This window comes from Poeciliopsis prolifica, unplaced genomic scaffold, assembly GCF_027474105.1.
Source record: "Poeciliopsis prolifica strain line A6 unplaced genomic scaffold, Auburn_PproV2 SCAFFOLD197, whole genome shotgun sequence".
Lineage (NCBI taxonomy): Eukaryota > Metazoa > Chordata > Actinopteri > Cyprinodontiformes > Poeciliidae > Poeciliopsis > Poeciliopsis prolifica.
In genome coordinates, this window is record NW_026562572.1 from 145,106 (window position 1) to 206,158 (window position 61,053).

General features: G+C 33.2%; 3 protein-coding genes across 4 annotated transcripts; all 3 read left to right on the top strand.

The window, feature by feature from the left end:
- Positions 1-4,748: 4,748 nt before the first annotated feature.
- On the top strand, positions 4,749-7,315 carry spic (Spi-C transcription factor (Spi-1/PU.1 related)). Of its 2 annotated transcripts, none has more exons than XM_055026370.1 (5): positions 4,749-4,823; positions 4,917-5,004; positions 5,079-5,200; positions 5,238-5,346; positions 6,112-7,315. In XM_055026370.1, exons 1-5 carry the CDS (start codon positions 4,749-4,751, stop codon positions 6,588-6,590), a joined length of 873 nt encoding a protein of 290 aa, XP_054882345.1. In that variant the 3' UTR covers positions 6,591-7,315. The 2 variants fall into 2 exon arrangements, with proteins under 2 accessions (XP_054882345.1, XP_054882346.1); XM_055026371.1 differs by having other exon boundaries at positions 4,758-4,823; positions 5,241-5,346.
- A 553-nt stretch (positions 7,316-7,868) lies between these two features.
- Positions 7,869-9,865, top strand: spi2 (Spi-2 proto-oncogene). Its single transcript, XM_055026359.1, has 5 exons — positions 7,869-7,958; positions 8,030-8,102; positions 8,188-8,285; positions 9,044-9,197; positions 9,558-9,865. The coding sequence occupies exons 1-5, from the start codon at positions 7,869-7,871 to the stop codon at positions 9,863-9,865; spliced, it is 723 nt and encodes a 240-aa protein (XP_054882334.1).
- Positions 9,866-13,013: 3,148 nt separating this feature from the next.
- LOC129356821 (myosin-binding protein C, slow-type-like) lies at positions 13,014-38,056 on the top strand (the record flags this gene model as incomplete). Its single annotated transcript, XM_055026375.1, has 14 exons — positions 13,014-13,224; positions 24,022-24,048; positions 25,620-25,691; positions 27,245-27,457; positions 28,501-28,542; positions 28,984-29,025; positions 30,118-30,228; positions 31,783-31,931; positions 32,012-32,129; positions 32,234-32,282; positions 32,907-32,963; positions 36,004-36,170; positions 36,244-36,376; positions 38,048-38,056. Coding segments are annotated over exons 1-14 (1,211 nt in total), but the record flags the coding sequence as incomplete, so codon positions are not given.
- Between the last annotated feature and the right edge of the window lie 22,997 nt (positions 38,057-61,053).

The window sequence follows — 61,053 nt, forward strand, 5'->3', positions numbered from 1 at the left end:
ACTTTAATGTCTCAATTTATCAAAGAATGGACGAAATCTGAATTATCACAAAAAAGTTGCTCACAAACAATGGCTATGAGTTTGCTTTAGCTATCAATTTGTCAACATAAATCACTAAATCTTCAATGTATGTGAGACATATAGAAGAAAAAGGGATGTAGAGATTTCCTTGCATTACGACAACTAGATAACAAGGTCAGAAAAAAGTTTTAACAAACAAAATACAGAGGAAGAGGGAAGTAGGTCAGTTACACTAGCTTAACTTTGACAACCGTAATATGCAGATGTGCTGTTAAATTTTTTTTTTTTTAAATATGTGTCTTTTTTGTAATGTTGAATCTTGATATACCAGTGGAGCTGCTGTCAGTCAGTTGTTATGGCAAGGGTTGGGCGAAATAGAAAATGCAAAAAAAGAAGCGTATGAACGGTTTTGAGTTGTTCTTCAATGTTTTTTCTGTGTTATTTTTCACGTTGCTGTGTGAAGCCGCACTGAATTAATAATACCAACATCTCCGAGTTTCATAATGATGACGGATTTGTTACACAGCGGCAAAGTGGCTGCGCAAAAAAATTGTCTTCTTGCCCTTCAGCGTTGCGCGAAATTTCCAATATGAGGGAAAGCCTGTGAAGATTAAAGATTCTTGTACTGGAAGAAGGGGATTAAAATCAATCATTAAACAAGAGTTATCCCACTACTGACGTTAAAATGTTACATTTTATTTTCTAAATACAGAAAATTCAAATAAACACTAGAAAAAATGACAAGAAATGGTGTCAAACTGCTGATACTTTCGGTACTCTGCACTTCAACTATAAACAATAGTGTAGCAGAAAACATAAACAGTCACAGGAGCAACTTTATTATCAGTTGTTCTCTGGCGTATTCATCCAGGACACACTGATCTCCTAGATAATGATTGAAACTCTGCGGTTATACCAGCTTTCAGCCTACTAGACTGATTACACATGAATGGCTTTGACACTTCTTGATTTTCATCGAGTGCCAGTAAATAAAGAAGAACAATAAGGCTGACTGTGCTGCGGTTTGCCCGCTGCACCCACACCGCAGCCAACATGCACGCAGTTATTGAAATGAGAAGGGGAAGGGAAGTGGCTCTTTGTTCGGAGATACAGCAGCAGATCAAACACAAACACGATAGTCCTCTTTGAAAATGGTTTATGCCAAACTGATGTTCCACTAAAACAGGACAAAAATGTGCTTTCACTATCTGTGGCTTCTTAAAGGTAAAGGGAAAAAGCAAATTATATTTCTATATAGTTAAGCAGGGTGACTTTTTTATTTACTATTTGATTAAAACAAGTAGGTTACTGAGTAATTTCTGGTCATAAAATGTGATAGAATAGCAGGTCAATCAATCACTGATAAAGAAAAGCATGACCACAGCATGATGCTGCCACCGCCATGTGGAGGGTATTCATTTAGTCAACATCTGACCAGGTCACCTTCTTTTTTTAAAGGTCTTTTTGACTCTAGTGGCCTTTATTTGAAAGTAGTTGGACAGGTAACAGGGTAATGAGAGAGGGTAAAGACATGTAGCAAATGTTGCCAGGCCAGGAATCGAACCTGCAACCACTGCCATGAAGACTAAGGCCTCAATATGTGGGTTGTGCTCTGCCCCCCCAGGGCACCTTCTTATTATTTAGAGGATTTTGTACGCTTTATCAACACAAACTAGATAATTTTATAATGGAAAGCAAGTAAAGTCTTTTTGGGTATGGACTTTGACTAGGCCATTCTAACATATAAATATGCTTTGATACGAATCACTCCACTGAAACTCTCTCTTATTTTATTTAATTTCTTCATTTCACCTCTGACTAGCTTCCTTGTTCCTAAAGAAAACCCATCACCACAGCATGATGCTGCCATCACCATGTTCCACTCATTGCATAAAGGACAAAATTTACATCTACATTCTTTTCTCTTTTTTTTAATCTCATCTCACCAGAACACCTTCGGTCATGTGTTTGCTGTGTCCTTTACTGGGACAAACCAGTAGATATGACTGTGTTTCAGCAATTAATACCCATAAAGCACTTTTTTCCCCCAAGTTTGTAGAGTTTAATGAGCTGTGACGACTAGATGGGATTGTCCCTGCTCTTATTTTACTTAATTTCATCAGCTTGATAATAGTCCAGCTTTCGAAATATTCAATGTGACATGGTGTGTAATTAAGGGGATTTACTAACTGCTTGCTATTTCAGTGTCTTTATAACCTAACAATATTTTTTTTAACTTAAACTGTATGTATATCCATATATCTATATATATAGATATATATCTAGATAGACAGTATTCTGATTTTATATTAAAGTATTATTCCATATTATAAAATATAAGATGTTTAATTATTTATATTAAGTACATAAATGTAGTTTTATTGTATACAATATTTTATATGATTGCAAATTACCATATTATAATATCTACAAAATATTACAATTTCATAATGATAGTATATTATAAAATCATAATTTCATTGATGCAATATTATAAATTTATTCTTGAAATATTACTTTATTCTCATTTTATGACTTAAGTCTCGTAACATTAATTTATTGTCGTTATTCTATAACTTTATTATCATAACTTTATTTTTGTAATTTTACTGTTTTATTTTTTTATATGTATAAAATCCTTCATATATAATTATCTGCTGGAAAAACGAAGTGTATTCATCCTCCTTCACAGGGGTAGGAAGGAAAATGGTACACAAGTGCTAATAATCAACACATTCTTAATCAATAATCTGTAACTATTGCAACCTCTGTAGAAGTAAGAGTTGGGCATTTTCCTACACTGGACAATGAAGTCCATCAAACCACAAACAGACGTCCAGAGAAGCATAAAAAGCTCAGAAAAAGAACCGACAACAAATCTAATTTAAACTGCCAAAGATCCAAACTCTGCAGCAACAAAAGGTGAAGGTGGCCCAGTCAAAGTCCAGATCTAAAACTGAGTGAAACAGAGAAGCAGGACCTCAAAACAGTTAACGAATGTCCACAAAATGAACTGTTGCTAAAGCATCCTGTGTTTACGGACTTTGACTTAATGATTTCATCTCTGGAGGAAATGACATTATCTCATGTTTCCTCTTACAAACGTCATATGGGTCACATCTGAACAGGCAGCACAAATAGCTGTAAACAAATGTTGGTTTGCATAAAAATATGAAAAAATACAGCAATTGTTTTTTGAACAATGGTTAATATGACATCATTCCAATGGAAGAAGCTGTAACTTTTAACAGTTATAAATAAATGCCTTTTTACAGAAAAATGCAGTAAATTTACAAAACAGAGTTCTTAAAACAATATAATATTATTCAAATTGAACAAGTAGTCATGAATGTGAAATACAGCAAATTTGTAAAATGTTCTCAAACGAAAGGTTTTTTGCTAATAAAGTGTAAAATTTGTTTTTTTTTAGTTGAGTAGAACATCTGAACAATAGATTACACACGTTTTCAATAAAATGAGTTGTATAAAAAGCTTCAAATAAATGCTTTTTTGCAAAAAATGCAGTAAAATACAACAAAATCAAGTAAAATACAAAAAAATATGTTTGAAATTCAGTATTATGTTTCAGATAGGTGGGATATTAGAACGAAAGGTGATATGATATTAAAGAAAGTAACCAAACATGAGTTTCAGCTGCAGGCTGACAGCTTGTGGTCTCTAATTTATGGAGCTTCACCTTGAATGGGAGCAGGGAAAGATGGAGTGGGAGAGGGGGAAAAAGGTTTGTGGTTCTTTGTTTTTATCAGCCTGCTGCACCGGCAGGAAACACACGTCTAAATACACACACACACACACACACACGCATACACACACAGGTCTGCATCTTCCAGACAACACGGTCATTTCCTGTGACACTGTGTATTTATTGCTTAAAGTTAACAGAAAAACAACAGCTTTAAGAGTGAAAATCTCAACATTTATTAATATAAATCCCTTCACATTTTTGTGAAGCAATGCAGGGAAAGCTGATTATGTAACCTTTTATTCACGCATTAAAGCATGCGTGTCCGACTCTTTTGTCTGAGCGGTGTGTGCCGCGAAGCGCTCTGGGCCGAAAGGGGAACTTCAGGAACGAGTCAGTTGATATTTAAAACTGGAGCCGAGAGATAAATTAACTTCTCAAAAAAAGGATTGTTTATTTGAACAGCAGGACGGACTCTGTTGGGCAAAGAAAGGCACGAGTCGGCTCTGCAGTAGTCAGAGCAGCATTAAACATTAACTTATACAATCACGACCAGAAGTGTTTATAGTGTTCAGGTGAATTAGGTGTTTAATTGGTCTTGACTTTTATTGCCTCATTTTCTGCCTAAGCGCTGCAGGTTGATGTCGAAAGCAGCTTGTTGTGTAAAATAAAGTTGATAACTGAAAAATCCACATATTTGAAGGAAACCCAAGAAACTATGAGAAACTCTGAACCTTAACCTGCAGCTTTAAACACAGATGTGTATATTAGATATATGTCAAGCACCCAGTATGCAAATTCTTTGGTCAGGCTGCAAATTGGTGGTATTCCTGGCTTAAGAGCTTTTTGTTATTTGTAGATTGTGATCTTGGCAATCCAGGGGGGAACGAGATGCTCAGCAATATCTGTGCTACCAGGAAAGAAGAAGCGTGCGACATTAACACATTTAAATTGACCTGCCGCTCTGCCCATTAATGTGGCGGAGGTGCTGGAGTTCTGCGTCACGTATATATACCTGTGCAAGATGAGTACCTGCACCATTCGCTTTATTAGGACAGAAATGGCCTCCTCTGAGGGAAACACTCCAACCTATAAGATGGTGAGTTGTAAGAATCCTTTACAATCGCAACCAGGATGGTCATTTACTAAACCTTTTTTCTGTTTTAACCCTGATTCCTCTGTTTTTTCCCAGACGTCTTTAGATCCTGAGATCAACCAACACTTTCAGGATGCAATAGATGTGATCCAGCAGCATTCACACAATGCATACTACAGTCCAGGTACATCTTGTTACATCTCGAGAGATCGAAAACATGTTCGACAAATACAATTTTACATTTTATTTCTCTTCCAGAGTGCAAGTATTTCGAGACGCTGAGCAGCCAGCCGTCGTCTCTGCAGGTTCAGATGTCCTACCACGTCTTTGCACACCAATCTGACATCCCGGCTGTAGGATACGACTGGAGCGAAACAACTGTAGTTAAATTTTTACATTAAATCTTGAATCTCTTAGCAGCACTCCTGGCCTCAGGTCATCCCCCCCGACGTCTCGTTGAGCCACTCGGTGCCGAACGATTCGCCGCATTTCTACCCCATCGTCCCACCACAGAGGAACAGCAAAGGTGATTTCATTTTAAGGTTTTTAATCTGCAAAAACACAAAATCTCACCAAGGATTTTGTGAAATTCCTAAAATGTTTTAGGCAAAACAAAGAAATAAATGCTTTTTTATTGACTAAATCATCTTTTGGAAAGAAAGAAGTAGTGATTTTTTTTTTCTTTTTCCAAAATCCCTTTAGGGGATTATTTTATAAAAGTGACATTTTTTCTTCTAGTTTCTATCTTTGCAGAAAACTAACTTACAAGTAACATTTAAGCCAGATATAGGAGCTTGTTTAATGTAAATAATTCCTTAAAACTAATAAAAAAGTGATATTTCCACTGGCTGATTATTTAACTTAAAATAAAACAATTAATCTGCCAGTGGAATTAGCACTTTTTCATCAGTTTTAAGGAATTATTTATTTAAAGCAACCTGCTATATCTTATTGAAAAGTTACTTCTCAGTCAGTTTTGACTTATTTCAAGAACCTTTTCAGCAAGAAATATGAGCTTGTTTTAAGTGAATAATTCCTTAATACTGAATAACAAGTATTAGTCTCATAAACTGCCAATGGAACAAGAACTTTTTAATCAATATTAAGGAATTATTCACTTAAAACAAGCTCCTATGTCTTACTGGAAAACTATTTTAAGTTAGTTTAGTCCTTTTTAAGTGTACTAAGTTAGATGAACTAGACACTGTTAAGATTTAGCGGTTTTGCACTGTAAGAGAGCAACTTTTGATGTTTAATCAGCACTAAATAGGTGTAAAATCCATGTTGGCAGGACGTAAAAAGCTCAGGTTGTACGAGTATCTCCACGAAGCCCTGAACGATCCCAGCATGGGCGACTCGATACAGTGGACGGACAGCAGCAACGGCACGTTCCACTTCATCTCCAAGAACAAAGAGAAGCTGGCTGAGTGTTGGGGCCAGCGCAAGGGCAACCGCAAAACTATGACCTACCAGAAGATGGCAAGAGCCCTGAGGAACTACAGCCGCACCGGCGAGATCGTCAAAGTGCGCCGCAAGCTCACCTACCAGTTCAACCCAGACATCCTGCACAGGCTCGGCTCGGCGCAGGTACCCATGCACCTGCAGGCCCCGTCTGCACAGGACGACGCCCACAGTCGGCAGGAAAGCCCCTCCGAGCAGAGCTACCCCGGGTCAGCAGCGGACTGGCACGGCTGGTACGCACACTACCAGCTTCAGGAAGACTACGACCTGGCGGCGAGCTTCACCTCACACAGCTCAGCCAAACTGTGAGCCAACAGGCAGCAGATCCTGAAAACGTTCCTCATTTGGAGGGATTCTTTAAAAGACTTTCGTCTGTATGTTGCATCTAAATATTCTCTGGATGATGAGCTGAAAGCAGCACGCGATGTGGTCCGGTTATTTCAACAGTTTCTGTAAATAATCTGTAAATATTGTCAAAAGTGATGTTGAAATTGAAGTAAAAGATTATGTTCTCGTTTTGATATGAGTCCTTATTTTGAAGCCTTTTTGATCTGAGTTTTTTGAAGAAACATGCATTTTTCTCTCAAAACTGTTGTGATAACTGTTTATATTTTATTCAATATTTTGTTTATTTCCACAGTTATACAACTTTAGTCATAGTATAACAACTCTAGCTATGAAAGCTCTGTTAATGCAAACACAGCTTGCATAAACAGCTCTGTTTATGCAAGTTATGAATCACTGTAAAGCGTATATTGTATTATTATTAAACTGACTTTTTAACATTTCCAGTGGCATTTAATAAAATCACCTAACAGGAGATCAGATAACGAGATTATGTATAGATCTCCTACAGGGCATCAAACCATCACTGTTAAATAATAAAAATAAGCTTAACTTCTATATAATTTGAACTCTTAAGTTTTAACTTGTACTGAAAACTTTTCAAAATGTTTAAAAATGTTGAAAATATGAAAAATTAAGCCTAAAATATCTAAAACTGGATTAAATGTATTAGAATTTGACCATTTATGAAGAAGCTGATTTTTTTGTAACAACTATTTGTTGATGAAAACATTTTGATTGTTTCAATAAATGTTTTACATTTGGAAAAAAAACCTGCATCCCTATGTTTCTTTCGGACTTTCAGTTATTTTTAAGCTTTTCATCTGTGATGAATTATTACAAAAGCCACAGAGTAAATAAAAACTCAGACTATTCCTGAGAAAAAATATCTAATTTGACAATTAGAATAGAATAAAAAATATGTATTTTAAATGTTTTAATAAATGTTCTACATTTGCAACAACAAAAAAACTGCATTGCTGCGTTTTCTTCCTCCATGAATGAATTATTACAACAGAAAACACAAAAATTTAGACACATCCTGAGGAAAAGTGTTTTTTTTCCCTGAAATCGGAGCGCTGCGTTAAGGCTGCCTCCCGTTCTGGGTCTTATCTGCTGCAGCGGGGAGGATGTGGTCAGTGTCGGTGAGCTGCCTGGTGGCGCAGTCGGGGGGCTTTGTGGGATCGTTGGTCATTGTTTCAGGGAGTTCAGGCTCCACAAGACGTTTGGTGATGTGCTAACATGGGAGGGTATAAGAAGGGCTGCGCGTCTCAGAGTCATCTGGGTGAAACTGCAAAAAGACTGAGCGACCGCAGATATTCGTCGGTGATGGTAAAGAGCACACAAGCTTCACTTTAACTGCATTAATATTATTTTAAAAACTGTATCAAAATTCTTTCCAGGACAATCAGTCTGACTTGGAAGTGATTTTAGAGTTTCTCGAGGAATACTACAGACAAAGTATTCCAGAAAATGGTACGAAAAGCAACTACAGGTTGATTTTATTTCCTAATTTTAATTGAGTTTGTTTTTAATTTTTTGTTTTTGTTTGATTTTTTAGCAGAGAAGGAATCTTTTGGTTTAGGTGAGCCTGTGCATGGAGGAGATGTGGCTTTGGATCAAACCTGTGATGAAAGCTGGGCATACCATGATGCATCTGTAAGCACACAAACACACACACGCACACACACACACACCACACACACACACCACACACACACACACACACACACACACACACACACACACACACACATGAACACACACACACACACATGACACACACACACACACACACACACACACACACACACACACACACACACACACACATGAACACACATGTTTGTTTCCCCGTTAATGTTCTACAAATTAAAGTAACTATGAAGCCTTTTCACTGGCACCTAAATATGACATGAATAAAATGTTAATTTAGTTAGTAATTTAATTTAAAAATGGACATTCATGTGTAGAGCCACCATGAATTTATGAAAACCAAAAATCTGAATATTACATTAAAAAATTATTTTTTAAAACAGAAATCTTACGTAATAAAAATCAGTCTTAAGATGGATGATTTTTTTCCTGATTTTATCTCAGGAAAATAAAATTCCTGAAATATTGTTCAGATGTTCAAAGCACAGCTTTTTTTGTATTTATTTTAGGTGGAAGTAATTTTTGCTTTTAATTCAGAAAGCCTTCAAGTCTGGAGGAAAAGTGGAGAAATGCAGAAGTTGTCATTGGCTTTGTTTCCATTACAAATGTGCCTAGATTTAGCAAACGCAAGTTTGAGTTTTCAGTGGTTGTAGAACTAACAGGCATAAATAAATAAATTAAATACATCAGTCTTTTGTAAGGAAGCTATGCAGGCTGCACGTTTTGAACCAAATTCATTTTCTTCTCTGACTCCATCAAAGGACGTCAAACCTGTATTTCAGACCTTCCTAAACCATGATGCCCAAGCCATCTATGGCCAAAGCACAACAGCGACATTGTCTGAGTGTGGGTCAGTGCCAAACTCTGTCGCTGAGAGACAATCATCCAAACACCCAGCCGCTGCAGCAGGGAGGGGTGAGTTCTCCTTTTTTCTGGTCATTAGACACTGTTATTGTCACAGTTGCTATTAGCCTGGGGGAAATAATACCAAGAGAGCAAATAAGAGACCTGCCCTTTACTGTAAAACACAATGGAGCTGTGCTTGGCTTAGCGCACTAACTTATTTTACATATCTATCAGATAACCACAGTGTTTACAAGTCTGGCCTCTGACATACAGATCTATTATCTCTTTAGAGATTTTCTGGGAATGGATGTGGTTGAGGGAATGATTAACTGTAACCAGCATTAACTGCTGTGAATTTCATATTGAACATCTCCCTTTCAAATCCCCTTCCATCACATGTGCCACTCACGGTTTGCTCAACACCTGCAGGCAGAAGGCTGCGGCTCTTCCACTTCCTGTTTGAGATGCTGCAGGACCCGAGCATGGCCCACTGCCTGTCCTGGGCGCCGGCGCCGCCCGGCGTGTTCAGCTTCTCCTCCAGGAATAAGGACCAGGTGGCGGCGCTCTGGGGTCAGAGAAAGGGCAACAAGAGGCCCATGACGTACCAGAAGATGTCCCGCGCTCTGAGGAACTATGCCCGATCGGGTCACATCTTCAAGGTGAAGAAAAAACTCACCTACCAGTTCAGCCGGGACACGCTGATATCACTGCAGAAGGGTCACAGAGGAGATCCGTAGATCTATACTGCAAACTCTCTCTTTTCACATTTTACTGTGGTGTAAATACAGAACTAAATAAAAACTTGCTGTTACGTTACATTTGTAGTTTAAGGACACTTTGCTGTAATTCCTCTCAAACAAAGATGCACACAACTAACGTTAGTGTAAAGGAGCAGTTCTTTCTCTAGAAATTACTTATAATTACTTTAAATATGTTGTGTATTTTCTAAATTATACACACTGGCTCAGATATTTACAACAACACAATCTTAGTTTGCATTGCAAATATCTTAGTAAACTTGAAATAACATCCAACTAACTTACAAATAACTTTTCAGCAAGATATATGAGCTTGTTTTAAGTAGATAATTCCTTAATATTGATGAAAATAATTATAATGTCTTATTTTAAGTTAAATATTTTGGGGGTGGAACTTGTACTTTTTCATGAATGTTAAAGAATTACTGACTCAAAAGAAACTCTTATCTTTTTGAAAAGTTACTTATAAGTTAATTTTGTCTTATTTTAAGTGGGCTAGTATATCTGCACTAGAATAAGTAGAAATACAAACATAAAATTTTATTTTTGGTCAACTATTTTAGTTCACTTGAAATAAGACAAAATTAACTTACAAGTAACTTCCTAGTAACTTTCTAGTTACTTGTAAGTTAATGACAAGTAAATTATTTCTTAATCTTAAAGTGCTAATTCCACTGTCAAATTATTTCACTTATAATAAGACATTTTCTCATGTTATGTTAAGTTAAATAATCTGCCAATGAACTAGTAAATTTTCAACAGTATTAAGAAATTATTGACTTAAAACAAGCTCATATCTTGCATTAGAAATTAGACAAAATATATTTGGTAGGATTTTGTGTTATAAAATTGGGAAGCCCGGGTTCTTTAAATTAAACAAAAAATTTTGCTTGAGACATCATTAATTTAAGAATATTAATAAATTGAGGTCATCAAAGGTCAACGAGCGCATTTAGATTTACAAACTAAAACAATCAAATCTGTTGCACTGCAAAAGCTCAAAATACAACCAAGTATTTTTCGTCTAGTTTCTTGTCCAAATATCTTAGTACACCTTAAATAAGACAAAATTAATGCAGAAGCAACTTTTCAGCAAGAAAAGGGAGATTGATTCAAGTCAATAAATTCTTAAAATTGATGACAAAGTACTGGTACTGGTAGCAGATTATTTTTCTTAAAATATGGAAAAAATGTTTTGCTTGCCATAGAAATCCTGTTAATGCTGCCTGGTAGCATTAAAAATGTTTCCCTTTTGGGTTGAAGTATTTCCTGGTTATTATGTTTGCACAGAAAGTCTCTGAGGTTTGAGTCTCAGTGAATCCAAATCTGTTTTTATTTTTGAAACTAGGTGTTTGCTCTCAGCTGGGTGAAATATGGAGAAAGTCGACATATACCTTACAAACCACAGGGTGTCAGTGTTGTCCTTCTCAAAGCTGCTTGCTCCTTAAGGTTTCGGTTTCTTCTTACGTTGCAAGAATTACCAACTGGACATGCCAGCGCCAGGCCCACTTCCCCATATCCACCATTTACTGAGCCGCAAATGTGGAAGCCTGAAAAAAATAAAATTACAAAAGTTTTTTTCAACATTTTCTCACATTATAACCACAAACTTGTATGTATTTGCATGTGATATACATTGTAACTAAAGAATAATTGTAATGTGGAAGGAAGAGATATAATGTTTACAAAGTAAAATCTGAATAGTGTGGTCTGAATTTGGATTCAATACCCTGAATAAGAGCCAATAAATTAAGAAGAAAAAAAACATTTAGAGGCTGCAAAGTTCAAGAGACTGGGGTAGTTGTTCAACTTCTATCAGGACAACAATCATAAAAACGCACAACTAAATAAAATTGAAGATTTGTTTACTGCAGACTGGGCTTGAATTGAATGACACGGGGAAAACTCAATCTATTGATGTTCAAATCTACCAAATAAAACAAGACTTCCAGCTGTTTTTGCTGCAAAGTGCAGTTTTGCAAAGAATTGACCCAGGTGGGACTGAATTAAAACACAAGGCAACAAATTTAATCAAAAGCAACTTTGTTGGAGTTAGAATCCCTCCAGAAGTTTGAGCATTCATGTTGAACTGTAGATTTCTGGGCTTATTGTCGGTCGCATTTCCTGCAGCTTTGGCATATAATCTCTCTTTAACCCCATCATTTAAGTTTGATGAGACAAATGGTTCAACCAGGACTTTTATAATTCACAATAAAATTCTCCACAAGCACGTGTCAAATGTCAAGGTTTATGATGGCTTTCTAAGTATAGAGCATTTTGCCTCCCTCCAGGCATCTCCCCTGTATTTATTCTCTGGGTTGGTAAGCCTGCTGTTCTTGGCAAGCATTCCACCTGGATTAAATCGATATCTGGAATCTGCACCAGCTCCCTGCTTGTCATGTTTAACTTTTCTTTCAATATAAATCAACAGATTCCCTGAATTTGCTGCACCTTGTTTGAGAATAACATGACGTCAGGCTGAGACCCGTGACAATGACGACACCTTTTCCTTTTATATCTCACCCTCCTGCTATTGTTGTTCATCTATCAAGGGAATAATCCCAAAATAACAGGAGGAGCTCAACGAAACTAAAATACAGCTACAATAACAGCAGCAAATATTTATCTCAGAAACTCAAGGGACAGAGATAATCTCACATTCTGAACAATTGGAGGCTGAAAATAGTTTGATTTCAGTCAATCTTCCTAAAGAGCTTGAAAACCTTGAAATAAATTTACTAACTAGATGTAAACAGCCGTCTTCAATATTTTGCTGTTTAAATTGATTGTCATTTATACTAATGGATTTAACATAGCATTTGTTTAAGGTTTCCTGAAATAATGGTCAATAATAATCACTTTTTGCCAAAAGTGATTATGGCAAAGAAAAGAAAAAAGAAAAAAAAGAAAGAAAGATATTTTTGGCACAAACAATCACCATTATCATTTTAGGAAGGTGACAATATGATATTCATGAGCCAAGGACATAAAAATCTTGTAATTGTTTTATTATTTTACACAATATATGTGCTATAATTGCAGCACAGAGCTCCACAAATGGAGAGGAGGAGCATTCCTCCTCTCAATATAAGCCCTAAAAGCCAGGCCCCCCCGGATCTACCACTGGACCTCCTGTCTCCCCCCTACTAAGACTCATCCTCATCAGCTGCTGTTTAAGAGGATCATCATTTCTTGCAAACTGTCATCATAATCATCAAAGTTTACCTGGACTAAGGCGAGTCCAAAGACTTAAAGTCACACGCACTGACTGCATCTACCTGCAGAAATCTAAAGTTTTCTTGCAAGCCGGCTCAAGATGCCAGAGCCAACAAAGAAAGGTAGGAGTCCTGATTATAAACTGCCTTCATGCATTTAAAAAATCCAAACAACACCTGCTGTTCTGCTGGTTTTAACCAAATTCTGGGTGAAAAAGTAACATGTTTAATAGATTACGGACCTGGGATGCAAACAAAGAATTTATTTCTATTAATACGTCTTTGAGGGAGCAGAAACAGTTGCTTCTCACTCAAGGGGATCCATCACTTTGCGGCTTGCCTGCCAGCTCGTACACAGGAATCCTCAAAGTGACTTTGACAGTGGTATTGTATTACTGATATATGCGTGTCTCTGCCATCTTTGGTGCAAGAATTGACCCGAGGTGTGTGGATGGGTAGTGTTGTTGCACCCGATTGGAGAACAATCCGATGATGGAGAGCAGCGCAGGAATCTGGTGAAGCAAACGTCTCAGGAAGGATGATGCAATTTCAATTTAGAGAAGTCATACAAGGGTAGATCCTCTAAATGCCTTCCTGATGACTTGTGTAGCCAAGCAGAAACGGCCTATTTTGTCTGTCGAGATCTTCCCCCTCCACATCCAAATTCAACCAACCACCATCACAACCCACCTTTTGTCCCGCCCAGCAAATCCGTTTTCATCTGCACCTTCATGTCCATCAGCACTCTGCTTGTGTCTGTCATCATAGGCATTACGCCTTGCTAATTCCTTGTTAGCAAAGCCGTCTCCAGGTCTCTGGCCACTCAAATGCATACAGAATAACTTGAATGTATAGTTTAGTGTTTGGGCAAAAAATGCAAGTTTTAATGGCTATTAAAGATTTACTGGTGCTTTTCTGTATTTAGAGTTTTTGCCTATAGTCTCTGTGCAGATTTACCCAAAACACAGAGATTTAAAATAAGACTTGGTTTAATAGTTTGACTGCAGTGAGACATCACTAAAGAAATGGGGAACGATTCTAACACATTTCCATTACCACTTAACTGGCATCTCAAAAGGATAAATCAGGATGTTCATTAAGATTTTGTTGTTCTACTAAAGATCTTTAGGAGCTTTTCTTCAGCCAAACTACAGATCCAACTTTACACGGTTTAAAATACCTGGTTCTTGGAGACAACAGGTTGACTTTCCTCCAAGTTTTAGTTAACAGCTGCGATCCACTGACTATATAATTGTTCAATTTGACATTTTGAAAATAAAATTGCTTAATGGAAACATGACAGTTAAAAAATTAAACAGGCAGTAGGATAATGGTTGTATTGAAATTGGTTTATTTCACAAAACTGCAATGGAAACACTTGTCCATGATAAATAACCAGATATTGGAGGATGATGAGGTGGGATGTTTTTTTAATGACTTATGGAAAGGACAAACTCATTCAAGTGTAATTTGAATTGCATTTCTTATTTAATGGAAGCACAGCAATTGCAAATTTAATGTTTTAACATTAGCAGAATATTGACCAGGTTTTGCCCACATTTGTAATGGAAACAGCTTATGGCAGCTATAAATCTTTTCCAGATGCAAATAATTTTACCTCAAAGTAGAAGCTTCCACCTAAATCTGGCCATCAATTAACATCTTTTTATTATGGCAATGGCTATTGTGGTACAATCTGTCCTGATCTCTATTTAGCAAAGGAAAATATGGTGAAACGAGACTTTTACCAATAGATCCAGTCCAAATTAGTCAGGAACAAGTTTTGAGAAGCAAGATCCCAATAAGTTTCATGGTAACTCTAAAGAATCATCTGTAAGTTGTTTGGAGAAATCAACAAGATTTAGGGCCATACTAAAAAAAAACAAGCTAGAAAATAACAAGGATAAAGTCCTGTTAATGTAACATGAGACCACAGATTATTTTAAACTCAGAATGATATGAGTTCATTCTTGCATTATTTACATTTCATTCTCGTATTATTATGACTTTATTCTCATATTATGTTGTTTTACTTCTTAGAGTGGCTCTAATACTCAGTTGCAGAAATCAGTGTTTTTATCCAGACATTTTTCTTCCAATGAATACTCTGGTTCTTTTTCTTAAGTAAATTAAAAGCTGTAGATGAAAGAGAAAATTCTTTTAAACTCAATGTCAAAACATTTAGCGTTCTCAAAGCCCAGTGGATCGACTCTTGTCTGTTTATTTGTGCATTTAAAGTTTAGAAGGTATTGTTTTTAGAATCAGAAACACATTATAATAACTTCTGCTTTCCATCCGCAGACCTCAACATTACACTAAGCCATGGCAAAGTAAAGTCCAAATGTCTGAAACAAATCCTTCCCAAAAATAGCTGCCAAACCTGCAGATAAATGAGTGGAAAACTATTGTTGTTTAAATGAATCTGAACAGCTGAGGAAGAGGAGGGGCCAGCGTCGTTGTTTTAGACACCCAAGTCAACATTAGAAATGGTCGTCTATGGGTCTCTTGGGAAACATTCTTGTCCCTGGAATAGTTCAGAATGAACGCACTTTTAATCCCCGTGCCTAGTCCGGTGCCATCTCCAACTATCGCTGCCCAACCGCTCCCCCAATTCCTTTCCTACCACGCACCAACGCAGACGTCTCGCTGCCACTTTCTGCTAAAGATGGATCACTTAGAGGTCAGGCACTTCCCTATTAAACTTGCCCACATGGCCCTTTGGGGCTGTCTGCACTGTTTACAACCTCGTAGTGTAAATGGTGGCAAGACCAATGTCTTCACCTTATGATATTTACTATATCCTATCCATCAGTCTCTCCTGACTCTGCCTCATGGCCATGTTGCTTTGTGTTACGGGATATCACATCATTCATCAAACCTGTGGTAAAAAGGGGAAGGGCTGTCAGCAGTTAATTATCACCAGAGGGCAGTTCTCATCTACTTCAGCCAAAGACAAAAGAAGTCACAGATATAAAAAAAAACAAAGATGGGAACAAACAGTCTTGCTATCAGATTGTCTTTGCCAACATCATAAAGGTTTATTTAAGGAAAATATGAAGCTGGTGGCAATTTGGCTCTCATTTGAGCCTCTATGAGCCCTTCTGTCTGCAGGCCAGCACGGACAACAGCTGCACATACCTGCAGCCATATCAGCTGCACTGGGAGCCCTCCGGGGTAAAACAAAACCTTTCTCCACACTCATTATCTCAGCGGTGATGAGACCAAGAGGCTAAGGTTCAGTCTTGGGTGGATGATGTGACCCTGCAGGATTGTGGTCGAGTGGCCAGCATCGCATTGTTATGAAGTGAGACTGGAGAGTGGTTCATTTTGAGATTGAGAAGGAAGCCTAATGGACCCTTTAAGAAGAGAGTTCACAATCAGACTTGTACCGTTGCCATTTGACATAAGTACAGGATACCAACAAAAGAAAAGTCGTAGCTCAGCCAGTGCTTATCCTTGCTTTTTATTTTAGAATAGTCCTTTTTAACCTCAAATGAACAGCTTGTATGAAAGCATCAGAATGCAAAAATATTGTGTTTCAGTTAATGAGTTGGAGATTGAGCTTCACTCTCCCATATGGCCACATCTTTCCATCAAAAGAGTATTTTCATTCTTCCTCTGAGCCTGTCCCTATCCTGTTTCCAATGCCTTTATGCTGAGCTCAGTGTTAGTTTTAGTTTATTTCTGTTCACAGGCCATTCTCAGATTACATTTGTTAATGTCCACCTTTTGTGGATGCAAAGGCAAGAAACCCCCCCACTTGATGACTTTGTGTTTTTGTGTTTGTTATGATGTAAAGCACTTTGAAATGTCTTACTGCATTTCAAAGTGCAGCAATTTGCTGTACATAAAATTTGTAGAGCAAAATTTGTATAGCAAATTTTATGTGCTATACAAATAAGATTTGATTGATTGATACAGTTGAAACCAGAAGTTTACATGCATCAAATTAAAAGACATACAGTTTATTCCCCCTGCTGTCTGACATCTCTTGGTCTAAGCTAATCGTTAACACACATAGGGTCAACTTGAACTTGGATTTCCACCATCATGAAATGACTAACATAGGATATTCAATCATTTAGGCAGATTGTAGGATTGGATGTGCAACAGCTTCGGTAGTGGTGTTGGTGTTAAGACTGGTGACCAAGCAGCAGAGTGTCAGTACTAAGTATCCAAGTATCTTGTTCATGAGGGATGATAGGAGCAGGAGACTAATCTACTTAAATAAAATGGGTGTTGCTCTGATTGGTTAAGAAAGAAGCAAAGCTCTGAATTTACTGGCCTGTCTACTTTCTGACTTTCTCCTTTGACTATGAAATGTGGATAATGACCTAAAGAATAAAATCCCAGACAAAAGCAGCTGCAATAAGCTTCTATTGGCTCAGCATTAGAAGTTTTTCAAACATATCTAAAAAGTAAAAACTGAGCATTGAGTCAGACCCAGATTAGTGAGCTTGGAAAAGAAAACTCTTTGAAATTAGAACCGCATCTGACATTTTCTCTGTTTATTTAAAATACCAAAGTATTTCAAGTTGTTTTCCTAACTGATTTGATTCCATTTTTCATTTTCTACCAGAAAAAGCACAGGCTCTGGCAACTGGAAGATGTTGCATTATATGAAGCATCTGTTTAAGATAATAGTCTGTTTGAGGAGGTACGTTTTTTCCATGCGAAGTGTTTGCTAAAGCAGTTATGCCTGAAAAGAGTCTGAAAATATGTTGGCAACAAATCGCTCTGCATCATAAATAGAATTGCACCCAAAAATTTTACTCAAGTAAGAGTCGCACTACTTCAACAATGAAATGTAAAAAAGTAGCTCAATTAAGAGTAAAAAATGATTAAAAATTTAAAATTACATGGGGGGCGCAAGTGAGCACCGTATGGAGTAGACGTGTTTCTTTCGGCTCCTCACCGCTCAAAATAATTTTACATTTGCATTGATATTCTACTCATTTTTCGGTTCCTCCTTGCTCTGACCGACTGTCTTGACATCGAGGATGACTAAACCCAAGGCGGATAAAGGAAAGAAGCAAGATAAGACCTCGGAAGAGACGACTGGACAGCACGTGTCGGAGCTAGCTACACAAGCGACGACCGCAACAGAAGCTGAACTAGCATGTGAGCATAATTCGGGATCCTCCACCATCCTAGCTGCAATAAATAATATGAGCAAGACAATGAATGATAGATTTAACGATCTCGAAGCAGCACTAGCTTCGACCCAGGCATCTTTATTAAACCTCGTCGACCGGATTAAAGAGGTGGAAGAAGCTACATCTAACCACGAGGGCCGCCTTTCCAAACTGGAAGAGACCAGTGCCAGGATGCGGGCGGAGAATGAAGCTCTACGCGTGAAACTGATCGATTTGGAGGCCCGTTGCAGACGGCAGAATATTAAAATCATCGGATTGCCGGAAAAAATCGAGGGTGGATCTCCGAGAGAGTTTCTGACGAAGTTCATTCCAGAACTGCTTGGTGCGGACCATTTTCACACGCGGCTGGAGGTGGACCGTGCGCATCGGCTGGGAACCAGGCTGACTGGCGACAACGCGCGGCCGCGAGCAATGATAGCACGAATTCACCACTTCCATGTGAAGGAGACGATTCTACGACTGGCCCGTCAGCAGTTCCCCCTCCGCCACGAGGATAAGCCGATTCACATCTTCCCTGACTACCCGGCGGAGGTGATGAGGCAGCGGCAGGCTTTCGACGGCGTAAAGAAGCGGCTGCAGGATGCAGGAGCGAGGTGCGGCATCCTATACCCAGCACGTTTACGTGTCACCATCGGCTCTACGGATAAGACGTTCTCCTCCCCGCGGGATGCAGAGGTCTTTGCAGAAACTTTACAGAATCACTGAGCATCTGGAAGTTGGAGACACTGTGGTATGTGCTTTTTGCTTCGGGTCACTGAGGACCGGAATGACTTCTATAACAGCTTAATGTTTGTATCATAATCTAAGTTTGTAAAATCTGAGTGGGAGAGGGAGCCTTTTTGTGGAGTTGGTTTCGTATTTGTATGGCCCACGCGGCCCGGCTTCCCCTATTTGGTTATGTGGGGCTTTTACTCTCGCTTTGTTTGGGAAAGTGGGATGGGGGGTGGGGGGGAATTTGTTGTCGGTTTTTTATGTTTAAAAAAATATTCTATGTGTTTCAATACTTGGTCAGGCTAACTCATGAGTGCACTGAAGACATTCTATTAAAAAATCTCTGTGCATCATAACACATCTTCGCAAGGCGGTGGCATAACTTTTACCAGCTGGAATGTTAGGGGCTTGGGGCATGTCTTAAAAAGGGCTAAAGTATTCTCTCATTTAAAGAGCTTATCGGCGGACATTATATACCTTCAAGAAACACACATAAGGCCAGGGAGGGAGGGGTTACTGAGATGCAGTTGGGCAAACCAAGTTTTTCAGTCCACCTTTTCAGGTAAAGCTCGTGGGGTGGCAATTCTGATACGCAGGACAGTTCCATTCAGACACATCTCTACTGTGACTGACCCAAATGGCAGATTTATATTGGTAACGGGCTATCTATATTCCTTTCATGTCACGCTTCTTAATGTATATGGCCCTAACTTCGACGACCCAGGCTTCTTTAGGAAAATATTCAACCTGGTCCCGGACCTGGCTGACACATGCCTAATTTTGGGAGGGGATTTCAATTGCGTGCTTGACACCCATTTGGATAGATCAGCCCGAACGAGACAACCACCCTCCTCCTCCTCTGTGGTTTTGAACAACCTCATGACAACAACAGATTTGGTTGATGCTTGGAGACTGCAGCATCCGGTGGACAGGGACTATTCCTTTTTCTCAAATGTGCATAAATCCTATTCAAGAATAGACTATTTTCTGTTGGATGCTAAACTAATACCTAATGTGATATCCTCCAAATACCATACGCTTCTAATCTCTGATCACTCTCCAATCTCACTGACTCTCGATCTTAACCATAGGAAACAACAATATTTCTGGCGTTTCCACCAATCCCTTCTATCAGAGGAGACATTCTGTAAATTCCTAGATGATAAAATTTCTGACTTTATAGATACTAACGATACAAAAGATGTTACAGACTCTACACTATGGGAAACTTTCAAAGTTGTGATCAGGGGTCATATTATTTCTTTTGAAAAGTTCCTGAAAAACAAAAAACGGAAACGCCTCTCAGAAATTGAGACTGAATTAGCACGCTTAGAATCTAATTACAAGTCCTCTTCCAATCCTTCGACTTTAGAAAACATCCTTGTCTTAAAATATGAATATAATACTATCTTGTCCAGGCGGGTGCTCGATCAGATGTTTAAAATTAAGCAGAAACACTTTGAGCTGAGTGATAAACCCCATAAACTGTTGGCTCGTCAGCTGCGGGGCTTGCAGGCCAACAGGGCAATACATAAAATTAAATCCAAGACAGGAAAAATTGTAATTGAACCAAGAAAAATAAACGATTCATTTAAGGAATATTATGAGCAACTATACAGGTCTAAAGCAAAAGGAAATATCTCAAGCTGGCTTAAAGATCTGAACCTCCCAAAGATGAGTGAAGTCGCGCGAGAGGCGCTCAATGCAGACATTACTGTGGAAGAGATTGTTGATGTAATCAAATCACTTCCCAATGCCAAGGCCCCAGGACCAGATGGTTTCGGAACTGAGCTCTATAAGAGATATGCCCAGAAGATTGCTCCCCTCCTCCAGAGGATGTTCGTTCACTCTCTTGATTCAGGGAAATTTCCCCCCACTATGTATGAAGCTAATATCACATTAATACATAAAGAAGGTAGGGAGGAGACAGAGCCCTCATCATATCGCCCTATCTCACTATTGAACTCCGACATTAAAATATTTGCTAAAGTACTGGCAAATAGGCTAGATAAACATATTTCCTCTATTGTCCATCCGGACCAAACGGGCTTCATCCCTAAAAGGTTTTCATTCTTTAATATCAGGCGGTTAATGAACATTATGTATCACAAATTTGACAGTAGGTTTAAGGGAGCTGCTATTTGCCTGGATGCTGAAAAGGCGTTTGACCAACTGGAGTGGCCTTACATTTTGACTGTACTTGAGGAATTTGGGTTTGGTAGTAAATTTGTGTCGTGGATTAAAACAATGTATGCTCAACCCTCTGCCTCTGTCCTCACAAACCAGGACAAGTCAGAGCCCTTCCTCCTGCATCGAGGAACCCGTCAGGGTTGCCCCCTTAGCCCTCTACTTTTCGTGGTTGCTATGGAACCCCTCGCCATTAGTATTAGGAAACATTCCCTAATCAAACCAATTCAGCTGGGAAACATTGACCATCACATTTCATTATATGCTGATGATGTTGTTGTTTTTGTATCACAGCCTGAGAAATCAGTACCAATTCTCCTAGACCTCATTCAATCATTTGGCGAGATTTCAGGTTACACTATTAACTGGCAGAAGAGTGAATTTATGCCACTAGGTGTTAGACTCACTCCTGAATTCTTAGATAACCTCTTGTTTAAGATAACTGACAAACTGAAATATCTTGGAGTTATTCTGCCTAAAGACCCTAAACAAATCTTCAAGTTGAACTTTTTAGAAAAAGTGGATAACCTTAGGAAAGATATTGATAGATGGAGAACACTCCCACTCTCAATGATGGGCCGCATCAATGCTATTAAGATGGTGTCCTTGCCTAAATTTTTATATCTTTTCCAGGGTCTGCCTATTTTCATAACGAAGGCCTTTTTTAAATCTCTGGACTCAATAATCTTGCCCTTTGTCTGGGGCTTTAAAGCTCATAGAATATCAAAAACTCACTTACACAAACCGAGAAGGATGGGGGGGTTGGGATTGCCCTGCTTCCAGCACTACTATTGGGCAGCGAATGCAAGGGCCCTGATGTATTGGCAGGAAGATGATACTCAGGAACTTCCTGCAAACTCTCCCCCCTGGGTGGCTATTGAAAGATCTAGTGTTACAAATAGCTCTCTCTCGGCACTTCTTTTCTCGACGCCAACATCTCCAACAAATAATGGAATAAATAATATGGTTGTTTTAAATTGTTTGAAAATATGGAAACAAATTAAGATATACTGCAACCTACCAGAGACCTCAGTTCATGCCCCAATGTACCGTAATCATGCTTTTCCCCCATCGCTGTCGGATGTATCATTTAAAAATTGGAGACTAAAAGGCCTAATTACGCTGAAAAATTTGTATATTAACAAAAAGTTCGCCTCATTTGCAATGCTGAAGAGCTGTTTTTCTCTTCCGGATGCGGATTTTTTTAGATACCTGCAAATTAGAAATTATGTTCGAACTAACATCCCGAATTTTGTATCTCTCCCGGAAGAAAATAAGATCTGTAAAATACTGTTGGCTCCCCAGAATCAAAAAAAATAATTTCAAGCTTTGTTGACATCTTTGCAGAGCAAATCAATTTTACTACAGACTCCTTGAGGGCTGCATGGGAGGAGGAGCTGGGATTGCAGGTTGGGAGTGAGGTCTGGGAAAAGGGTCTTGGGAGGATCCGGTCATGTTCTATCAACGTACGACATCAGCTAATTCAGTTCAAGGTGTTTCATAGACTCCACTACTCTAAAATGAAATTGCACAGAATATTCCCCTCAATATCTCCAAAATGTGATAGATGTAGGTCCGCTGATGGCTCCCTGGCACATCTGTTCTGGTCATGTCCTGGGCTCCTGCAATATTGGTGTGATATTTTTAATTTGTTTTCTGAAGTGTATGGATGCTCGTTGGTTCCAGATGCCCAGATTGCATTGTTTGGATATTCTCCCTCACTCAAGAACTGCGGCATCTCTATGCAAACGACTGTGATGTATGGAATGGTAACGGCTAAGAAAGTAATATTAGGATTGTGGAAAACCGACAAGATTCCTCAGTTTAAAGTGTGGTTAAGTGATTTTACTGGGATTCTCCATTTGGAGAAATTACGGTATGATGCTTTAGGCTCCACTAATAAGTTCTGTCGCATTTGGCAGCCGTTCCTGGACCATCTTTCTCGATCTCAGTGACCCCCAACTCGCTCAGTCCCTCAATATGCCACCTGTGCCTCTATAGACTGGTTGTAACACCCGGAAGTGTAAATGGTAATCAGTGCACTGTATCCAGTTATCTAGATAATTGTCTCGACCTGTTCGCATCTTAATTTATTTTACTTTTGGTTATTGTATGTTTTTATTTGTACTGTTTTGTTGGTAAGAGTATATCTCTCTCACATAGTAATCTGTTAAATGTGTGTGTGCTTCATACACTTGTGCATGGTTTCTGTATGTTGTATTTTGAAAACTCAATAAACATATATATATTAAAATTTAAAATTACATTAGACAGACCAGATATATATGGAAATTTTGGTACTCTAAAGAACAAAATGATAATATTTCATAGGACATAACTAATAACAAAACCAGGAAAATAAACATTTTTCCAAATCAATTTCTTTCAGTGTAAAACTTATGAAACTAACAAAAACTGCAGGTGTTTTTGTTAGTGAATTTTTGGTCCAAACATGTTTGTTTTTTATTTCGTGGAGTTACTCACAGTGGGTAGCGCATCCAGAAAATCTACTCAAGTAAGAGTATTGATACTTCAAAATAAAATTACTCAAGTAAAAAGCACGGCCAAGTAAAAATGCTCCTAAAAGTAATCTTTTTCCAAAACGTTACTCAAGTAGATATAAGTAAGTAAACGTACAGTTATAAGGTAAAATTTGTAAAGTTTTTTAATTAGTTCATGTAATGCAGGATCAACTGTGAGTGTGTGCCATAATCCAGCACAAAGACAACAAAGCTGATGGTTAGCATGTATGAAAGAGGGGGTCAAAGTGTTCAAACAGAAGAAAACAAAAAGGTGATAATTACATTAAAGACATTACACAAGATGTCTTACTCTCTTGTCTGTTGCTTTGTTTGTCTTTCTGCAGACGAGACGCCAAATGGCCAGCCAGAAGGTGAGTGCACATCTTATCTCACGGTCACCTCACAGACTAGCAAGCAGATTAGAGCTTCCAAAGAGCATTTTCTACCAGAAATCTTCCACAGTTTGGTTCAAAAATTAATAACTAACAAATGAAAAGCAAGATCAAAATCAATACATTTATAGAGACTTTCTGTTCAAATTTGCACGTCAAACAAGCCAGCACAGACCTGCATGAGCGCAGGGCAGAAAGAAATGCATCTTGACAATAAAAAGTGGTGTAAAAGTGGCGACACAGACACATGGGAGTGTAAATGTGGAGCCAATACACAGCAGTATGGATGTGTTGCTGCTCTCTGGACTTATCTGTGACGAGGCTGTCAACATCTCATGCATTCCTCTCCCACACCAGCTGATCCCCCGTTGTTGTTTCAGCTGACGGCCCTGCCATCCCATGTGAGCAAGTTGCTGGCATCTAACAGGCTTTTAGCGGGGACTGAGGGTTTGACCTTGGAGCCAGAGCATCTTGGGGCTCCAACATGGTCGAGGGGGCAAGAGCTCAACTTTTTAACTAAAAATAAACCGTTCAGATAAATAATTCTGTCCACGAGCTCGTAGCTCAACACTATAAAAAAACTTGATGCGTTTATAGATGCAGAGCGCTTTTAGTTAGCCCTGTCATGATAAATTTGGTGGACAATAAATTGTTATCGTGATAAATGATAGTATTATTTTGAAACCATATTCCTGTAATGGAATAATAATGCAAAACCACATTCTCAAAAAGCAACAAACTTTAAACTCAAACAAATATTTAACACCTAAACTGGAAGACATTTAAACACCCAAAATAACCAAACAAAAACAACAAATAAAATTAATTTATAAATAAAATTGACCGTCACAAAATTGGCTAGGTGAGGTAAAAACACCAGACTGAAGATGAACAGACAAGAGATAAATCATGCAAATTTAAGTTACTGAGCTCATTTTAATTTAAATGATTAAATGATGTATTGCTTATTTTGACAGCCCTACTAATCCATCTTTATATTTTTCACATTTTATTATATTGCAACCTCCAGCTGCGATATATTTTATTTAGATTGTGTGATCAACTCAAAGAAGTGGAAAATTGTGAAGTGGAAGAAAACATTTTACAAAATAATAATAAAAAAATCTATATAGCATGCATTTGTTTTCAGTTCCACGCTACAATTACAGCTACATTCTGAGTGCGACACACAAATGATACTTTTAAAATAATTCTTATGAAGCTTATGATTAGAAATAAAAATCTAACCACTTTATGAGGTTCTTACTTTCACAAACTTTGGTAAAAGATGCCTTCCTCCAAACTGTTTGGTGACATGATGGGAGGGATTTTACTGTTTCCTAGCAATAAGTGGTTGTTCAATTCACTCCATGTCTGCTATGCATTAAGCTAAGAACTTTAAAGAGTAAAATCTGTTGAGGTGAAGGGTGTGTGGCTTTGTTCAGGTAAGTGGGTAACCTGCGTGAGTGTGTGAATGAGTGCAGATGTTGAAGCTTTGTGCTCATTTAAAGCATTTGCTCCATCCACCAATATATTTGTCACATGCTCAGAAAGTGTTGCCCCAGACAGTAATGGTGCCCCAACCCTGCCTGAGATTTCCCTGGAGGTTTCTCCCCCACCAGGTGGGTAATGTTGCCACTTCATCGTTTATGTCACGCCCCGACACTGTGGCACCTCTTGCACATCCCACTTACATCACGTTTTTGTGTTGTGTGCCATCACTGTTTTTTGTTCTTAATTCACTTAAGGAGGCTTGAAGCTGCACTTTTCTTGCACTGTATGTTCACACAAAACCTTGGTTTAGGTAGCTTAGAGCAATAAAGTCAAGGTGCATATGCTCCTCTAACTGGATTATGATGCTGCTACTAATTCAAGCTGTGGCTGTATCTTTGTTGGTGACATTATATGTCAGGTAGAGTCATCAAACAGGAGGTGTGAAAAGGGATTTGGCTCTGGTAAATTAACTGTTCAAATTAAATTTTACAAGCAATCAGATCATACATGAAGCAAATCCCTGCCTCCTTGATCACTCTACAGTATAGCTATGCAAAGACCAGATGGATAAAGCTTTGAATTTGGAAATTTCTACATTAGTCAGATGTTATTGGCAAATATTAGCATGCTAAAACAGTTTAAAGGTGATCTATTATGCTTCCTTGGACAGGTTAGGATAGGTATATGGGCAATACAAGACATGTTTATTAATTTTTTTGTACAAAAATCATTCAGACAATGAGATTTTAGTCTGATCAGTTTTTCCTATTTTGAGCTCCTTTTAGTATGATATGTTTTAGGGCGTCTTGTCACTTTAAATCCAAATAAGCTGCTGCTGGTCTCACTCACCGAACTCAATGTTTACACTCTCAAGTGAAAATAGCAGCAAACAGACGTGCAATTATACAACCACTTCTTTGAAAAGCAGAAGTGGAGCCTCTTTGCACAACCAACAACAATGCACCAAGTGGATTCTCCATGGCAAGTCGACAAAAAACAATGATCTTGTCCAGCAGCCACAGTACAGCCCATACAGCTGACCAAATGTGCCAGAGCTCGGCTGGGATTCGCTAGGTTGCTAGGTGAGGTGCAGTGCCTGCTGATTTGTGACGTTACATTTTGAAGGTTTTCCAGACACCATAAAAACCTTAACTTACTGTCAAAATATGGCTGGCAATGATGTACAGTCAGGGGAGGCATCATGGAAAAATAATGATAAAATAATTTATACTGCTATTTTCACCCCGTGGTTTATACTATAAAGTATCTCCATATCCAAGTTTGATTGAGGTAATGGAATTGTTAAAGAATAGTTTTTTTTTGCCCTCCGGCGTTGTCCGCATGTGAGAAGTTTCCTAATGTAAACAATAACATGCAGGGGGTCTATATTTGTAAATCTGATTATGATTAAGTCAGTGCCTCACCAGCAATGAACCTCACCGCACGTCACTGATTGCTGGGCATATTTTTTAAGCTGTTTCTAGAAGAAGTGGAAACCAAAATGGAAGTAGAGAAACACCCAAAATATGAATTTTGCTCAATAGGTCCCCTTTTAAGGTCAAAAAGCAAAGGCGAGGTTTCATCCATCTGGTCTTTGCCTGAACAAGTGCCGCCTTGTCAGGCAGCCAGTGTTTGTGCTCTGTGCTTGCTGCTCCAGCCTGGCGCTTTGTCTGCTATACAGAGTCGGTAGCAGAGGGGAAAGAGCCAGTAGAGACTGATGGGAAGAGACCAGAGCCCACTGGGCCTGAGCCATTACAGGCTGTGGTGGCTCAGGAGCAGAACCCCGTCGAGAACGGTTCAAACCAACAGGAGCCTAGTAGGGTTGGGGTGAATGAGCAAGCAGAGTCCTCTAGTCCTGCTGTAAAGGAGGGCACTTGCTCTCCCCCTCCGACTGGTGAGTATGCTGCTTTAAAAATGTGACTCATTCCCATGTCTCTATCTCAGTGAAAGTGCATGAGGTCTACAGAGCAAAAGCTACTAAAATTGGATGTGATCCTTACGAATGCAAACGCCAATAACCAAGCAGCTGAGCTTTTTAAAAAGACTTTATATAACCCTTTATTTTCACTTGGGTTAGAAGTTTTTTAGCTCCTACAATATAAACAGATGTAATTTGTGTGAAAGGTAAGTAATCAAAAAGGAACCTCCTCATTCTCCATAAGAAAAACAAAAACATTAAAGTAAAAACATGGATTTAACTTGTTAAATCCATGTAACTATTTCTTACAATATATTGTTCTTATTATGCTTTAAACAAAAAGACAAAATGTGATGAGTGCCTTTAAATACTGAACTAATTATGTTTCTCTTTTTGAAAGTTGTGGGAAAAGTTCAAATTATCTTGAGTTGCTTTGCATTGAGAATATTTTTACATTTTGGCATTTTAAAAACAGACTGAACTCAGCATACAGCTGTATACATTAGCATTATCCTGCTACTTCATGGTGTGGTGCTTTACTGTCTATTTTGAGTGATGTACGATGAAACGTATGTGTTTTGTTACATCTTGTGAGAAATTCAGTCTGGACTTTGAAAAAACATGAAAAATGAATGTTGAAATTTTGAACATCGCTGCCAAAATGGTAAGGTTTACATACGAACAAACAAATAAAAGGAGAAAACGAATGAATAAATGATTATTGAACGCGCTACCAAGAACTCATTAAATCCACTGACAAATATAAAATGGAAACTTCTCTTAAATATAAAACAAATTTAAGAGATCCAGTAGCAATCACTTGAATAAATTAAACAAACAGGGAGTAATGTAATGCTGCCTCAAACCCAATGCAGTTTTAAAAGATTGCTACAAAATAAATGGTTCTGAGTCTGTTTTAAATGTTCCTTACAAATACACCATTTACACTAAAAAGGATGACGTGTTTTATTATTAGAATACCTTCGATGATTCGATGGTAACTGTGTTTTTCCCCACAGAAGATGGCAGTACAGTGAAGAAACTCTCAATTGACCTGCCTAGTAAGATCCTTTGGTTAAAACTCAGCATCGTTTCAGTCCCTCCTACCAAACTAGTGTACTCTAATTAAACATGACTAAATGCAGGAAACATGGGTGAGACGTTTGATTTTGGAGATTTTGTGTTTTTTTAAAAACTATACAAACGTCTTCTTGCTAACAAATTAATACAAACTGAAGTGTCCTTCAAAATGTCAATAAACAAGTGACAATTTGTGCATTCAAATTCTAAGCAGATTAAGTTTTAATAGGAAAATTCTGGTTGATATGACAAAGTAGCTGGAATCCTGGTAATAATATTTATTTTACTTTAGGAATCTTTTCATCCCCATGTGCACGTCTAACTGCTTGTACGTCTCAGATTTCATGACTGCTTGCTTGCTTCAGAGACTTTACATAACTTTTTCTTACAATATATTGCAAATTTCTCTTCTTTTTGTTTAGATGATAGTGACCCTGTGGCAACCACGGGCAGAAAAGACTCAGGTAATTCGTACTTCCAAGTAGTGACAAGTACAAAGAAACAAAAGAAATCTGTTTCTTTTGTACGAGAAGTAGAAACAGCTGTCCCTTCACGGCCCTTTCTGATAAAACAAGGACGTTAAAAACATTTTTGGCAATGCATAATACAGTTAGTACTTTCCTCAAATCTGCAGAATACGTTATACTTTTTGAGAGCTTACAGGGTACTTTCTGGAAATTATGGTGCAGCTTTAGCAGCATTCTTGAACTTGCAAGTTACAACTGACAATACCGCAATTAAAAAGTTAACCTATCTGTTTCAGGTATTTGCTGTAATACAAATCGCTGCAGGAGATATTTACTGCCAACAGTCATCACTCATCTACAATAACTCTTTCAAGAGTTTGAATTAATATGAGTTACAGCAATGTCTAATTTCCCTTTGAGACCAATAAAGTATTTTTGAATTTGAATCAGTACAGTTCATTCCTAAAAGTACTCAGGTAAGCAACCTGTAATTTTTGGAAAGTAACCAATAAGATAATGAAGGTACCTGGTTGCAAAGCACCTTAGCCTGGTCTTTGAAAATACCCTTTAGAAAGTACTTTCAAGTCAACCAGATTCTTGAAAGTACCCTGTAAATGTACTAGATATCTCATAATACAGTAATGAGGTTCCACAAAGTACCATGTAAGTTGTGGAAAAAAGTAGTCATTAGATTGTAAGTTTCAGGTGAGCAACTTGTAGAAGTACTTCGTAAGTTTGAAAAAGTACTGCCTGTATTATTATTAGTCACAAATGGCGGCGCTTCTCATCTCTACATTAGCTGTTAAGAAATAAGCTAATCAGTATTAGGATGGTAGAAATAGGTTAAAATAGTTTTAATGCTTTTCATGTTGCAAAAAACTAACATTTTTGCTGCTGTATGAGGTGTGAATGTTGAATGTATGGGAAATTGTCTCACTGTTGTGTTTTAGTTGTTTCTTTTATAATTGAAAGACTTTGTTCATACAAAGCTTCCACAAACAACAGGTGGGTTTTGAGATTTTTGACTGTTATTCTTTTGAAGGAACAGAACAATTCTGAGTTATGAATTTGTTTCTGCTTATTGGTCAGTGTGGTCTCTGGGAGAGGGTCAGGCCCCAGAGGATGTGGACAAACCAATCGACAATCCACCGTTGTCTACGCTGCTGATCGAGAGGCCACAGAGTGGAACCGTCACTGTGGGTGAGTGTTAAAAAAAACCCAGACTGGAATTCTTAACAAGAAATACAAAACATAGGAGATTCGTTGGACAACACCAATGTAGTTCCATTCTGGTAATTCCCAGATGAAATTGTATTATTCTGAGGATGAGGCAAGAAGGCCATTAAATTAGGCAGATTTTCAGAATGCATCAACATCAGTCCTGAATATGTCACTTTAATCGAACTGTAATCGAACGTCTGGTTCATTTTGAACTCGACTGAACCTAAAATCTAATTCTTTGTTTAATTAAAGTGAACTTTGGAGAAATTCAAATCCACTTGGATGCAAGTGGACCAGAAACGGCTTCAAAAGCAGGAAGCGGACTACAGTGCAGGGCATATACAAAATAAATGCAGGAGTCTAACGTTGGAGAGAGAAATGCTGTTTTACCAAAGACAAACGAATAATTCTACAACAGCCCCTACATTTTTGTTTATATTGTGTGAAGAAAGAAGTTGCACTCAGTGTTTCCTCCAGTGGCTCTAGTTGCAGCGCCACCACAGGTTGAAGTGGGAACAGGTTTTTCAGTAAGTTTGGATTATTTAATACAATGTCGTGTGGGCGCAAAGTTTACTTCATTATCAGGTGTGAAAACACCCTTAAATACTGACCAGCGTCCAATATTTTCCAAATACTGGCCAAAATCCCAGCAGATTCTAAGGACAGTCAGGATGGCATCAGTTTTTATGTTCTGCTAGAGAAAATGAGAATCTTTCAGAGTCTGAAGTGTAGTGAACAATAAAACAGGTGATCAAGGCATTGTGCAAGAATATTTGTTCACTTAAATTGTCTCCACCACCAGGTCAATAGAGGCACTGAAGGACAAAGAAGCTAATATTTCTATCAGGTTGTTTCAGGATACCGGTACATAAGTGCTTGTATGTCATTGTTGAGTAAATACAAATAGAGCCAATTCTGGAACAGCATTAATTCTCTGCTATAAATTTTAACTATCAGCACAGGCCCAAGAAAAATCCATCATAATACTATAAGTGGACGTTTAAGGTTTCTAGTCAGTTGTGATAAATATACTTAAACAGAAGCAAAATCTTAAAGATAAGTGTTTAAGTTAATTTATTTTAGTATTTGATAACTTGTTCATAGAAGATATTAAGCTAAAAATGTCCTTCAGTCGCTGGTTTTCAAGGCATCTGGAAAACTATATCAACTATGTTGATATTTGGTGAACAAAATCGGATCTCAGCCCCAAATGGCATCCATCCTACTTTGGATGGAGCAGCTCTTGTTTCTATGAAGTTCAATGAAATTATTATTCCTTCAAAACAGCAACAACAAATGATCCAGACCAGGAAGTAGCTTATACACCTCTATTCTGTAGAGAAGCCAGTTAAACAGCATCTTGGACTTGGCCTAAATTAAATTAAAAACAGACTAAAAATCAGTAGACAAGGTAAACAAGGAAAGGGCTGGATATGAAAGCAAATTCCTAGATCGGTCTTTAGAATAAAAAACAATGCATCATTCACTCAGTCACTCTTTAGAAATAGTCAATTTCCTTTTAATGTGTTTCAGGGGGTGACATCACTTTTGTTGCCAAGGTGGAAGCTAAAGATCTTCTCCGCAAACCGACTGTTAAATGGTTTAAAGGGAAATGGATGGACCTAGCCAGCAAGACAGGGAAACACCTGCAACTTAAAGAGACATTTGAGCGGCAAACCAAGGTAACATATCTATACTCATACATCCAAGTTCTCTAAAAATAGTGCTGTTTATAAACCCTGGTACATCGCTCTGTTGGCAGATCCACACCTTTGAGATGCACATCATCAAGGCCAAAGACAACTATGCCGGAAACTACAGATGTGAGGTGACCTACAAGGACAAGTTTGACAGCTGTTCCTTTGATTTGGAAGTTAAAGGTTGGTCACAACAATAAAAAATGTTAAAATTGCTTTGAACTGATCACATAAATTCCTAGTGGAAATAATCATGCAATTATATGCATGTTTTTTCTGTCCTACAGAAGTTGAAAGCTCACAGGCTATTGATATTCGATCAGCATTCAAAAGAAGGTAATAAAAAATAACCCATGAGACGTCAGAAAGAACAGTATACATATAGAGGCAAACTGTTTTAAGATATCTCATGATTTAATAAAGTCTCTAAATTCCTCATTATGCTGGAATTCAATTATTAAAAAAAAGGATTTTACATTGTGAAGCAGTGGTGAACATTTCTCCATTGGGTAATACAACTAAATGCAAAGATATTTGTAATGTCATTAACCTTTCCTCCAGGTAATTACAAGTCAATTACTTGATTGAATGTGTAACTGAAGGCCAACTCTTGCACTTTAAATCTCAGTTTGAACAATGCAGAGCAATGCAAAGCATCCCAGATCCACTGCATTACTACAATGCTGCTATTCAGTAATGTTGCTTCAACATTTCAGAAACATTGTGGCAATTCTGGCTGGGACTGTTCTTGATGAGTGCTACACAAACAACCTTATTTTGAGTTTTTACCCACACAAAGACCAAATAAAGGTTTCTCTGTAAGCACAAATCATGAGTTAACTTGACGCTAACTCACTGATCGGCAGAGCTTTTGCTTTGTGTTGCTCTTATAGCATTGTTTTCTTGGTAACAACTGCAAGTCTAATTTAATGTTCCATAATTTCTCCTTGTTAACAACAGCAGTGAAGGACAAGAAGATGCAGGAGAGCTTGACTTTAGTGGTCTCCTTAAACATAGGTGAGAAACACATCCTGACCCTGAGTTTGTCCTTCTCACATTTTTTTTGGATGTGCTTCTTTTTCTTTCATTTCACATCTTTTGTAAATATTGTATGAGGCTTTTGTATAGCAGGAAGTTAAATTAGGTTTTTTTTAACCACTTAAACTAGCCATTACCAGTGTTAGATGAAGAGGTTGAGAATTACACAGTTCTAAATGTCAAAGCCCAAAAAATTTTTTCTATATCTCTTCTGTCAGGCAGTTATATTTCATCAAAATGTGTCAAAAATTTTGATAAATATAACTGTTTACTCCAGCAATGACATTAAATTTTTGTTTTAAAAATGTACACAAACAAAACAAGTTAATCCTACTGTAGCATGAGTTTTAAAGGTGCAATGTGTAAAAGCTGTTTAAGTATAAAATCTTGGTGCAAATTCTAATCTATATTTTGACAGTAAAATCAACTTAAAAGCTAAAAAAGGAGGAAAGAAATTAAACTTGCTAGCATAACACCAAACATGCTGTTCTGCTGCTTCTGGTTCCATTCTGAGAATTAATTCTGCAACACGGGCAGAATTAGGTGCTTCTCTGTCCATTAGCAATACAAAACTAGTTCATAGTTTGCTAACCATTTGTAAAAGGCTCCATTATAAATAAAATTTGTTTCATCTTGCTCAGTTTATTGGTGTGCTCACAGAGGATGTATTTGCTGTTTTGGACCAGAAATATTTCCAGTAGAAGATTCTGGTTTACTGCTTTTAAAGTTCAAAAGCAGTAAATGTTAAAGGCTTGCTAAAAAACAAAGACAGATTTTTTTAAGCTGAACAAGATTCTGTTTCCTCACATTTTGTACAACTGTGACAATTTGTCTTAATTGGAAATTTAAGACAAACATACACACTGCACCTTTAAATAAAACACAGATATTAAAACAGCTTTATCATACCATCAAAGTAAGATTTGATTTAAATAGATGTGATGAAGCACTATAGTCAACTTGCTGTTGCAGCTCATAATAAACTTCATGTTGCATAGTAGAGATACTGTGCAGGATTAAAATTATGAGCACAGTATCACTGTTTATGAGATAAAATACACATTTATTTTGGGCCTGTCTCTTCTTCTCCCCTACATATTCAGAAATCAAAGGTTAGTAAGGTGAAAGATATTGGTAATAAAACAATTAGACCTTACTGCAGGTGAGTACTGTAATCCTGTAGATTCCCCAGCATGACATGTAGCTCCAGGAATTGGACGAGCAAGAGTGTTGGCCTCCTGTAGCATGGTAACACTTTATTTTGAAAGCAGCATTTCTATCTGCTCACTCAGAAGTCAGTAATGATAGAGATGGGTCTTGCATCAACTAACTGTATGAAGCACAGAGTGCCATTTTGGATCATTACTGATGTGGGCCATTGAGAAATGATGCTGTAAAATAGTGTTATCACTACGCATCTGTTTCAGTTTAGAAATGTAAGGTTATGCCATCATGTTTATTTCAGTTTTCTTTATAACTGACTGCAAATAAACAGATGGGAAAAGCAAGAAATAATTTAATAGTAATTCATGATTTTTTTTCTTAAATTCAACCTTTCTGACATTTGGGGAAATGTCATAGAAAGAAAGGTCTGACTGATGGTTCTTTGTTTGATCTAATATGTACACTCATCTCCTGTCCTAAGGAAAAATGCAACATTTAACGGTGTAAGAGCATTTCTGAAGTGATCACTCAAAATGGAGAATAACAAAGGGATGGGCTATTTACAGGAGCAGTTCTTAAATTCCTGCATGCTGCATGTAATTAAACACATTTATCCTTGTAGGGTTTGATACCTCATTTTGCTAAAAATTTCCCATTGAAAACGTCATTAATCTCTGACGGATCACTTGTAATTTTTCCCTTATAATTGTTCCACCCATAATTTAAACTGTACACCAGAATTCCTGTTTAACATACCTGTAATATTTACCCTCCATCCCTTCGTTCATCCAACAAATGCAACTCTCAAACTAAAATATTAGAGTAGTTACGAACAGATTATTTTATAAGACTGAGGGACATTGCTTATTGAGCCAGTGGTTATCTCGTTCATGAATTGGTGCGCTTGAACTGATAACAAAGCAAGAAAAATATGTTGAACTGAAAAAAGGGACAAACAATTATGAAATCAGAATACTGGGATAGAGATTGGATCTTATAAGGAAATGAACAAAATATATTTCAACTAATGTGATACAGCAGCTTTCAGTGAGAATGTCAATAATACTTAATAAAATTAAAGTTTCTTACATCATACACAGTGGGTATTTTTTGGTGTAGGTCTTGCTCATTTCAGCAAGACAATGCCAAATGTGTCAATCAGATTACAGCACAATTATTTGGGATAGGTGATAGTTTTATTTAATTATTTTCCCTTTAATTCCCAAAAGACTTACAGCAGTAAAAATAATAAATTCAAGTGTTTTATTATTGTTAAAATAAAAGTATATTCAATTCAAAGCGTTATGAAGCCACAAAGTGATATTTTAACAAGAAAATATGCTTGTGTTTTTCAGATTGCTTGCTTGTGCTACTGGTATTTTATTTCATGTAATAATGAAATAAAATAGCAAAAAACGGAAAAGGCCTGAACCTGTGGTGCAGATGATGCATGGGAAATAAATATTTTGTCCCAAAACAGAAAAGTTGTAAGTTCTGTTTTAAGAAGTAGACTCCTGAGGGACAGACCCATGGAAAAATCATCCAAACCCTATTAACTCTCTACTTCCCTAAAACAAAACCTTCCGTTTTTTTATCCACCTTTTTATCGTTAACATGTGAGATCAGATCCAAAGTCAACACAAAGAGAGTTACGTATTATGCCCATTCCTTTGGGAGACATGTCCTGAGGAACTTGTGAAAGAAAATAGTTAAGAAATATAAGAATTACAGTAAAATGATTACATTAACTCCTATTACCTTTCTTTAAGGTAAATAGTAATCCCTCAGGACATGTTGAAAAGCCTAGAGTATGGTGCGTGTATTCATATTTTTACCTTGTACATGGCAAAACTAGGGAGCACAAACAGCAAGATGACACCCCAGAAGTGGACGTGTGGGAGATCCTGAAGAACGCCAGGCCAGACCAATATGAGAAAATCGCCTTCATGTACGGCATCACCGACCTCAGGGGTCTCCTGAAAAGAATGAAAAAGATGCCCAAAGAGGAGAAGAAGAGTGCAGGTAGATGTGTTTCTGAATATTTTATGCAAACAAATTGAAAATGAATTTCACTGATTACTGCTGTGATTTTAAGCCTTTGCAAAGAAGTTGGATCCAGCATACCAGGTGGATAAAGGTGGAAAGATCCGCTTGATAGTTGAGCTGGCAGACCCCACAGTGGATCTAAAGTGGTACAAGAATGGACAGGAAATCAGGCCAACTCCAAAGTAGGTGACAATACTATGCTTGTGTTCAGCTTCCTTGACATTTTGGATTCATAACTGTTCAAATAAAAGGCATTTTCAATACAAATTAAAATGCTTTTAATTTGTTGCAATGCATTTTTTAGAAATTTATTGTACATTTTCATTTTGTCACCTCTATAAAGTACAATGGTTCACATTATTTTATTCCTTACATTTATATGGAAAATAAATAGTATTTGTATGAATTCAAATAATATATTAATTAAGTAGAGCTTAGTAAATTGATCATGTATAATTTGGCATATTTCCAACCATTAAATGTTTATAAAATGATCCTTGACTGTGAGGCAAATTTGTGACAATAGTCTAAAAGTAACTTCAGCAGCTACAAGCTGTCTGCAAATTACTTTTACTGACTTCACATTATACAATTGGTGAACAGTTTGTTTTGTACTAGTATTTTATGAATTTCAACCAGGCTCAAGTACGATTATATTTGCAATTTGCCAACAAAAGCAATCCATTGAACCATGTGCAATCAAATGGTATACATGCCTTGTATGACGTCTTTAATTGACATTAACATTATACATGTCCTGCTCTTCACAGGAAAAAGGTGGTATCTCCTTCACAGGTCTTTAACCAAGACTGGCTTTGGAATAGTTTTAAATCATATATTAAGTTACAACTCCCTCAATGTTCAGGCCTTTTAACTGGAGTGATGTAGTCATAAAATAATTGCATTTCAATGTTAACTTGTTGAAAATCAGCAATCAGGAGCATTTTCTGCTACTTTAAGCATAATAATTAACAACATAATTTAAAAAATATCAGGGATAAACACTTAACTACATGATAAAGAGGGAGGTGCAGCAAAATTTAGCGCTTTATTCCTCCCTTGCAGTTGATGTATAGGCCAATGATTTAATTTGCCACTGTTGAGAATATAAGTCTAGTTAGCATAATCGTAGAGAAAATTAACTTTCAGGCATATGAAATATTACATCTTGCATAAATATTTGGAGTACACTTTACGTTAAGATAAACTTAGATAAAGATCCAAACTAAAACAACTGGTGACTCTCTTACGTAAATCTCTAGGGAGGGTTTGTAGATAAACAGTGTGGCACTCCACACTCTGACTCAGAGTGAAAATGTATTAGTAATAGTAAAATTGAATTTATAGATGTCTTATTCCTCCATATAATTAAATGTTCAAATCTGTGGTACTGATATTTTAATCAAATAAACTTTACTCCTGAAGCTAAATGTTAAATTAGCTTACGTTATTTGAATTCCTTTTGAGATCAATAAAATATTTTTGAATTGAAATCTAACTTAAGGGTGTTGATACCAAATATAAGACAGTAAAACAGATAATAAAAAATACAGTATGTAGATCTAAATTTGATGCAACTACCCAAATACTCTAGCCAAAGCCATTTGAAGTTAAAGCCATCTGGGAGGATATTGCTGTTTTCTGGTTATGACCTCTGCCATTTTCTTCAGGAGCCCACTGTTCTGAAGACTTTTCTATAAAAATCTTCATTTCTATCCTCTTTTTGTTTGTTTTAATATTGTCACCAACCATATTCTCCACCCCTTCATCTGTCTGTCATACCTTGGTGCTCCCTACCGTCATAAATACTTCTTGTGATCCGGCCCTATTCTGGCTACAACAATGACTTTTAGTCAAAGGAAGTAAGTGTGTCCGTCTTGTCAATTCAATTACTTCATATCATGTTATTTTGGAATGAGTCTGATGCCTCTGTGTGTAGTCTCACCCCTTTTTTGAAAAGAAATGTATAAAGTATAACAACTTTTATTATATAGAAAGATGTTCAGATTCAACAGGCCTCAATTAAATGAAAGACATGTCTAATTATGTGTTACAAGCGTTCCTATCCAGTTGCATTCAGTTTTGTTTCTCACACTAAATTCAATATCACAAATGAAGAAATGTGAGAAATGCAAGAACAAGGCAGCTTCAAATACAGCCGAAAGCTTTCGGCTTATATGTTGAACAGGTGTTGATCCACATAAAGATACATCACATAAAGAGGGATTTAACAGTTATTAAAAACAGTCATTTGATACACAAATATCAGCATGTAGATGAATGCAAAGATTATGGTTAAAGAAAAAAATGTTATGACCACATGCAAAAATGAGAAGATCAAAGAGGAAATCTGATCATCAAAGAAAAATTTGCTACTACCAAAGGGAAAAATGCTAAAATCAGAGGGTAAGGCTAAATACCATTGCTGGAACAAACTCGTTTTGATCAAAGACAAAATTTCTTTGATCAGACATAATTATTATGATCAAAGAGAAAAATGTTATGAATAAAGGGAAACACATTTTAATCACAGACAAAATTGCTAAGATCAAAGAGGAAAATGCTAAAATGAAGGAGAAAGGCTAAATATGATTGTGGAACATAAAAATGCTTTGATCAACAACAATATTGCTTTGATCAAAGTGAGAAATGATAAGATCAAAGTGAAAATATTAACATCAAAGATAAAACTGCTATTATCAAAGGGAAAAATACTAAAATCAGGGGGAAACGCTGTATACAATTGTCGAAAACAAAAACGCTTTGATGAAATTAGAAAATGCTTTGATGAAATTCAAAAATGCTTTGATCAAACAAAATCTTAATATAATCAAAGTGAAAAAATATTATGATCAAAGAAAAAAAATCTTAACATCAAAGAAAATATTTGCTCTGATAAAAGAGAAAAATGCTTAAATAAGGGAGAAATTCTAAATATGACTGTCAAAAACAAAAAATCCTTTGATGAAATTCAAAAATGCTTTGAACTAAGAAAAAGTTTCTTTGATCAAAGTGAAATATGACAAGATCAAAGAAAAAAATCTTAACATCAAAGACAAAATTGCTCTGATCAAAGAGCAACAATGCTTAAATAAAGGAGAAAGGCTAAACACTATTGTCAAAAACAAAAAATCCTTTGATGAAATTCAAAAATGCTTTGATCTAAGAAAAAGTTTCTTTGATCAAAGTGAAATATGAAAAGATCAAAGAAAAAATTCTTAACATCAAAGACAAACTTGCTCTGATCAAAGAGAAAATGCTTAAAAAGGGAGAAATTCTAAATTTGCTGTCAAAAACAAAGAATCCTTTGATGAAATTCAAAAATGCTTTGATCTAAGGTTTCTTTGATCAAAGTGAAATATGAAAGATCAAAGAAAAAATCTTAACATCAAAGACAACTTGCTCTGATCAAAGAGAAAAATGCTTAAATAAGGAGAAAAGCTAATACTGTTAAAAACAAAAATCCTTTGATGAAATTCAAAAATGCTTTGATCTAAGAAAAAGTTTCTTTGATCAAAGTGAAATATGAAAAGATCAAAGAAAAAATTCTTAACATCAAAGACAAACTTGCTCTAATCAAAGAGAAAAATGCTTAAATAAGGGAGAAATTCTAAATATGACTGTCAAAACAAAAAATCCTTTGATGAAATTCAAAAATGCTTTGAAGAAAAAGTTTCTTTGATCAAAGTGAAATATGAAAGATCAAAGAAAAAAATTCTTAACATCAAAGACAAAATTGCTCTGATCAAAGAGAAAAATGCTTAAATAAGGAGAAATTCTAAATACTACTGTCAAAAACAAAAAATCCTTTGATGAAATTCAAAAATGCTTTGATCTAAGAAAAGTTTCTTTGATCAAAGTGAAATATGAAAAGATCAAAGAAAAAATTCTTAACATCAAAGACAAACTTGCTCTGATCAAAGAGAAAATGCTTAAATAAGGGAGAAATTCTAAATATGACTGTCAAAAACAAAAAATCCTTTGATGAAATTCAAAAATGCTTTGACTAAGAAAAAGTTTCTTTGATCAAAGTGAAATATGAAAGATCAAAGAAAAAATTCTTAACATCAAAGACAAACTTGCTCTGATCAAGAGAAAAATGCTTAAATAAGGGAGAAAGGCTAAATACTGTGTCAAAACAAAAAATCCTTTGATGAAATTCAAAAATGCTTTGAATCTAAGAAAAAGTTTCTTTGATCAAAGTGAAATATGAAAAGATCAAAGAAAAAATTCTTAACATCAAAGACAAACTTGCTCTGATCAAAGAGAAAAATGCTTAAATAAGGGAAAAATTCTGAATATGACTGCCAAAACCAAAAATTCTTTGATGAAATTCAAAAATGCTTTGATCTAAGAAAAAGTTTCTTTGATCAAAGTGAAATATGAAAAGATCAAAGAAAAAATTCTTAACATCAAAGACAAACTTGCTCTGATCAAAGAGAAAAATGCTTAAATAAGGGAGAAATACTAAATTTGACTGTAAAAACAAAAATCCTTTGATGAAATTCAAAAATGCTTTGATCTAAGAAAAGTTTCTTTGATCAAAGTGAAATATGACAAGATCAAAGAAAAAATCTTAACATCAAAGACAAACTTGCTCTGATCAAAGAGAAAAATGCTTAAATAAGGGAGAAAGGCTAAATACAATTGTCAAAAACAAAACATCCTTTGATGAAATTCAAAAATGCTTTGATCTAAGAAAAAGTTTCTTTGATGAAAGTGAAATATGAAAAGATCAAAGAAAAAATTCTTAACATCAAAGACAAACTTGCTCTGATCAAAGAGAAAAATGCTTAAATAAGGGAGAAATACTAAATTTGACTGTCAAAAACAAAAATCCTTTGATGAAATTGAAAAATGCTTTGATCTAAGAAAAAGTTTCTTTGATCAAAGTGAAATATGAAAAGATCAAAGCAAAAATTCTTAACATTAAAGACAAACTTGCTCTGATCAAAGAGAAAAATGCTTAAATAAGGGGGAAAAGGCTAAATACTATTGTCAAAACAAAAAATCCTTTGATGAAATTCAAAATGCTTTGATCTAAGAAAAAGTTTCTTTGATCAAGTGTGAAATATGAAAAGATCAAAGAAAAAATTCTTAACATCAAAGACAAACTTGCTCTGATCAAAGAGAAAAATGCTTAAATAAGGGAGAAATTCTAAATATGACTGTCAAAACAAAAAATCCTGATGAAATTCAAAAATGCTTTGATCTAAGAAAAAGTTTCTTTGATCAAAGTGAAATATGAAAAGATCAAAGAAAAAATTCTTAACATCAAAGACAAACTTGCTCTAATCAAAGAGAAAAATGCTTAAATAAGGGATAAATTCTAAATTTGACTGTCAAAACAAAATCCTTTGATGAAATTCAAAAATGCTTTGATCTAATAAAAAGTTTCTTTGATCAAAGTGAAATATGAAAAGATCAAAGAAAAAATTGTTAACATCAAAGACAAACTTGCTCTGATCAAAGAGAAAAATGCTTAAATAAATTCTAAATAGACTGTCAAAACAAAAAATCCTTTGATGAAATTCAAAAATGCTTTGATCTAAGAAAAGTTTCTTTGATCAAAGTGAAATATGAAAAGATCAAAGAAAAAATTCTTAACATCAAAGACAAACTTGCTCTGATCAAAGAGAAAAATGCTTAAATAAGGGAGAAATTCTAAATTGACTGTCAAAAAAAAAATCCTTTGATGAAATTCAAAAATGCTTTGATCTAAGAAAAAGTTTCTTTGATCAAAGTGAAATATGAAAAGATCAAAGAAAAAATTCTTAACATCAAAGACAAACTTGCTCTGATCAAAGAGAAAAATGCTTAAATAAGGAGAAAGGCTAAATACTATTGTCAAAAACAAAAAATCCTTTGATGAAATTCAAAAATGCTGATCTAAGAAAAAGTTTCTTTGATCAAAGTGAAATATGAAAAGATCAAAGAAAAAATTCTTAACATCAAAGACAAACTTGCTCTGATCAAAGAGAAAAATGCTTAAATAAGGGAGAAATTCTAAATATGACTGTCAAAAACAAAAAATCCTTTGATGAAATTCAAAAATGCTTTGACTAAGAAAAAAGTTTCTTTGATCAAAGTGAAATATGAAAAGATCAAAGAAAAAATTCTTAACATCAAAGACAAACTTGCTGATTAAAAAGAAAAATGCTTAAATAAGGAGAAAGCTAAATACTATTGTCAAAAACAAAAAATCTTTGATGAAATTCAAAAATGCTTTGATCTAAGAAAAAGTTTCTTTGATCAAGTGAAATATGAAAAGATCAAAGAAAAAATTCTTAACATCAAAGACAAACTTGCTCTGATCAAAGAGAAAAATGCTTAAATAAGGAGAAATTCTAAATGACTGTCAAAAACAAAAATCCTTTGATGAAATTCAAAAATGCTTTGATCTAAGAAAAAGTTTTTTGATCAAAGTGAAATATGAAAAGATCAAAGAAAAAATTCTTAACATCAAAGACAAACTTGCTCTGATCAAAGAGAAAAATGCTTAAATAAGGGAGAAATTCTAAATTGACTGTAAAAACAAAAATCCTTTGATGAAATTCAAAAATGCTTGATCTAAGAAAAAGTTTCTTTGATCAAAGTGAAATATGAAAAGATCAAAGAAAAAATCTTAACATCAAAGACAAACTTGCTCTGATCAAAGAGAAAAATGCTTAAATAAGGGAGAAAGGCTAAATTTGTCAAAAACAAAAAATCTTTGATGAAATTCAAAAATGCTTTGATCTAAGAAAAAGTTTCTTTGATCAAGTGAAAATGAAAAGATCAAGAAAAAATTCTTAACATCAAAGACAAACTTGCTCTGATCAAAGAGAAAAATGCTTAAATAAGGAGAAATTCTAATACTATTGTCAAAAACAAAAAATCCTTTGATGAAATTCAAAAATCCTTTGATCTAAGAAAAAGTTTTTGATCAAAGTGAAATATGAAAAGAATCAAAGAAAAAATTCTTAACATCAAAGACAAACTTGCTCTGATCAAAGAGAAAAATGCTTAAATAAGGGAGAAAGGCTAAATATGACTGTCAAAAACAAAAAATCCTTTGATGAAATTCAAAAATGCTTTGATCTAAGAAAAAGTTTCTTTGATCAAAGTGAAATATAAAAAGATCAAAGAAAAAATCTTAACATCAAAGACAAACTTGCTCTGATCAAAGAGAAAAATGCTTAAATAAGGAGAAAGGCTAAATACTATTGTCAAAACAAAAATCCTTTGATAAATTCAAAAATGCTTTGATCTAAGAAAAAGTTTCTTTGATCAAAGTGAAATATGAAAAGATCAAAGAAAAAATTCTTAAATCAAAGACAAACTTGCTCTGATCAAAGAGAAAAATGCTTAAATAAGGGAAAGGCTAAATACTATTGTCAAAACAAAAAATCCTTTGATGAAATTCAAAAATGCTTTGATCTAAGAAAAAGTTTCTTTGATCAAAGTGAAAAATGAAAAGATCAAAGAAAAAATTCTTAACATCAAAGACAAACTTGCTCTGATCAAAGAGAAAAATGCTTAAATAGGAGAAAGGCTAAATACTATTGTCAAAACAAAAAATCCTTTGATGAAATTCAAAAATGCTTTGATCTAAGAAAAAGTTTCTTTGATCAAAGTGAAATATGAAAAGATCAAAGAAAAATTCTTAACATCAAAGACAAACTTGCTCTGATCAAAGAGAAAAATGCTTAAATAAGGAGAAATTCTAAATATGACTGTCAAAACAAAAAATCCTTTGATGAAATTCAAAAATGCTTTGATCTAAGAAAAAGTTTCTTTGATCAAAGTGAAATATGAAAAGATCAAAGAAAAAATTCTTAACATCAAAGACAAACTTGCTCTGATCAAAGAGAAAAATGCTTAAATAAGGAGAAATTCTAAATACTGTCAAAAACAAAAAATCCTTTGATGAAATTCAAAAATGCTTTGATCTAAGAAAAAGTTTCTTTGATCAAAGTGAAATATGAAAAGATCAAAGAAAAAATTCTTAACATCAAAGACAAACTTGCTCTGATCAAAGAGAAAAATGCTTAAATAAGGGAAATTCTAAATACTACTGTCAAAAACAAAAAATCCTTTGATGAAATTCAAAAATGCTTGATCTAAGAAAAAAGTTTCTTTGATCAAAGTGAAATATGAAAAGATCAAAGAAAAAATTCTTAACATCAAAGACAAACTTGCTCTAATCAAAGAGAAAAATGCTTAAATAAGGGAAATTCTAAATATACTGTCAAAAACAAAAAATCCTTTGATGAAATTCAAAAATGCTTTGATCTAAGAAAAAGTTTCTTTGATCAAAGTGAAATATGAAAAGATCAAAGAAAAAATTCTTAACATCAAAGACAAACTTGCTCTGATCAAAGAGAAAAAATGCTTAAATAAAGGAGAAAGGCTAAATACTATTGTCAAAAACAAAACATCCTTTGATGAAATTCAAAAATGCTTTGATCTAAGAAAAAGTTTCTTTGATCAAAGTGAAATATGAAAAGATCAAAGAAAAAATTCTTAACATCAAAGACAAACTTGCTCTGATCAAAGAGAAAAATGCTTAAATAAGGGAGAAATTCTAAATTTGACTGTCGAAAACAAAAAATCCTTTGATGAAATTCAAAAATGCTTTGAACTAAGAAAATGTTTCTTTGATCAAAGTGAAATATGACAAGATCAAAGAAAAAATTCTTAACATCAAAGACAAACTTGCTCTGATCAAAGAGAAAAATGCTTAAATAAGGATAAATGCTAAATACTATTGTCAAAAACAAAAAATCCTTTGATGAAATTCAAAAATGCTTTGATCTAAGAAAAAGTTTCTTTGATCAAAGTGAAATATGAAAAGATCAAAGAAAAAATTCTTAACATCAAAGACAAACTTGCTCTGATCAAAGAGAAAAATGCTTAAATAAGGGAAAAATTCTAAATATGACTGTCAAAAACAAAAAATCCTTTGATGAAATTGAGAAATGCTTTGATCTAAGAAAAAGTTTCTTTGATCAAAGTGAAATATGAAAATATCAAAGCAAAAATTCTTAACATCAAAGACAAACTTGCTCTGATCAAAGAGAAAAATGCTTAAATAAAGGAGAAAGGCTAAATACTATTGTCAAAAACAAAAAATCCTTTGATGAAATTCAAAAATGCTTTGATCTAAGAAAAAGTTCTTTGATCAAAGTGAAATATGAAAAGATCAAAGAAAAAATTCTTAACATCAAAGACAAACTTGCTCTGATCAAAGAGAAAAATGCTTAAATAAGGGAGAAACGCTAAATACTATTGTAAAAAACAAAAAATCCTTTGATGAAATTCAAAAATGCTTTGATCTAAGAAAAAGTTTCTTTGATCAAAGTGAAATATGAAAAGATCAAAGAAAAAATTCTTAACATCAAAGACAAACTTGCTCTGATCAAAGAGAAAAATGCTTAAATAAGGGAGAAATTCTAATATATTGTCGAAAACAAAAAATCCTTTGATGAAATTCAAAAATGCTTTGATCTAAGAAAAAGTTTCTTTGATCAAAGTGAAATATGAAAAGATCAAAGAAAAAATTCTTAACATCAAAGACAAACTTGCTCTGATCAAAGAGAAAAATGCTTAAATAAAGGAGAAAGGCTAAATACTATTGTCAAAAACAAAAAATCCTTTGATGAAATTCAAAAATGCTTTGATCTAAGAAAAAGTTTTTTGATCAAAGTGAATATGAAAAGATCAAAGAAAAAATTCTTAACATCAAAGACAAACTTGCTCTGATCAAAGAGAAAAATGCTTAAATAAGGAGAAAAGGCTAAATTGACTGTAAACAAAAAAATCCTTTGATGAAATTCAAAAATGCTTTGATCTAAGAAAAGTTTCTTTGATCAAAGTGAAATATGAAAAGATCAAAGAAAAAATCTTAACATCAAAGACAAACTTGCTCTGATCAAAGAGAAAAATGCTTAAATAAGGGAGAAAGGCTAAATACTATTGTCAAAACAAAAAATCCTTTGATAAATTCAAAAATGCTTTGATCTAAGAAAAGTTTCTTTGATCAAAGTGAAATATGAAAAGATCAAAGAAAAAATTCTTAACATCAAAGACAAACTTGCTCTAATCAAAGAGAAAAATGCTTAAATAAGGGATAAATTCTAAATATGACTGTCAAAAAAAAAATCCTTTGATGAAATTCAAAAATGCTTTGATCTAAGAAAAAGTTTCTTTGATCAAAGTGAAATATGAAAAGATCAAAGAAAAAATTCTTAACATCAAAGACAAACTTGCTCTGATCAAAGAGAAAATGCTTAAATAAGGAGAAGGCTAAATACTATTGTCAAAAACAAAAAATCCTTTGATGAAATTCAAAAATGCTTGATCTAGAAAAAGTTTCTTTGATCAAAGTGAAATATGAAAAGATCAAAGAAAAAATTCTTAACATCAAAGACAAACTTGCTCTAATCAAAGAGAAAAATGCTTAAATAAATAAATTCTAAATATGACTGTCAAAAAAAAAATCCTTTGATGAAATTCAAAAATGCTTTGATCTAAGAAAAAGTTTCTTTGATCAAAGTGAAATATGAAAAGATCAAAGAAAAAATTCTTAACATCAAAGACAAAACTTGCTCTGATAAAGAGAAAAAAATGCTTAAATAAGGGAGAAAGGCTAAACACTATTGTCAAAAACAAAAAATCCTTTGATGAATTCAAAAATGCTTTGATCTAAGAAAAAGTTTCTTTGATCAAAGTGAATATGAAAAGATCAAAGAAAAATTCTTAACATCAAAGACAAACTTGCTCTGATCAAAGAGAAAAATGCTTAAATAAGGGAGAAATTCTAAATTTGACTGTCAAAAACAAAAAATCCTTTGATGAAATTCAAAAATGCTTTGATCTAAGAAAAAGTTTCTTTGATCAAAGTGAAATATGAAAAGATCAAAGAAAAAATTCTTAACATCAAAGACAAACTTGCTCTGATCAAAGAGAAAAATGCTTAAATAAGGGAGAAATTCTAAATGACTGTCAAAAACAAAAAATCCTTTGATGAAATTCAAAATGCTTGATCTAAGAAAAAGTTTCTTTGATCAAAGTGAAATATGAAAAGATCAAAGAAAAAATTCTTAACATCAAAGACAAACTTGCTCTGATCAAAGAGAAAAATGCTTAAATAAGGGAGAAATTCTAAATACTATTGTCAAAAACAAAAAATCCTTTGATGAAATTCAAAAATGCTTTGATCTAAGAAAAAGTTTCTTTGATCAAAGTGAAATATGAAAAGATCAAAGAAAAATTCTTAACATCAAGACAAACTTGCTCTGATCAAAGAGAAAATGCTTAAATAAGGGAGAAATTCTAAATATGACTGCCAAAACCAAAAATCCTTTGATGAAATTCAAAAATGCTTTTTGATCTAAGAAAAAGTTTCTTTGATCAAAGTGAAATATGAAAAGATCAAAGAAAAAATTCTTAACATCAAAGACAAACTTGCTCTGATCAAAGAGAAAAATGCTTAAATAAGGGAGAAATTCTAAATTTGACTGTCAAAAACAAAAAATCCTTTGATGAAATTCAAAAATGCTTTGATCTAAGAAAAAGTTTCTTTGATCAAAGTGAAATATGAAAAGATCAAAGAAAAAATTCTTAACATCAAAGACAAACTTGCTCTGATCAAAGAGAAAAATGCTTAAATAAGGGAGAAAATTCTAAATACTCAAAAACAAAAAATCCTTTGATGAAATTCAAAATGCTTTGATCTAAGAAAAAGTTTCTTTGATCAAAGTGAAATATGAAAAGATCAAAGAAAAAATTCTTAACATCAAAGACAAAATTGCTCTGATCAAAGAGAAAAAATGCTTAAATAAGGAAAAAGGCTAAATACTATTGTCAAAACAAAAAATCCTTTGATGAAATTCAAAAATGCTTTGATCTAAGAAAAAGTTTCTTTGATCAAAGTGAAATATGAAAAGATCAAAGAAAAAATTCTTAACATCAAAGACAAACTTGCTCTGATCAAAGAGAAAAATGCTTAAATAAGGGAGAAATTCTAAATATGACTGTAAAAAACAAAAAATCCTTTGATGAAATTCAAAAATGCTTTGATCTAAGAAAAAGTTTCTTTGATGAAAGTGAAATATGAAAAGATCAAAAAATTCTTAACATCAAAGACAAACTTGCTCTGATCAAAAAGAGAAAAATGCTTAAATAAGGAGAAAGGCTAAAATACTATTGTCAAAAACAAAAAATCCTTTGATAAATTCAAAAATGCTTTGATCTAAGAAAAAGTTTCTTTGATCAAAGTGAAATATGAAAGATCAAAGAAAAAATTCTTAACATCAAGACAAACTTGCTCTAATCAAAGAGAAAAATGCTTAAATAAGGGATAAATTCTAAATGATGACTGTCAAAACAAAAAATCCTTTGATGAAATTCAAAAATGCTTTGATCTAAGAAAAAGTTCTTTGATCAAAGTGAAATATGAAAAGATCAAAGAAAAAATTCTTAACATCAAAGACAAACTTGCTCTGATCAAAGAGAAAAATGCTTAAATAAGGGAGAAATTCTAAATACTGTCAAAACAAAAATCCTTTGATGAAATTCAAAAATGCTTGATCTAAGAAAAAGTTTCTTTGATCAAAGTGAAATATGAAAAGATCAAAGAAAAAATTCTTAACATCAAAGACAAACTTGCTCTGATCAAAGAGAAAAATGCTTAAATAAGGGAGAAATTCTAAATATATTGTCAAAACAAAAAATCCTTTGATGAAATTCAAAAATGCTTTGATCTAAGAAAAGTTTCTTTGATCAAAGTGAAATATGAAAAGATCAAAGAAAAAATTCTTAACATCAAAGACAAACTTGCTCTGATCAAAGAGAAAAATGCTTAAATAAAGGAGAAATTCTAAATATGACTGTCAAAAACAAAAAATCCTTTGATGAAATTTAGAAATGCTTTGATCTAAGAAAAAGTTTCTTTGATCAAAGTGAAATGAAAAGATCAAAGAAAAAATTCTTAACATCAAAGACAAACTTGCTCTGATCAAAGAGAAAAATGCTTAAATAAGGGAGAAATTCTAAATATGACTGTCAAAAACAAAAAATCCTTTGATGAAATTCAAAAATGCTTTGATCTAAGAAAAAGTTTCTTTGATCAAAGTGAAATATGAAAAGATCAAAGAAAAAAAAACATCAAAGACAACTTGCTCTGATCAAAGAGAAAAATGCTTAAATAAGGAGAAATTCTAAATACTTTGTCAAAAACAAAAAATCCTTTGATGAAATTCAAAAATGCTTTGATCTAAGAAAAAGTTTCTTTGATCAAAGTGAAATATGAAAAGATCAAAGAAAAAATTCTTAACATCAAAGACAAACTTGCTCTGATCAAAGAGAAAAATGTTTAAATAAGGGAGAAATTCTGAATATGACTGTCAAAAACAAAAAATCCTTTGATGAAATTTAGAAATGCTTTGATCTAAGAAAAAGTTTCTTTGATCAAAGTGAAATATGAAAAACAAAAAAGAAAAAATTCTTAACATCAAAGACAAACATGCTCAGATCAAAGAGAAAAATGCTTAAATAAGGAGAAAGGCTAAATTTGTGTCAAAAAAAAATCCTTTGATGAAATTCAAAAATGCTTTGATCTAAGAAAAAGTTTCTTTGATCAAAGTGAAATATGAAAAGATCAAAGAAAAAAATTCTTAACATCAAAGACAAACTTGCTCTGATCAAAGAGAAAAATGCTTAAATAAGGGAGAAAGGCTAAATACTATTGTCAAAAACAAAAAATCCTTTGATGAAATTCAAAAATGCTTTGATCTAAGAAAAAGTTTCTTTGATCAAAGTGAAATATGAAAAGATCAAAGAAAAAATTCTTAACATCAAAGACAAACTTGCTCTGATCAAAGAGAAAAATGCTTAAATAAGGGAGAAATTCTAAAATACTATTGTCAAAACAAAAAATCCTTTGATGAAATTCAAAAATGCTTTGAAAAAAAACAAAAAAAAAAAAAAAAAACAAAGAAAAAATTCTTAACATCAAAGACAAACTTGCTCTGATCAAAGAGAAAAATGCTTAAATAAGGGAGAAAGGCTAAATACTATTGTCAAAAACAAAAAATCCTTTGATGAAATTCAAAAATGCTTTGATCTAAGAAAAAGTTTCTTTGATCAAAGTGAAATATGAAAAGATCAAAGAAAAAATTCTTAACATCAAGACAAACTTGCTCTGATCAAAGAGAAAAATGCTTAAATAAGGGAGAAATTCTAAATACTATTGTCAAAAACAAAAATCCTTTGATGAAATTCAAAAATGCTTTGATCTAAGAAAAAGTTTCTTTGATCAAAGTGAAATATGAAAAGATCAAAGAAAAATTCTTAACATCAAAGACAAACTTGCTCTGATCAAAGAGAAAAATGCTTAAATAAGGAGAAAGGCTAAATACTATTGTCAAAAACAAAAAATCCTTTGATGAAATTCAAAAATGCTTTGATCTAAGAAAAAGTTTCTTTGATCAAAGTGAAATATGAAAAGATCAAAGAAAAAATTCTTAACATCAAAGACAAACTTGCTCTGATCAAAGAGAAAAATGCTTAAATAAGGGAGAAAGGCTAAATACTATTGTCAAAAACAAAAAATCCTTTGATGAAATTCAAAAATGCTTTGATCTAAGAAAAAGTTTCTTTGATCAAAGTGAAATATGAAAAGATCAAAGAAAAATTCTTAACATCAAAGACAAACTTGCTCTGATCAAAGAGAAAAATGCTTAAATAAGGGAGAAAGGCTAAATACTATTGTCAAAAACAAAAAATCCTTTGATGAAATTCAAAAATGCTTTGATCTAAGAAAAAGTTTCTTTGATCAAAGTGAAATATGAAAAGATCAAAAAAAATTCTTAACATCAAAGACAAACTTGCTCTGATCAAAGAGAAAAATGCTTAAATAAGGGAGAAATTCTAAATATGACTGTCAAAAACAAAAATCCTTTGATGAAATTCAAAAATGCTTTGATCTAAGAAAAAGTTTTCTTTGATCAAAGTGAAATATGAAAAGATCAAAAAATTCTTAACATCAAAGACAAAACTTGCTCTGATCAAAGAGAAAAATGCTTAAATAAGGAGAAAGGCTAAATACTATTGTCAAAAACAAAAAATCCTTTGATGAAATTCAAAAATGCTTTGATCTAAGAAAAAGTTTCTTTGATCAAAGTGAAATATGAAAAGATCAAAGAAAAAATTCTTAACATCAAAGACAAACTTGCTCTGATCAAAGAGAAAAATGCTTAAATAAGGGGAAATTCTAAATATGACTGTCCAAAACAAAAAATCCTTTGATGAAATTCAAAAATGCTTTGATCTAAGAAAAAGTTTCTTTGATCAAAGTGAAATATGAAAAGATCAAAGAAAAAATTCTTAACATCAAAGACAAACTTGCTCTGATCAAAGAGAAAAATGCTTAATAAGGGAAAAATTCTAAATACTGTCAAAAACAAAAATCCTTTGATGAAATTCAAAAATGCTTTGATCTAAGAAAAAGTTTCTTTGATCAAAGTGAAATATGAAAAGATCAAAGAAAAAATTCTTAACATCAAAGACAAACTTGCTCTGATCAAAGAGAAAAATGCTTAAATAAGGGAGAAAGGCTAAATATGACTGTCAAAAACAAAAATCCTTTGATGAAATTCAAAAATGCTTTGATCTAGAAAAAGTTTCTTTGATCAAAGTGAAATATGAAAAGATCAAAGAAAAAATTCTTAACATCAAAGACAAACTTGCTCTGATCAAAGAGAAAAATGCTTAAATAAGGGAAAGGCTAAATACTATTGTCAAAACAAAAAATCCTTTGATGAAATTCAAAAATGCTTTGATCTAAGAAAAAGTTTCTTTGATCAAAGTGAAATATGAAAAGATCAAAGAAAAATTCTTAACATCAAAGACAAACTTGCTCTGATCAAAGAGAAAATGCTTAAATAAGGGAGAAAGGCTAAATACTATTGTCAAAAACAAAAATCCTTTGATGAAATTCAAAAATGCTTTGATCTAAGAAAAAGTTTCTTTGATCAAAGTGAAATATGAAAAGATCAAAGAAAAAATTCTTAACATCAAAGACAAACTTGCTCTGATCAAAGAGAAAAATGCTTAAATAAGGGAGAAATTCTAAATGACTGTCAAAAACAAAAATCCTTTGATGAAATTCAAAAATGCTTTGATCTAAGAAAAAGTTTCTTTGATCAAAGTGAAATATGAAAAGATCAAAGAAAAAATTCTTAACATCAAAGACAAACTTGCTCTGATCAAAGAGAAAAATGCTTAAATAAGGGAGAAATTCTAAATATGACTGTCAAAAACAAAAAATCCTTTGATGAAATTCAAAAATGCTTTGATCTAAGAAAAAGTTTCTTTGATCAAAGTGAAATATGAAAAGATCAAAGAAAAAATTCTTAACATCAAAGACAAACTTGCTCTAATCAAAGAGAAAAATGCTTAAATAAAGGAGAAATTCTAAATTTGACTGTCAAAAACAAAAAATCCTTTGATGAAATTCAAAAATGCTTTGATCTAAGAAAAAGTTTCTTTGATCAAAGTGAAATATGAAAAGATCAAAGAAAAAATTCTTAACATCAAAGACAAACTTGCTCTGATCAAAGAGAAAAATGCTTAAATAAGGGAGAAAGGCTAAATACTTTGTCAAAAACAAAAAATCCTTTGATGAAATTCAAAAATGCTTTGATCTAAGAAAAAGTTTTTTTGATCAAAGTGAAATATGAAAAGATCAAAGAAAAAATTCTTAACATCAAAGACAAACTTGCTCTGATCAAAGAGAAAAATGCTTAAATAAGGGAGAAAGGCTAAATACTATTGTCAAAAACAAAAAATCCTTTGATGAAATTCAAAAATGCTTTGATCTAAGAAAAAGTTTCTTTGATCAAAGTGAAATATGAAAAGATCAAAGAAAAATTCTTAACATAAAATACAAACTTGCTCTGATCAAAGAGAAAAATGCTTAAATAAGGGAGAAATGCTAAATACTATTGTCAAAAACAAAAAATTCTTTGATGAAATTCAAAAATGCTTTGATCTAAGAAAAAGTTTCTTTGATCAAAGTGAAATATGAAAAGATCAAAGAAAAAATTCTTAACATCAAAGACAAACTTGCTCTGATCAAAGAGAAAAATGCTTAAATAAGGGAGAAATTCTAAATTTGACTGTCGAAAACCAAAAATCCTTTGATGAAATTCAAAAATGCTTTGATCTAAGAAAAAGTTTCTTTGATCAAAGTGAAATATGAAAAGATCAAAGAAAAAAATTCTTAACATCAAAGACAAACTTGCTCTGATCAAAGAGAAAAATGCTTAAATAAGGGAGAAATTCTAAATATGACTGTCAAAAACAAAAAATCCTTTGATGAAATTCAAAAATGCTTTGATCTAAGAAAAAGTTTCTTTGATCAAAGTGAAATATGAAAAGATCAAAGAAAAAATTCTTAACATCAAAGACAAACTTGCTCTGATCAAAGAGAAAAATGCTTAAATAAGGGAGAAATTCTAAATGACTGTCAAAACAAAAAATCCTTTGATGAAATTCAAAAATGCTTTGATAAGAAAAAGTTTCTTTGATCAAAGTGAAAAATGAAAAGATCAAAGAAAAAATTCATAACATCAAAGACAAACTTGCTCTGATCAAAGAGAAAATGCTTAAATAAGGGAGAAAGGCTAAATACTATTGTCAAAAACAAAAAAATCCTTTGATGAAATTCAAAAATGCTTTGATCTAAGAAAAAGTTTCTTTGATCAAAGGGAAATATGAAAAGATAAAAGAAAAAATTCTTAACATCAAAGACAAACTTGCTCTGATCAAAGAGAAAAATGCTTAAATAAGGGAGAAAGGCTAAATACTATTGTCAAAAACAAAAATCCTTTGATGAAATTCAAAAATGCTTTGATCTAAGAAAAAGTTTCTTTGATCAAAGTGAAATATGAAAAGATCAAAGAAAAAATTCTTAACATCAAAGACAAACTTGCTCTGATCAAAGAGAAAAATGCTTAAATAAGGGAGAAATTCTAAATATGACTGTCAAAAACAAAAAATCCTTTGATGAAATTCAAAAATGCTTTGATCTAAGAAAAAGTTTCTTTGATCAAAGTGAAATATGAAAAGATCAAAGAAAAAAATTCTTAACATCAAAGACAAACTTGCTCTGATCAAAGAGAAAAATGCTTAAATAAGGGAGAAATTCTAAATGACTGTCAAAAACAAAAAATCCTTTGATGAAATTCAAAAATGCTTTGATCTAAGAAAAAGTTTCTTTGATCAAAGTGAAATATAAAAAGATCAAAGAAAAAATTCTTAACATCAAAGACAAACTTGCTCTGATCAAAGAGAAAAATGTTTAAATAAGGGAGAAATTCTGAATATGACTGCCAAAACCAAAAATTCTTTGATGAAATTCAAAAATGCTTTGATCTAAGAAAAAGTTTTGTTCAAAGTGAAATATGAAAAGATCAAAGAAAAAATTCTTAACATCAAAGACAAACTTGCTCTGATCAAAGAGAAAAATGCTTAAATAAGGGAGAAACTAATATGTCAAAAACAAAAAATCCTTTGATGAAATTCAAAAATGCTTTGATCTAAGAAAAAGTTTCTTTGATCAAAGTGAAATATGAAAAGATCAAAGAAAAAATTCTTAACATCAAAGACAAACTTGCTCTGATCAAAGAGAAAAATGCTTAAATAAGGGAGAAAGGCTAAATACTATTGTCAAAAACAAAAAATCCTTTGATGAAATTCAAAAATGCTTTGATCTAAGAAAAAGTTTCTTTGATCAAAGTGAAATATGAAAAGATCAAAGAAAAAATTCTTAACATCAAAGACAAACTTGCTCTGATCAAAGAGAAAAATGCTTAAATAAGGGAGAAATTCTAAATATGACTGTCAAAAACAAAAAATCCTTTGATGAAATTCAAAAATGCTTTGATCTAAGAAAAAGTTTCTTTGATCAAAGTGAAATATGAAAAGATCAAAGAAAAAAATTAACATCAAAGACAAACTTGCTCTGATCAAAGAGAAAAATGCTTAAATAAGGGAGAAATTCTAAATATACTGTCAAAAACAAAAAATCCTTTGATGAAATTCAAAAATGCTTTGATCTAAGAAAAAGTTTCTTTGATCAAGTGAAATATGAAAAGATCAAAGAAAAAATTCTTAACATCAAAGACAAACTTGCTCTAATCAAAGAGAAAAATGCTTAAATAAGGGAGAAATTCTAAATGACTGTCAAAACAAAAAATCCTTTGATGAAATTCAAAAATGCTTTGATCTAAGAAAAAGTTTCTTTGATCAAAGTGAAATATGAAAAGATCAAAGAAAAATTCTTAACATCAAAGACAAACTTGCTCTGATCAAAGAGAAAAATGCTTAAATAAGGGAGAAAGGCTAAATACTATTGTCAAAAACAAAAAATCCTTTGATGAAATTCAAAAATGCTTTGATCTAAGAAAAAGTTTCTTTGATCAAAGTGAAATATGAAAAGATCAAAAAAAAATTCTTAACATCAAAGACAAACTTGCTCTGATCAAAGAGAAAAAATGCTTAAATAAGGAGAAAGGCTAAATACTATTGTCAAAAACAAAAAATCCTTTGATGAAATTCAAAAATGCTTTGATCTAAGAAAAAGTTTCTTTGATCAAAGTGAAATATGAAAAGATCAAAGAAAAAATTCTTAACATCAAAGACAAACTTGCTCTAATCAAAGAGAAAAATGCTTAAATAAGGGAGAAATTCTAAATTGACTGTCAAAACAAAAAATCCTTTGATGAAATTCAAAAATGCTTTGATCTAAGAAAAAGTTTCTTTGATCAAAGTGAAATATGAAAAGATCAAAGAAAAAATTCTTAACATCAAAGACAAACTTGCTCTGATCAAAGAGAAAAATGCTTAAAAAAAGGGAGAAAGGCTAAATACTACTGTCAAAAACAAAAAATCCTTTGATGAAATTCAAAAATGCTTTGATCTAAGAAAAAGTTTCTTTGATCAAAGTGAAATATGAAAAGATCAAAGAAAAAATTCTTAACATCAAAGACAAACTTGCTCTGATCAAAGAGAAAAATGCTTAAATAAGGGAGAAATTCTAAATTGACTGTCAAACAAAAAATCCTTTGATGAAATTCAAAAATGCTTTGATCTAAGAAAAAGTTTCTTTGATCAAAGTGAAATATGAAAAGATCAAAGAAAAAATTCTTAACATCAAAGACAAACTTGCTCTGATCAAAGAGAAAAATGCTTAAATAAGGGGAGAAAGGCTAAATACTATTGTCAAAAACAAAAAATCCTTTGATGAAATTCAAAAATGCTTTGATCTAAGAAAAAGTTTCTTTGATCAAAGTGAAATATGAAAAGATCAAAGAAAAAATTCTTAACATCAAAGACAAACTTGCTCTGATCAAAGAGAAAAATGCTTAAATAAGGGAGAAATTCTAAATATGACTGTCAAAAACAAAAAATCCTTTGATGAAATTCAAAAAATGCTTTGATCTAAGAAAAAGTTTCTTTGATCAAAGTGAAATATGAAAAGATCAAAGAAAAAATTCTTAACATCAAAGACAAACTTGCTGATCAAAGAGAAAAATGCTTAAATAAGGGAGAAATTCTAAATGACTGTCAAAAACAAAAAATCCTTTGATGAAATTCAAAAATGCTTTGATCTAAGAAAAAGTTTCTTTGATCAAAGTGAAATATGAAAAGATCAAAGAAAAAATTCTTAACATCAAAGACAAAATTGCTCTGATCAAAGAGAAAAATGCTTAAATAAAGGAGAAAGGCTAAATACTATTGTCAAAAACAAAAAATCCTTTGATGAAATTCAAAAATGCTTTGATCTAAGAAAAAGTTTCTTTGATCAAAGTGAAATGAAAATATCAAAGCAAAAATTCTTAACATCAAAGACAAACTTGCTCTGATCAAAGAGAAAAATGCTTAAATAAGGGAGAAAGGCTAAATACTATTGTCAAAAACAAAAAATCCTTTGATGAAATTCAAAAATGCTTTGATCTAAGAAAAGTTTCTTTGATCAAAGTGAAATATGAAAAGATCAAAGAAAAAATTCTTAACATCAAAGACAAACTTGCTCTGATCAAAGAGAAAAATGCTTAAATAAGGGAGAAATTCTAAATGACTGTCAAAACAAAAAATTCTTTGATGAAATTCAAAAATGCTTTGATCTAAGAAAAAGTTTCTTTGATCAAAGTGAAATATGAAAAGATCAAAGAAAAAATTCTTAACATCAAAGAACTTGCTCTGATCAAAGAGAAAAATGCTTAAATAAGGGAGAAAGGCTAAATACTATTGTCAAAAACAAAAAATCCTTTGATGAAATTCAAAAATGCTTTGATCTAAGAAAAAGTTTCTTTGATCAAAGTGAAATATGAAAAGATCAAAGAAAAAATTCTTAACATCAAAGACAAACTTGCTCTGATCAAAGAGAAAAATGCTTAAATAAAGGAGAAAGGCTAAAGACTAGTGTCAAAAACAAAAAATCCTTGATGAAATTCAAAAATGCTTGATCTAAGAAAAGTTTCTTTGATCAAAGTGAAATATGAAAAGATCAAAGAAAAAATTCTTAACATCAAAGACAAACTTGCTCTGATCAAAGAGAAAAATGCTTAAATAAGGGAGAAATTCTAAATACTGTCAAAAACAAAAAAATCCTTTGATGAAATTCAAAAATGCTTTGATCTAAGAAAGTTTCTTTGATCAAAGTGAAATATGAAAAGATCAAGAAAAAATTCTTAACATCAAAGACAAACTTGCTCTGATCAAAGAGAAAAATGCTTAAATAAGGAGAAAGGCTAAATACTATTGTCAAAAACAAAAAATCCTTTGATGAAATTCAAAAATGCTTTGATCTAAGAAAAAGTTTCTTTGATCAAAGTGAAATATGAAAAGATCAAAGAAAAAAATTCTTAACATCAAAGACAAACTGCTCTAATCAAAGAGAAAAATGCTTAAATAAGGGAGAAAGGCTAAATACTGTCAAAAACAAAAAATCCTTTGATGAAATTCAAAAATGCTTTGATCTAAGAAAAAGTTTCTTTGATCAAAGTGAAATATGAAAAGATCAAAGAAAAAATTCTTAACATCAAAGACAAACTTGCTCTGATCAAAGAGAAAAATGCTTAAATAAAGAAAAAAACTATTGTCAAAAACAAAAAATCCTTTGATGAAATTCAAAAATGCTTTGATCTAAGAAAAAGTTTCTTTGATCAAAGTGAAATATGAAAAGATCAAAGAAAAATTCTTAACATCAAAGACAAACTTGCTCTGATCAAAGAGAAAAATGCTTAAATAAGGGAGAAAGGCTAAATACTATTGTCAAAAACAAAAAATCCTTTGATGAAATTCAAAAATGCTTTGATCTAAGAAAAAGTTTCTTTGATCAAAGTGAAATATGAAAAGATCAAAGAAAAAATTCTTAACATCAAAGACAAACTTCTGATCAAAGAGAAAAATGCTTAAAAAAGGGAAAAGGCTAAATATTGTAAAAAAAAAAATCCTTTGATGAAATTCAAAAATGCTTTGATCTAAGAAAAAGTTTCTTGATCAAAGTGAAATATGAAAAGATCAAAGAAAAAATTCTTAACATCAAAGACAAACTTGCTCTGATCAAAGAGAAAAATGCTTAAATAAGGAGAAATTCTAAATGACTGTCAAAAACAAAAAATCCTTTGATGAAATTCAAAAATGCTTTGATCTAAGAAAAAGTTCTTTGATCAAAGTGAAATATGAAAAGATCAAAGAAAAAATTCTTAACATCAAAGACAAACTTGCTCTGATCAAAGAGAAAAATGCTTAAATAAGGGAGAAAGGCTAAATACTATTGTCAAAAACAAAAAATCCTTTGATGAAATTCAAAAATGCTTTGATCTAAGAAAAAGTTTCTTTGATCAAAGTGAAATATGAAAAGATCAAAGAAAAAATTCTTAACATCAAAGACAAACTTGCTCTGATCAAAGAGAAAAATGCTTAAATAAGGGAGAAAGGCTAAATACTATTGTCAAAACAAAAAATCCTTTGATGAAATTCAAAAATGCTTTGATCTAAGAAAAAGTTTCTTTGATCAAAGTGAAATATGAAAAGATCAAAGAAAAAATTTAACATCAAAGACAAACTTGCTCTGATCAAAGAGAAAATGCTTAAATAAGGAGAAAGGCTAAATACTATTGTCAAAAACAAAAAATCCTTTGATGAAATTCAAAAATGCTTTGATCTAAGAAAAAGTTTCTTTGATCAAAGTGAAATATGAAAAGATCAAAGAAAAAATTCTTAACATCAAAGACAAACTTGCTCTGATCAAAGAGAAAAATGCTTAAATAAGGGAGAAATTCTAAATGACTGTCAAAAACAAAAAATCCTTTGATGAAATTCAAAAATGCTTTGATCTAAGAAAAAGTTTCTTGATCAAAGTGAAATGAAAAGATCAAAAAAAAATTCTTAACATCAAAGACAAACTTGCTCTGATCAAAGAGAAAATGCTTAAATAAGGGAGAAATTCTAAATATGACTGTCAAAAACAAAAAATCCTTTGATGAAATTCAAAAATGCTTTGATCTAAGAAAAAGTTTTTGATCAAAGTGAAATATGAAAAGATCAAAGAAAAAATTCTTAACATCAAAGACAAACTTGCTTGATCAAAGAGAAAAATGCTTAAATAAGGGAGAAATTCTAAATATGACTGTCAAAAACAAAAATCCTTTGATGAAATTCAAAAATGCTTTGATCTAAGAAAAAGTTTCTTTGATCAAAGTGAATATGAAAAGATCAAAGAAAAAATTCTTAACATCAAAGACAAACTTGCTCTGATCAAAGAGAAAAATGCTTAAATAAGGGAGAAAGGCTAAATACTATTGTCAAAAACAAAAAATCCTTTGATGAAATTCAAAAATGCTTTGATCTAAGAAAAAGTTTCTTTGATCAAAGTGAAATATGAAAAGATCAAAGAAAAAATTCTTAACATCAAAGACAAACTTGCTCTGATCAAAGAGAAAAATGCTTAAATAAGGAGAAATTCTAAATGACTGTCAAAACAAAAAATCCTTTGATGAAATTCAAAAATGCTTTGATCTAAGAAAAAGTTTCTTTGATCAAAGTGAAATATGAAAAGATCAAAGAAAAAATTCTTAACATCAAAGACAAACTTGCTCTGATCAAAGAGAAAAATGCTTAAATAAGGAAAATATGACTGTCAAAAACAAAAAATCCTTTGATGAAATTCAAAATGCTTTGATCTAAGAAAAAGTTTCTTTGATCAAAGTGAAATATGAAAAGATCAAAGAAAAAATTTTTAACATCAAAGACAAACTTGCTCTGATCAAAGAGAAAAATGCTTAAATAAGGGAGAAATTCTAAATGACTGTCAAAAACAAAAAATCCTTTGATGAAATTCAAAAATGCTTTGATCTAAAGAAAATAAAAAATAACATCAAAGACAAACTTGCTTGATCAAAGAGAAAAATGCTTAAATAAGGGAGAAAGCTAAATACTGTAAAAACAAAAATCCTTTGATGAAATTCAAAAATGCTTTGATCTAAGAAAAGTTTCTTTGATCAAAGTGAAATATGAAAAGATCAAAGAAAAAAATTCTTAACATCAAAGACAAACTTGCTCTGATCAAAGAGAAAAATGCTTAAATAAGGGAGAAATTCTAAATTGACTGTCAAAAACAAAAAATCCTTTGATGAAATTCAAAAATGCTTTGATCTAAGAAAAAGTTTCTTTGATCAAAGTGAAATATGAAAAGATCAAAAAAAAATTGCTTTCAAATGATAAAGAAATTCTCTGATCAAAGAAAAAATGATTGCTTTAAAAAAAAGAATATGAAGATCAAAAAAATAACAAGACCTGTCAAAAA

What these genes read in the sequence shown, in the direction of transcription:
- spic (XM_055026370.1), top strand. Translation starts at nt 4,749, where the DNA reads ATGAGTACCTGCACCATTCGCTTTATTAGGACAGAAATGGCCTCCTCT. An exon ending in CAATGCATACTACAGTCCAG is followed by an intron (nt 5,005 to 5,078) that starts GTACATCTTGTT and finishes TTTCTCTTCCAG; the next exon opens with AGTGCAAGTATTTCGAGACG. An exon ending in ACGACTGGAGCGAAACAACT is followed by an intron (nt 5,201 to 5,237) that starts GTAGTTAAATTT and finishes TGAATCTCTTAG; the next exon opens with CAGCACTCCTGGCCTCAGGT.
- spi2 (XM_055026359.1), top strand. Translation starts at nt 7,869, where the DNA reads ATGGGAGGGTATAAGAAGGGCTGCGCGTCTCAGAGTCATCTGGGTGAA. An exon ending in ACAAAGTATTCCAGAAAATG is followed by an intron (nt 8,103 to 8,187) that starts GTACGAAAAGCA and finishes TTGATTTTTTAG; the next exon opens with CAGAGAAGGAATCTTTTGGT. An exon ending in AGCCGCTGCAGCAGGGAGGG is followed by an intron (nt 9,198 to 9,557) that starts GTGAGTTCTCCT and finishes CAACACCTGCAG; the next exon opens with GCAGAAGGCTGCGGCTCTTC.